At 34.5% G+C, this 58,499-nt stretch overlaps 3 protein-coding genes across 3 annotated transcripts in view; all 3 read right to left on the bottom strand.

Annotated features, from left to right (window-relative positions):
• LOC123561586 (uncharacterized) overlaps positions 1-1,840 on the bottom strand; it is an 8,702-nt gene extending 6,862 nt beyond the window's left edge. The window contains exons 1-2 of the mRNA XM_045354060.2: positions 1,680-1,840; positions 20-355 (exon numbers count right to left, since the gene is read on the bottom strand). Coding sequence (XP_045209995.2) covers positions 20-323 — 304 coding nt within the window. The 5' untranslated portion in view covers positions 324-355; positions 1,680-1,840. The remainder of the gene's footprint in view (positions 1-19; positions 356-1,679) is intronic.
• Positions 1,841-11,709: 9,869 nt separating this feature from the next.
• On the bottom strand, positions 11,710-18,891 carry LOC123561575 (uncharacterized). The gene is made up of 4 exons (XM_053524349.1): positions 18,841-18,891; positions 15,136-15,487; positions 14,098-14,307; positions 11,710-13,359 (listed from the first exon to the last, which is right to left on the bottom strand). Exons 2-4 carry the CDS (start codon positions 15,464-15,466, stop codon positions 12,611-12,613), a joined length of 1,290 nt encoding a protein of 429 aa, XP_053380324.1. The 5' UTR covers positions 15,467-15,487; positions 18,841-18,891; the 3' UTR covers positions 11,710-12,610.
• A 9,089-nt stretch (positions 18,892-27,980) lies between these two features.
• Positions 27,981-55,462, bottom strand: LOC123552768 (uncharacterized). Its single transcript, XM_045342512.2, has 22 exons — positions 55,361-55,462; positions 48,831-48,905; positions 48,034-48,161; positions 42,615-42,777; positions 42,066-42,167; positions 40,804-40,872; positions 40,336-40,429; positions 39,394-39,527; positions 38,304-38,452; positions 37,706-37,861; positions 37,080-37,154; positions 36,266-36,584; positions 35,747-35,839; positions 35,017-35,155; positions 34,391-34,443; positions 33,995-34,089; positions 32,733-32,905; positions 32,036-32,296; positions 31,029-31,095; positions 30,252-30,322; positions 29,041-30,112; positions 27,981-28,776 (listed from the first exon to the last, which is right to left on the bottom strand). The coding sequence occupies exons 2-22, from the start codon at positions 48,888-48,890 to the stop codon at positions 28,686-28,688; spliced, it is 3,564 nt and encodes a 1,187-aa protein (XP_045198447.2). The 5' UTR covers positions 48,891-48,905; positions 55,361-55,462; the 3' UTR covers positions 27,981-28,685.
• Between the last annotated feature and the right edge of the window lie 3,037 nt (positions 55,463-58,499).

Raw genomic sequence — 58,499 nt, forward strand, 5'->3', positions numbered from 1 at the left:
ATAGAGAGCTAGTACTTACCATCTTTACCGGCATGCACACAAGTTCTTGTACCTTCAAATTGTGACACATTTTTCGTAATATTGCTAGTGATGTTGCCAGTAACGTCTATAATGCTTGTCCAAGTAGTAGGTGCAGTTATGTTTGTACTGTTATGTGTGCTGTTTTGAATATCACTTTGTACTTCGGTGCAGCATTTGTAAAATAGTCCGACCACGTCGCATCTAGAGTCCGACACCCAGTGAGGGGTGAAAAAGGCAATCGGATATAAAAATATGCTAGGTAGTGCCACTAAAGGATATATTACAGACTCTATGAAACCCATCTCAACCACTTGTTATTGTAAGGAACAATCCTCTGAAAAATACATACGTACATCACACCATTTAGCGCTAGATATAACTATCTTTATTCTTCGCTTCAGTCACAGACAAATTATCTTTCGTATACAAAAAAGATGGTCAAGCCTTTCACTGCATGGGTTGCTCTTAGATTTGATTAATGAAAGTTCAGACAAATTTGAAAGTGGTGTCAAGGAGAGATGTTAAGAATCATCAAATTGACAAACCGGAGTTGTGTCTTCGAGGGGCGGTTACTACATTTTGGATTTAGGGGGTGGGGCCAGAAATTTTGGTACTTTTCACACTATTTTTGCTTGATATATAAGGGGACGTTTGCTCAGTTCACTCACTTTAATATAGATAATAATAAATGAAGGCATGCGTGCAAATCGAGATGAACATTTAATGCTTTTACCGTTAATTTGCAAAGACACATTCACTTTCTGAATAATGATACTTTTTTTGTAAGCAGAAAGGTTTTATTTGTTGCCTTGATTACTACCTACGCTCAGTAACGCTGGTTATAATGTAATTGTGATTTTTGAGTAGAGCGTGCAAAGCAAAACAATTTGAATGTTTTTAAGCTTTCAATATTATAGGAATAGCGCAACTGTTGTATTAATAATAATGAGTGATGACGTGCAATGAAAACGATAGGAACACCCTTAAGATACAATAATATTCGATTTAATTCATATAACATGCAAGTCTTATACAGAGCACTGAAAAATACTGTAATGAATATTTGCAATGTCTCACGATAGTGGAGAGCAATTTCCCGCTATCAATACCGAGCTTGAAACATTTCTTTTGGATATCGTTTGTTAAGACTTTAATACATCGTTTTCAATCTTTTTTATTGTATTTGAGCTAAACCCTTCGTCGAAATTCATGAAGCGTTTGCAACAAAATTAAATCTATGACATAACATTAAAAAAACGCATACCAGAAAGTACCTGAAAAATACTGTAATGAATATTTGCAATATCTCACAATAGTGGAGAAAAAAATCCCGCTATCAATACCAAGCTTGATACATTTCTTTTGGATATCTTTTATGTTTGTTAAGACTCTAATACATCGTTTTCAATCTTTTTTGTTGTATTTGAGCCAAACTTTTCGTAGAAATTCATGAAGCGTTTGCAACAAAATTAAATTTATGACACAACATTAAAAAAAACGCATACCAGCAAGTTATAATAATTTAAGAGAACCCATTGTATGGCTGGTGAACAAGTATGCCATTTCACGAAAGTTGCATTTCATTCAAATTAGTGGCTTCTCTATTGAAGAAATTGTAAGAACTTAACTCAAAGTGTTAAAATATTTAAAATTATTACCTTTCGCAAAAACTGTACTGCTCGTAATCCAACATGAAAAACAGTTTGTTTCCTTAATTTGAGGATAAGATTGTCACTTCAAGTGTTTAAAAAGTTAAAAAGGTCTCAAGAGATACGACTAGTTGACACAAATTTTTGTTGATAGGAGTAATTCTTATCATTAGTCTCTTGTATATTTCAAATAACCATCATGGAGAAATTTTGAAAAACAAATCAAACATACCTTATACACATATGTAATATTTGAAAATTCTAGATTACGGATTGCACGTGCCGTGGTGCAAAATGAATCATTGTGCACGTGATGTTATTACAGTTGCTAGTATTATTACTGAAGCGCATATTTCTCCTTTACTTTGCGGATATCAAGCCAGGCAAAAAACAAAACAAAACAACAACAACAAAAAACAACAACAACAAAAACAAACCAACAAACAAGAAATAAAACCCGAAAACAATTTACATTTAAAATACAACAATGCTGCTTCAAAACCATGTACAAGCAGTTTCATATCCTAGCCAGAATATCAGAGTGTTTGTTATCTAAATTATGAATAAAAATTACTAAGCCTAAACATGATCCAGTCACATTTGTTTATAGCTTTTTTTAACTTTTCGAGAAATATATTTAGCACTTATTTCACATTTTTTAGATTTTTCTTCTAAGACAGTGTTAATCATACCTATTGTAAGGATTAAATATTGACGACTTGTCAATTTAAACTGCACACAACGTCAGAGTTCTACTTTGAAATTTTACCCTTTCAAAAAACAATACGCACGCACAGCACGCACACACACACTGCATGTAATCCAACATGAACAAGTTTTTTACTTTGGATTTAAGATAAGAGTTATCTTTTCAAGTGTGCATCTCTATTTTTTGGAGTGTTTCATGCAATATTTTCGAACTTTTCCAACTCGACCCCTTTTGAATTTCAAACAACCTTATCATATAGAAATTTCGATAAACCGTCTGCTAAAATGCCTTGTATGCTTGTTATATTAGACATACTTTTGAATATAATGTCATTTGTATCATATCACACATCATATATAAAAACAAGAAAAACCTCTTCAGTATTTACCCTGAAAATTGACATAACCATGAACTGACATAGTTACACCAGTTACCACTTGCATTCAAATGAAGCGGTATTTTTCAAAAGCTGTCTCTTATTTGTATTAACTATCATTATTTGCGAGCGGTGTAAGCGAAAAAATTAATTATTAATTATAACGAATGATGACGTGCGATGGAAGTGAAAAGAGCATGTGTTATGCTATTAAATTTAGCTTAAATATTTGGAGCACGTGCTAGCAAAACGAGTAGAAAATTGTCAATATGTATAGGAATATCACACTCAGTTATATTAGTAATAATTATTGATGATGTGCGAGCGAAGCGAGCTAACCGTGCAGACGTAGGATGTGGGTACCGAATGCGCCTTTCCTTCTTGACCCCGCTAATGGTTTGTACTGCTATCAGGTAACACGCATAGAAATATGATAATATATGTATGATATCATTTTAAAGGTTCAAAAACCAACCCATGCCATGAATATCCTACCACTTTAAATAGATTTCATACAGTTTGCCGGGTTTTAGTGATGAATATAGCCAGTCTATCCCTCTGATCCATGACATTCCGTGCAAAGCATGGTTGCAAATTCATTCCGTGCAAAGCATGGTTGTAAAATATCTAAATACATGTACACTGCTGACTTGCGTACAAATTAAACCAATTATCAGTCAAATCGAGTCTGCAATATTTACTATTTCTTTGGTCCTCATTGCTTCTGAGGGATCTATTTTTCAGATTTTGTTAGGGCCTAATATATTATGTTGTTATTAAGTGATTAAGTATATATCAATATCTATTTCAAGAAAAAAAAAAAAAAAAAAAAAAAAAAAAACATTAGATAATTTTAGGATTTTATTTAATGATCATCCTTACATCATTTAAAGATGTTTCAGCAAATAAACTTTTTATTTACACTACAGTATGTTCTTTGATTTTAATGCCGACCGTAACTTTGTAAATTATTGTCCGGGCTGTAATTCTGTCATCCATGAAGGAATTTTGAAATAGTTTGGCATAAATATATTAACCTTAATTAGACCACGATAATCCGTAAATAGCCAATCGCAAAGCAGACTTGTACCCGTCTATATTTCATATACAACAGTAGCGTTGTATATATATCGGGGTAAACTTGGGCAAAAAACGCGTGAATTTCGTGTCAGTTTACCATCTAACAATACAAGCTAACGCCGGAGTTAAATGACCTTGCAATATTCTCACCAGTTATCAATGAGATAAAAAATATTACAGACTTGGAGGTTAATTCAGTCGACAACGTCTAAATATTAATATCGTAAAAATGACCCCATGTTATTGGATATCAATAAAATTGAATTACAATAAACTACATATTTGTAGTGTAGAACAAACTGGGTAAAACGTAATTTACACATTCACTGAAACGTTTCCAACAGTTGTAACTTTTTATGTTCACTTGTTATAAAATAGACATGTCAGCACGATCCTTACATTTGCAAACAACTGGATCCAGTTGTTCGAAACTTTATCAGGGAATTGAGTTAACGGTCGATTAACTTTTAAATTATCAGTAGATTTCGACAGTTTAGAAAATCAAATGTACTTGTTAGGGATTATAAACACTAAATCATCTTTACAGTAAAATTAAAACATCATACTAGTGTTTCCCACCCACCAAGAGTAGTATCTTGAATAGAAATTTAACAGGCGGTTAGTTTAACAGCTTAATGCAGTGGTCGTGGGTTCGAGCATCATTGGGGTCACGACCATGGCTTCTCATGTGACCCCAGTACTGGTTTTCATAGGAAACGGACTCGAGAATGGTAAAATAAGCTTCAAGCTTTCATCACAATCGAGCTAAAACAAATTAGTATAAACTAAACTAAATTACAGCCTGTTAAAGTTTCGAACAACTTGGCCCAGTTAGAAAGTAGAACAAGAAGGACACGATATAGTAAAAGGTGTTCGTAGTCCTACGAGCATCTACGCACTAACGATATCCTGATAAACAAAATAAATAAATAAAAAATAACTAAATAACTATCTAACTAACTAACTAACTAAATAAATAAATAAATAAACACCGTCACTGGTTTCTGTTTAAATAAGAACAAAAAAAAAACAATGAATATAAACATAATTATTTTGTCACGTTACACCTATTGTAAAAAAAAAGATTTCTAATAGAATCTGATAATTTGTATGTGATTAAGTATTTCACCAGTAAGCAGTAGTTCATACTTAAAATACCAGATTATTTCAAACAACAATATTTTTTTATCCAACATGTTTACCTCCGATTTGCTGTCAGCCTTTTTTGTAGTTTCGGAACCTGGCTATCTTCTTGAATCAACGTATCTGTCATCGTGTTTCGCCAACATGCAAACTCCTCACAAAAACTAATTGTTCAGCATGCAGTTCAATTTTGAGTATTTTTGAGAAATCCATATTTAACTGTTTAACATTTGTGATTGCAAATGACTCAAAGTGTTAATGAACGTTAAATCTAAGTAAATACGGTATTTGAGAAAAACTGAATTGATACAAATATCCTGCATTCTTTCATATGCCCTACTGACAAATAAGCGCTAACGGTACAAAGATGATATCACTCTTATAAAAACACGTTAAATCTAATTTCTATAGAACGCGTGGGAGAGTTTTCAATAATTGCAATTTTTATGTCACGTGGTCTAAGTCGGATAGACAACTCGTGCCATTGTCTACGGGATATATACAACTCGCTTTGCTCGTTGTATATATCCCGTAGACAACGGCACTCGTTGTCTATCCTATACTGAGACGACGTTTCATGTGTAACACTCAGACCCCTTTCTACAATGTCAAGGTCACACTTAGAAGTCAAACAGTCTGTTTTGTGTCCGGATCGTAACTTTGCCATTCATCAAGAGGTTTTAAAAGTACTTAGCATAAATTTTTATCAAAGTGAGAACCCTAGCTCCAAGGTCAAGGTGTTAACAGGGTCATTTTTGTGTCCGATCCTTATTTCTGCTATCCATGGAGAGATTTTGAAATATCTTGGCATAAATGGTAACTATAATCAGACAATGTCCAGATCCCTTGCTCCAAGGTCAGTGTCATATTTAGAAGTCATATCATAATAGATCTTTACATGTCCGATATATAACTCTGTTATCCATGAGGGGGTTTTGAAACAACTTGGCATAAATGTTTACCATAAGGAGGCAATGTGTTACGCGCAAGACCCAGACCCCTAGCTCCAAGATCAAGTTTACACTTAGAAGTCAAGTGAAAGGTTAAGAGGGTCTGTTTCATATCCGATCATGTCATTAATCATGTTACAATCTAAATATTTTAATATTTTGTACCAATTGCAAATTAGCTCAGTGGTAAAGCATACAGTCCACGTTAAACAGATCTTTTATCGTGTGGGTTCGAAACTCACCATCGACATTTTTTTTTTCTAGTAAACATTTAGATTCCTTCATGAACTATGTGACAACACAACAGAGAAGTATCATAAGCCGATATGGCAGATCAGAAAAGTTTACCATTATATCAAAGATGATATTGACTAAATGCATGCATTTAAGCCATGCAAATAATAAACATACTGTTGTTTTATATAAAGGCATACATACAAATACAAACCATCAAAGAAAGAAACAAAAATATGGGAATGAAAATGAAAACATTAAAAATATTCCCCGATAACGAGAAAACGTGTCGTGCATAACAACCAGACCACTAGCTCCACGATCGCTGTCACATTTAGAGGTTAACGGTTTACATGGTGTGTTTCTTGTCAGTTCCATATCTATTCCGTCGGTGAAGACATTTTAAAATTACATGGCATAGACGTTCCCTATATTAAAATGACGTGTCAGACGCAAGTCCAAAATCTCTAGTTTCAAAGTCAAAGTCAAACTTAGATTAAAAAGCTAACATTTATGTTTCTTGTCCAGTCAATAACTCTGCCATCATCAAACATTACTTGTCACAATTTTCCCTATGATGAGTTAGTGTGTCATGTTCAAGACCCAGACCCTAGCTCTAAGGTCAAGGTTACCTTCGGAGAAATTTTTTCTCTTGTCGAAAAATTAGTCATAACTTAACTATTCTGGCATATTTTGCGCATCGAACTGTAGCATTCTTGGACAAACCTCGGGGGCGTTTGTCACTAATAGTGCCGTCTCTTGTTTGAGCTTCAATTCTAACTTTGAGAGTTATATATATTTGTACTTATCCCTTTAAAATGTCAAGGTCAGTAGTGGCTATTGTCAAGTTACCTTAAAGACACACCACTAACTAACTGTAACCTTTTGTATTTCCATAATGCTGTCTGACTAAAGTACATCTCCTATTACGCTATACTTAGGATCTGAAGACGTGCTATTGATAGCCTCGTTCTGACGACCATTCCGTTAGCCAGGCAGAAGGCTTACTTACAACATTTTGTAAGAATAAAAAATCTGTAAGCGACTGGTCCCGAATTCGAGTCCCTGACAGCCTACACATTTTTACTTACTTACAACATTTTGTAAGAAAAAAATCTATATTTAGACTGGGTTTTTGATAGTTACATTTTTATGACGTAAAGTGTCAGCCGGTTAGCTCTGTCGGTAAAGCGTTAGCTCTGTCGTTAGAGCACTTGCTCTGTAAGCGACTGGTCCCGAATTCGAGTCCCTGACAGCCTACACATTTTTCTTAATCTTTGACATTCGAACAAGTCGTCTGATTGGTTAAAAAAAATAGAATTGCGAAAATAAAAATAGCAATTCTGGAAATCAAAAATATACAGAACACGATTAAGAATGGGTCCTTCTCGGATCTTCGTTTAGAAGATCAAGTACTTCAGTTAGATTGTTCCATAATTGTAATTATACATTTTTGTATGGAGAAATGAGAAATAACAAGTGTCTAATTACAGTTTTACAGTAAACCGGACTGAGCTTGTCCATCTGTCATCTTGTAGAATAGTTGTATGATACCAGTATTACCAGAATTATTTGCACAAAGTTCATGTGGGAGGAAAAGTAGACCACTAGGTATTGGTGGGTCTTTAACTCTTCTAACTTGTTAAATACCGATGGATAAAAATAAATGCTAGAGCCTACAATTAACGGTCAATGCAATACGTTAATGTTACACACCGATAGCCACACGAAAACTACATGCAGATATAGACTTGCCACAGTTCTCTACTGCGAAAATCTAAAGTGGTAATTTTGACTGGGAATTCACGGCATGCTTTCTTCTTTTCGATATTGATGTATTTCGATCAGTTTTATAACAAAGTCATGAGTCTAATATCACTGGCACCAGACCACTGTACGTGTACCCTACCCTAGGTATACTATAAGAACATTGGTCACGAACGGGAAAATGTACTAACCCATTTCAATCGGCCATTCCTCATCTAGACTGCGCAGTTTGGTAAATGGGTACTATGCATACCGAATAAGTGATTATCTATCCTCCATCATGCGCCAGTCATATTGTCTCAATATTTTATATCGCGCAGACACTCCCCATGATTTATGCTTCCGTCAACGTTACAGAAAAAACTTGGATAAACTTCCCTATTGAACTTCCGATCTAAACGACACGACCGTGTGCACATGTTAGGCGAAATGTGAACAAGCAAAAACATAATGTAAAGTATTCGCAGTTAAACAATAAAACTCAAAATGATGAAAGAAAGCTATCTGAGAAATGATTTTAAATTTGAAATCATACAATGGCACATAAGTGTCTTGTTTATTTAATTCACATTGCACACTTCATTTTTATTATAATAAATAATACTATTATTGCATGTTGGATATACACATTAATTCTAGCGTAAACGACGATAAACGTACATTTCCATATCAGCCAATCAGAGTAATTCTGTTATCTAGGCTGGGACTTCATTAACTTTCTTCTGAAACGTTGAAAATGTAAACAACGCGGAGTGTCTCTGCGATGCATTGTGACCGGTGCACGATTGAAGATAAATTACCAGTTGTTCAATATGCATAGTTCCCATTTACCGAACTGTGAGTTGTAGGTTAAATAATGCACGATTGCAATGGGTTAGTACATTGCCCCGTTCATGACCATGGTTCTTATAAGATATCCAGGGAGAGGGTGTGAAATATACAGTTGTATTTTCTTTCTGGTCTAATGCGTGATGGCTAATATCATAACTTTTAGAACATCCTTCGTATAGCCCGTTAAAGGTATTTTCTAAATGAATTTGTCTGGGCTACTTTTTTGCTAATGTTGGGTTTTGAATGAAACTTTATAAAAATGATCAGTACCAAGCCTAGTTGCACCTTTATTACTGGTTTAACGGTTGAGTGATTTTTACTGAGTTATGGCCCTTTGATTATTAAACATAAAGTCTGTGTAGAGATTACTGTCTTCGTTTTATCTCCAAAACGTCTATTGTGAAATCATTAATATTCGTGGGGGACTAATTTTCGTGGATTTCGTGGTTGAGTTAATCCACGAAATTTAATCCCAACGAACAAGTAAAATTCCCATTCATTTTATGTCCAAAAGTTGATATCCACGAATTCATATCCCCACGAAATTGCCGTTTTGACCAAAACCACGAAATTTCATGCCCACGAAATTTAATGATTTTACAGTATTCAGGTTTCAAATGAAGCATCACTTGAGTGATTGGTAATTTTGTATAAAGGTTAGTATTGCATATTGTTTGCATTCCCGCTCAGATTATTTGTTGGGGAGGTATGTCCCCTGAAAGATAATTTTTAAATACAATTTGTCCGGATTAATTTTCCTTTACCATTCGTGGGATTTAAATGGAATTTCTTAGGAAATTATCATTACCAAGCCTACTTGCGCATATGTTACGGGTTTTACGGTTTAGTTATTCTTCGCTATGTTATAGCCCTTTGATTTTTATACAAAAAGTAAATGAAGATATTCTTGTCTGTGCATCTTCTTCTTCTTGTCGTTCGCGTTGTCTGCGCATTATTACCAAAACTTCTGTTTAGACTTCAATAAAGCTTCACAAATTGGTATAAAGCCAAGTTATGCGTATCGTTGACAGGTACCACCCGAACTGTTTTTGTAGAGTTATGGCCTCTTAAAAGTCATTTTTGAGGACTATTTCTCCTATACTACTGGTGGGTTTTAAATTAAACTTCATAGAAATGATGAGTAGTTTGTGTTTGTGAAAGTTTATTTATAGCCGCCACCGGTAGTCGACACCTTCGACGACTTTAGTAGTTTTTACTGAGTGGTGCACGATACAAAAGACGTGCAAGTTCCAGAAGCTTCTCCGATTCTTTAGATACACTGGACTCTTATCTCAGTGTTAGTAGTTTTAGTTGGAGAACCATGGGCTTGAACTAACGACACCTGGTTTTGTAGTCAGACATGTTACTACTGGCCCTCTTCGTCCTCTCTAATGATGAGTTGCAAGCCTAGTTATGACCATTTTATTATTATACATGAAGTCTACATAGCACCATTCATGATTTTCTTGATTCTCTGTAGTATGTTAACATTTATTCCCAAGTTCTGTCTCCTAGAAACCATGCCGTATCAAGATTTAATGCATGGGGAGATATACTTTACCCCATATATACTTTGACATTATGAAAGGAGAAAACACCAGCTCCTATGGAATTTCAAAGGCCCATCATTCGTAGCTCTGACGAAGATCTCTAAACTGCACAATTCATCATGTAATTAACTAAATTGACAATTCATCTTTTATTTCATCATGTCACATTTTAAGGGTTATGACGTTCTATGTGTGTGGTTTTTTTTTTTTGCAAGACTTTAGTTTCGCTTGAAGCGTGTGGTATTTCTATCTAATACAGTATATGATGGCACCGTTTACCGGGAGGTTGAACCACTATATGCAGCCCATCTGGGCGTACCAGGTGTTTATAGCACTGGTATTGGCAATAGGGGTCAAACGACCTCGAGGGGAGGGGTGCGGTCATGGCTGTTTGTTACAATAAGGCGGTAAATATTATCATTGTTAATTTATGATATTGTTGTAATGACTATTATTTTTTATTATTATGTACAACACAATTTATAAAAAAATGCGTTTAATCAAATTGTTCAGTTTCAGTTTTGTGATTACATATCAGTCATGTTTTGTTATTTTCCTACATATCTGCGATGTGTCACATGTTTAATTGTAAAGCGCCTTTGAACGTATATTCCATATGAAAAGGGCGCTCAACAAATCTGGTATAATAATAATAATCATTGGCAGACAGTCTGGGCCTTTAGCCAAGCATTGTATATTACAATGTATATGATATATGCTTGAACATTCCTTACGGTTAATGGAGTTTAAATGCAATTCGTATAACCTCGAAAGCTTTTAATATTTGACCGAAATTGTGTTCTGTGCTCTTGTCCGTGTCATGAAGTAATGTTTTAAGCAGGCGAGGTGGAGGCTCGTTTGTATTATCTTCCTTTTATGCTTCCAGGAGATTTTACTGGTTGTAGATTTTCTAGTAATATGTGATGACAATCCTATCTCACATTAAACTGTTTTATTTTCGATTTTATGGACGAGGGGTTAATAGAAGAGAAAACACGTCATCATTTTTATATATGCGCATTTCGTGGCGAAACGTAAACCTTCTAAGGCCATTAAAGTTCCATAAGACTCAAAATTTTGTTACAGCTGTCCAAATAGATGATATGCATAATTACATTGTCAGAAACATGCTTCACTTAATACGGTATATGAACTCATAAAGTTAGAGCCAAAAAGGGAGGTAACCAAAAACAATAAATTCAATTAAACTGTCTTCTGTATTCATCAATATAAATTTTGACAAGCATTAGTGAAAACAATTATCGAAAATAGGATTTACTAACAGAATTATATTTTTATACTCATGGCGGAAAATGTAGCAGCCACATTTAAAGTAAAGGCATTATGATCCTTTAAACGTACAACCAAAAGAATTTTGAGTTATAGATAATACATTCATTAAATTTTAATTGTTTTCACGTTTTATGCTAGAATAGCGTTGACGCATGTTCGTTTCCTCTTTCTGCAGACGTTATAGCACGAACACAATAAAACATTCGCCATCCTTAGTCACTACCATTTGAAAGCGTAAGACCCTATGAATCACACAATATGCCATAAAGACCAGGGGCAGATTTCAACGGAAGTAGGGTAACTACAAGAAGCAATTTCATTATAAAAGTTTATATGAGGATTTCGGATGTGTGTCAGATTAAACAATACAACAGAAATATGTTAATATATTTAAATAGCTACATGCATACATGCTTTCTATGCGAGATATTGTTATGCTTTTACATATGATACGATAGTTGTTCTTGCTTACGCCAATTACCTCTGATACAGCAAGTTTCGCTTTTGAGTTACACATACAGTCATGAATCCAATTATTTCCAATACACATACAGTAAAACCTGTCTTAAACAGCCAGCCAAGGGAGTGGGAAAAAGTGACTGCTTACAGCAGGTGGTTGCTTAATGCAGGTAATTTATAGAATGAATGACCATTTCAGGAGGTGAGACACTGTCTGATTAATAGAGGTGATCGCTAAAGCAGGTTTTATCAGTTTAGGATTTATTATTTTCACAAATCTTTGTCCGAATATTGTCTGAATCACAATATATTTGATAATCAATGGCTTAAAATACAATTAAATAGAGTGCATTTTGATAATTGCTAGCCTTTTTTTACCGAACTTCAAACTTGGCAACTTGGTATAAATCACATACATTCTGACATCCAAAGTAGAATCTTCTACACTATAAACACTCTAAAGGATAATATAAGATATATAAATAGTGTTACATAGTATCATGAGTGGTATATAGCTTAGGAGTTCAGTTAGCATCTCTACTTTTTTCTTACACCTCTGTGTTTTCATCTTTCTTTGTCACACAAACACAATGGCAGCTACCGATCGAAAATACAAACAAATTCTTCACATTAAGCTTTGCCAGTGATTCTGCCATTGTATTTCCCCCTTTCTTTTTTTGTGATTTTCCATCGCCTTGCTCTATTTCCACAAAATCCGACTTGGCATCGGTTCTGGTATCGTTTGTTGATTTCGGTTTAGGTTTTGCAGATTGAACAATGATGGTTGTTGTATCTTGATCAGACATATCATAAGCCACATCTTTACTGTAAGGTACTTTCTGCTCCTCATCATCTGACACTTCGTCTGATGCAAATACTTGGTTACCTACCCCTTTCATTTCAACAGCAACATCATCTACAGACAAGTCTACAGTCTCTGCATTGTTTTCGTTAGTACTCTTCCGTTCAGTTCCTTTTTTTCCCGCAACCTGATCATTTACTGCAGTTTTAGTTTTAGTGTCATTAACTTTAGTTGCAGCATCTTTAACTTTGTTATCTGTGGAACTGTCGGATTCACAACAACATTCTAAACACGCTCCTAAACACGCTCCTAAACACGCCCCACAGCAATAATATAAGCAATATCCCATTCCGTAAAGTACTGATCCCGTTAAAGATAGTCCAAGCACGATAATCACAAAGCTACTAGGACCTAGACATATATAGAAGGAATATCCCAGCTGATCCGTTGAATAATCTTTAAGAACTAGCATACAACCAGAAAAGCTCAGGATACCTGAAACGGTATCAACATTTTTGTCTATTAAAATCTCGCATTTTGGTAACAACTATTGGTGCGTTATTAAATCATCCAATTAAAATATATCGACTCAGTGATATAATAATAATAATAATAGTGATAATAATAATAAGTATTATAACAATAATATCAATAATAATGATAATAATAATAACAACTTTATTTATAGAAGGTAGCACATGAAGATATAGATCAGTACAAGGTGCAAATAACAAAACTTAATTTTAAATGTGGCCTTTTGGGAAACAAAACAACCAAATACAATTTACACTATCACACAACCTAATCACTTAGACAAATACCCCTAAAATAGACATTGCCTTTAAGTATCCATTTATACAATTTCCATTTAGGCAATCAGTTAGAGACAGCTTATTTATATATAATTATATGTTTACTTCCGTCTCTACTATATATGTACAATTCATAGTAAAATACAATAAAACAAATAAAACACAGGATATAGCCCCATTTTTTTTTTATAAAAAGCTACAATTCTTTTATCCACCAGAATATCTCTTAATACATGAATATGTACCTTTGAATGCATTTGTAATTTTAATGATAATTTACTAATTAATTGATATTAATATAAGAAACATTTAAATGGAAAAATAAATGGCGATTCAAAGTGCAAACAGAAGCATCTTGATCATAGAATAAACCTACGAGATAAACACGAACCCAAGAGAAAGAAAAGTACCATATAAAGACCTGAAATCATCTGGATGGACGGGAAACCCGTGTCACTCTTCGCAAGCATTTTCAATTTCTCCCACATATTTTCTAAAATTTCATAAACAGTGTCATCAATACTGTCCCTGCAGCTCCAATTACATACACATTGCCAGAGAACAGCGACAGATATGGCTAAAGCAAATGTTGTCGACGTAGCCACTAATCCTACCACTCGAATGTCTAAAGCTGTGCCAAAATAGAAAAGTAAGGTGTCTAAAATGCTAGAAATGTGTCTTTTACTTATCTTTTAAATAATAAAATCTTTCGAAACTAGAACTGTCACAGAAGTGACGAATTACACCCATACAATACGGCCTTGTCACAGAAATATGGCAAAGTTGGAAAGAGTCCATAACTACGTAAAAAATGGTGGTTTGTAGCCAATGTCGAACTTGACCTGTAATTTATTATGTTACACATGTGCACCAAAGATTATTTCAATATGTCATCCCTTTCATGAGTTATTGTCCGGAAACCATAAAAACAAACGGACCGACAGACCGAACGACCGACAAGCTCACTCCTATATATCCTCCCACCCCAACAAACCGTATAATTAATAACTTTGTTGTTCTCGACAAAGGCAAAATAGCGTATAATTATCATGGCTGTTTCAAGAAACTTGTTTCACATACCCTGCGTCTTCACAGCTTAAGTAGTAGAGGAAGACCAGAGTCGACTCTTTGTGCATTCTTTCATGCACCGGTTGGCCTCTGGTAGAATCACCGACTATTCGCAAACATTCCAAACGGTGTCAGAAAATATAGCGGTGAATTCATCGACCTTAATGAACTTGCTACGGTGTCCCCTCTTGAAAAGTTATTCTTGTTTTATAAAGTAACAGCTTTAGACTCAATGCATGTTGTTGATGCATGTATAATAGTAGAACAGAATGTTTTTCTTGTCTTCTTAAAACTGTGAACGTCATAATTTGTGTTTCATTGTGTGCCGTAGTAATATGTCTCATATAATGCTTAGATAATTTTGCGCTAGATATAACTGTACATAACTTACCATTTTTCCCCTCGAAATTACATTTTCGAAAACCAAGCATAGTATCATCTGTAATGTTAGTGGAATTGTCTGTAGTGGCAATAATACTGACCTCAGTTGTTGTAAGTGTATTGTGCGTGCGATTGTAGGTGCTATTGTAGGTACTGTTGTAGGTGCCGTTCTGTATATCATTTTCAGCTACAATACAGCATTTGTAAAGCAGTCCAACTACGTCACATCTGGAATCCGACACCCAATGAGGGGTAAAAAAAGCCACTGGGTATAGAACTATCCCAGGCGCAGATATCAAAAAGAATACAGTATGCACAAAACAGTCACAAAAATTGCTCATGGCTACTCAAACAAGTTGGTTCTGAAAAGAAACGAAGCAATGTATATTAGTTCCTTAAATAAAGCATTTAATGTAATGTAATATTAAAAAATGATCTAGATGTCACCCGAAAAAGGAATAAACATCATTCGATGATCAGTACTTTTAAAATAGTATATGCACATGCATACGTTCCTTATCAAATGCTATATCAATCAAAAATGTATAAGAAGTTATCACCTAAATCACGATACATATGGACATTAATTATTATTATCATTATTATACCAGATTTGTTGAGCGCCCTTTTTATATGGAATACACGTTCAAAGGCGCTTTACAATTAAAAATGTGACATATCGCAGACATGTAGGAAAATAACAAAACATGACATATGCAATCACAAAACTGAAACTGAACAATTTGATTAAACGCCTTTTTCATAAATGATATATTCAATGGCGTTGTACATAATAATAAAAATAATAGTTAATACAATAATATCATTCTCTTGAAAACATTGAGTCACATTATAAACAAAATCATTATATGCCTTTAAGGCGTATGTCGATTTCTTTCTTCCTTCCTTTTCCTAATAAAATGATCAAAATTTGCTATGTTACTACAAGTAAAACTGCTTCTTGAATCAAAAGATTTTCTTCAAGTTTTCATATCATTTCATACATATATACAAGTTCTGGCAACCACATGCATATGACTGCGTATTAACAAATGCCATTCCATTTGAAAGGACAAATGAACGAAATTTATGTTAGATGTACATATGGCAAAAGAATAATATAGTAGATAAAAGTCAAACATCAACTAAAAGTTATTAGCCAAGAGCAATCTAAAGTAACATTAATTCAACAAGAATTTGTAAAAGAGTTACCAACGTCCCCCGCCTTTAAGAACATTTTTTCACAAAACATACTGCATGCCAATACAGCATCTTGGCATGAACAAACAATCGCCACAAAAATGTCAAGAGTGCCAGGATGCCACAATATATGCCCGCATTGTAGATGTTACAGTAAAACATATTCTGTATAAGTTTGGTAGTCAGTAAGCCAAAACAATGACATATTGACATATCCAATTCTAACAACCAGGTTAAAAAATTAAATTACCAGGAAGAGATACCTTAAAATACACCTAAAGTTTGAAAGTACAATCTATGTTGTACCACAGAAAAGTGGTCTTGATTTTTCCTTACAGTCAATTATAAAAAAGTTACAATGTATATATATTATTTATAGTAACAACAAAGGGAAGTTAATCTTAAAAAATAAAATCCTTACCAGGTAATGATAGGTCAAAATACCGCTATAAATTGAATGTAACATGCATGTTGTACTACAGAAAAGTGGTCTCGATTTTTCCCTATGCCCAGTAATAAAAAAAGTTACAATATAAGCTATTTATAGTAACAAGAAAGTGAAGTAATTCTAAATTAGAGACCCGGTTCTTGGCATGACACTCAATCTCATGATGGTGAACAAATGCGCCAAGTTACATCAAAATCCCTCAATGCAGAAAGAAGAAATGCTTTAGACAAAGTTATTCTTGTATCTGACCTTAACCTTAGAGCTAGGGGTCTGGGTCTTGGGCGTGACATGTCGGCTCAATATGGTGAACATTTATGCCAAGCTACTTCAAAATCCTTTTATGGATGGCAGAGTTATGGACCGGACATAAACAGACCCTGTTAACCTTCGACCTCTAAGTGAGGCATTGACCTTGGAGCTAGGGGTTTGGGTCTTGCGCATAACATGTCGTCTCATTATAGTGAACATTTATGACAAGTTATTTCAAAATCCCTTCATGGATGGCAGAGTTATGTATTGGGCACGAAACAGACCTTGTTAACCTTTGACCTCTAAGTGTGACCTTGACCTTGGAGCTAGGGGTCAGGGTCTTGCGCATGACACGTCGTCTTATTTATGACAAGTTATTTCAAAATCCCTTCATAGATGGCAGAGTTATGGACCGGACACGAAGTGTGATGGACGGAAGGAAGGGCGGATGGACGAAAGGACAGATGGACGGAAGGACGAAAGGACGCAGCCTATTTCTATGTCCCCCATTTTTTCTTCGGAAAAGGCGGGGGACAATAACCGACTATCAAAACGTCTTGACCATAATGGATACAGGTCGAGCTTCCACTATCGAAGCAATATTGAAAAAATATACGTTTTATACGATTATTTAATTGAGCAAATAATGCGTAAATACATTTTGTACATGTAAATTAAATTTCCAACAAGTAATCATAACTTTTAACCTAATTCTAAGAAAATCAATGTAAACGCCGTGATAACAGAATTTTGTAAATTTGCACTTAAAGATAAAGCTTGTTATCCTTTGTACATGTAGCTGCTAAGCCTCTCATGAGATAATCTTTGTAAGACACTGACACTTGAAATACGTATCTCAAACAAACTAGATATGAAGCTTTGTATTTGCTGTATATTATGCTAATGCTATAATAGATTAAAACGAAACATAGTTCTCTAACCCAGACAATAAACTCGGCATAAGCACATTTGCCGAACCAATTAGAATCTATAGCATTTGAAAGAAATGCGTTATAATATTATCAACATGAAATAGGAATGGGGCGGGTGACACTGCGAACGTACTAATCAACACACATTACATATAAAACGGTGTGCATAAAACAAATGAAAAATGGAACGCCGCCTTGCAATGGAAAATGTTTCTTGGCATCCTGACGAGACAGTGTTAATAAAATCCTTTGGGAATATTTTTGTCACCGCTGCGCATGTGGCTAGCTAATCACTAAAATTTTTGGTTTTATATAAGTAGTAGGTGCAGTAAAGTTTGCGTGTTGTTATGAGTGTATATTTTCGAATATTGTTTTGAACTTTGGTGTAGTATTTATAAAAGAGCCCGACCTCTTTGCATCTAGAATCTAACACCCAATTTGGGGCGAAAAAGTGATCGGATATAGAAATAATCTAGGGAACGCAAAACATTCTTTTTCAAAGATATATCTCTGCAAGGAAGTGAAGAAACAATACACACCATACCATATGTAGCACAACATAGCTGATATTTTGACTGTTTTTGCTTCAGTCACTGTCTACGAGCCTCGTAATTGTCTTACATAGACAAAAAAGATGGTCAGAGGCTGCCCATAGATATGACGACTGAAAATTCTGACATGAGAAGTTTTTTTTTCAATGTTAATAATCATTAAATATCACAGCTTAATTGTACCTTTTGCTTTTATGTTAGAAGTCACCTTACAGACATATCCATACAAATCAAAGTAAGGTCGTCATTTCACGACAAATGCATTTAATTTAATAAAATAGTAGTAGCTATTTAAAGAATTCTGCTTCAAGTGTTAAAATATTTAAAAATGTTACCTTTCAAAATGAACTGTCCAACGCACTTTACCCAATATGAAATATGTTGCCACTTTGAATTTATTAAAGATAAAAATTATCAGTTCAAATGTACATCGCTGTCTCAAGAGTACTAGCTCTTTGTCGTTGATAGTATTTGATACAATACTTGCGAACTTCACCAAGTATTTGATACAAAAATATCAAATTATGAAGAAATTCTTAATTATTTCAACCAACCATCTGTTCGGTTTAAATGCCGCAAACACATGTAATGTTATAAAATAATCTTGCTGCAGACAGAAGTATTCGGGTCCAGTATAACTGTTTAGGCAGTAAAAAGCCTGATATTTGTTCACACATAAACCAGTGATTTTGCCTTACCATATTCTTCAAATAATAGAAGAAATGAAATAAAATAAGTGCGTTTCGTTTTAGTACTATTTTATTATATAGCGTTTATTAATAGACTTCAGCAGGAGATTCATCTTACACCCGGGTTGTAAAATGAGTTTTCCAGCTCGGGAAAGTCCTATTTCAACATTTCTGCGGTACGGTTATGCTGCACGTGATATTACAGTTGATAATATTATTACTGAAACACATGCATGTAAAATGTTTTTCTTTTTGGATTTCAAGCCAAAACATTTGGTCTGAGCTAGTTCCATTAGCACAAAACCTTTTGTAATTAATATCCGGGCTTTTTGTCTTATTATACAATATTCAATTCAAATTTATTTAGGCATATGATCATAATTCATAATAAAATACAATTATACAATATTCAATTCAAATTTATTTAGGCATATGATCATAATTCATAATAAAATACATATAAGATACAAATACAAATACCAAGATAGAGAATAATTTTAAATAATTTTAAAAAAGCGCAAAGAAACTTAATAATAATTCAAAGGAGAAAAAAATGTGATTTCACGGCCTAGGATAACCCATTAAAGCAACATAAATGCATCTATTTCTATAGGGTCCCTAGATTAAACTATATTTTAATACCACAAAGAAAATTGTGTATAAGTAAGTGTAAAGCAATATTTTGGAAAAGAGATACAATTTGCAGTCTTATATAACAATTATTTAGCATCATATAATTCTTTTCAACCTGATTTCTGATTTGCATTTGGCCTTTCTTTGTATTCTGACTTGCCTAGGATTGTTCGATTATATTCTGCAAAAAGAGTATAATATCTAGCGCATTATTGGAGTTATGAAATCTGCACGTTTAAATTCAGTAATTTTAAAACAAAAGATATGTAATGAAGTTGCGATGGGTAGATTTGCTGGTCCATTTAGAGTTTCACCCTTTAAAAATCTAAAAATCTCACCAGTTGGCTTAATCCCCAAGTCTGACGGGGGTTGGCGACTTATAACTCACTTATCTTACCCGGAAGGGAAAAGTGTAAATGATGGTATTGATGATAAAATTAGCTCAGTTAATTATACATCATTTGACAGTGTGGCAGATATGATTTTTCGGTTGGGAAGAAACTCGGAAATAGCCAAGCGTGACATTAAATCAGCAATTCGGCTTTTACCTATTTCCCCGGATGATTTCTGTTTACTAGGTTTAAAAGATAATGATGGTAATTATTTATATCGATAAGTTTTTACCGATGGGTTGCAAGATATCATGTGCATTGTTTGAAAAGTTTTCAACATTCTTACAATGGTTAGTTCAGTACTTTGCAAAAAGAAATACTATGGATCACTATTTGGATGATTTCATTTTTGCGGGAGCTCGCAATACAAATCATTGCAGAGAGCTTGTTTCGTCATTTTCATCAGTTTGTGCTGCCATTGGGGTTCCTATTGCGGAAGAAAAATCAGTAGGGCCTTGTACAAAGTTGATATTTTTAGGACTGGAACTAGATTCAATTTGCATGATAGTTAGGATTCCCTTGCATAAAGTTGAAGAATTGCGTGAATCTATATTTAATGTTCTGCAGAAAAGAAGGTTACATTAAAAGATTTCAGTCATTGGTTGGCAAGTTGTCCTTTTTTAGCCAGGCTATTCGCTCAAGTAGAGCGTTTTTAAGAAGATGCTATGACGTTATGACAGGTGTAAAAAAGCCACATTACAGGTTACGTATGTCAGTTTCAGTTAAGCTGGATTTAAGTATGTGGTTAACATTTCTTGAGAAGTTCAATGGTATAACATACATACCAGCAGCCGACTGGTTGGACAGTGGTAGTTTGCAGTTATTTACGGATAGCGCAGGTTCTTCTCATCTCGGTTGTGGTTGTTTTTATAGTAATGAGTGGTCGTTTTTTGCATGGCCTAAAAGCTGGTGGTGTGAGGAAATAATGGCTGATATCACATTTTTAGAAATGGTTCCGGTTATTCTTGCTTTGAGTTTGTGGGGAAAACAATTGCAATATAATAAAGTTTTATTGAGAATAGATAATGAAGCGTTAGTAGGGGTTATTAATAAACAGACATCCAAGTCCAAACGTCTCATGCAGCTGGAGCGTCAATTTGTATTATTGGCTATGGAATACGGAATAGTTTTTAAGGCATTACATATTTCCACACACCTAAATTCAATTGCTGATTCTATTTCCCGTAAGCAGTGGGACCGTTTCCGGAATTTAGCGCCAGATGCGAACCAGGAACCTCAACAGATACCAGATCGTTTTCGGTCAATGATTTACAATCTGAAGCTGCACGATTATTAAACGCTTCAATTTCGGATAATACAAATGATGCTTACAGTACGGGCCTTAACTCTTTTGAGCGCTTTAGGAGGTTATATAGTTTGCAAGACTTTTGGCCGCCAACTATAGAGCAAGTAGTTATGTTTATTTCTTGGTTGTCGTTACAAGGTTTGGCACACTCTACGGCATGTTTGTACGTCAGTGCCATCGGATTTCAATGTAAGATAAAAAATGTTCTTGATATATCTAGGCATTACATTATTGAAAAAACTTTAGAAGGTGTTAAGAGATCTTTCAGCAGAAAGAATCGGGAACCTAGGTTACCAATAACACCTCATTTATTGCAGAATATTTTGGCAGTTATACCTATAGTGTGCTCAAATTTATATGAAAGTCATTTGTTTTCAGCAGCATATTGCCTTGCTTTCGCTGCTTTCTTGAGAGTAGGGGAACTTGCTGCAAAAAATACAGTATCACTTTCAAATGTTCTTTTAATATCTGACGTAAATGTTAATGAAAAGGAAGGTAATGTAACAATTGCTATTCGATATTCTAAAACGGACCAATATGGGAAAGGATCAGTTCTGAAAATAAGAAGGACATACTGTAAGATTTGTGCGGTCAGTAACATCATTGAGTTTTTAAAGCGACGTCCGAAAGTACGTGGCCCCTTTTTCTGCCATTTGAATGGAAAACCGCTTACACGCTATCAGTTCACATCTGTATTGAAAAAATGTGTAGGTAATTTACAGGTAGATTACGGAAAATTTACATCTCATTCATTTAGAATAGGGGCAGCAACTGCTGCAGCTATGGCAGGTTATCCTGTTGACACAATTAAGCGAGCTGGCCGATGGCGCTCAGAGGCTTATCGTGCCTACCTTAAACCAGAGTCAGTTTACACGCTTCCCATTTTAACATAAATATGTCGAGCTGTGTATATATTCAAAAGGAAGTGTGTAAAATTTATAAATTTAGAAAAATGTCAGATTGTTATAAATTTTCCGTAGTGTAATTTGAACAAAGTTGTTCTAGGTACAACAAAGATTTGGTGTGTTGAATCCTCAATAATCAAGCGGGCCTTTCTTGTTGCAAGACACCGGCCTGGTGGGCTGAATCTGGACTTGGAATCTGCTGAGTTTGTGGTGCAAGGATACGGTGTCTATCTTTATTAGATGTGATTGGTAAATTGAAAACCTTGCAGAAAGTTGGAGAGGTGCCAGATATTATTCTGTTGCATTGTGGGGGCAATGACCTTGGTCGTATTGCACTTAAAAACATTCGCAATCAAATAGATGAGATAATTAAGTTTATTGATGACAAGTTCCAAGCTAAAATTGTTTGGTATGAGATACTTCCTCGCTCCTCATGGCGCTATTCTGACAATCATTACGCAATGGAGCAAGCTAGGAAACGAATTAATAGCTATGCTGCTAAAAATGTAATAAGAAACAAGGGTTGTTATATTAAATATCCTGACCTGAGGGAGGTAACTCGAGCTTTATATACAGAAGACGGCGTACATTTATCTTTTCTTGGCAACTGTTTATTTTTAGCACAATTATCTTCTGCATTACAAGCATTCATGTCTGGTAAAACATTTTGTTTTGAATAAGCCGTCGTGCGATTATGATGGTTCTCGTACTCGTCCAGCAATCTGTTGGTGGATATTCGCTGTTCCAAAAGTGTTTTTGTTTATCTCTTTTGGCGGTGGCTAACATCTTGTTCCCAGATATATCTGGGATCAGCGATGTTGCCATTTGGCAGACAGCGAAATCCGAACAGAAGTTACTATACTTAGGTTTTTTATTCTAATTATTCAAATCGCTTTGACTGCGAAAGTGAAATAGTATTTTAGCATGTTTGGTCAGGGACATTTGTATGACTTGGTCACTGATTCCCAGGATCAGTCATCAATGTTTATGGCCGAATGGAAAGTTCAGCAGATTTATTAAAAAGTTTCACTGTTTGGGGGCAGGCAATTTATTGAACTTAGCCTTTTGGGGCATTTACTGAATTTACCCTTTTGGGGCAAAATTTTTGTCACGGACATTTGTATGGCTTGGTCACTGATTCCCAGGATCAGTCATCAATGTTTCTGGCAAATGGGAAGTTATCGGATTTATTAAAAAGTTAAACTGATTTGGGGCAATTTATTGTATTTAGCCTTTTGGGGCAGTTTTTGAATTTAGCCTTTTTGGGCATTATTTAAATTAGCCTTTTGTGGCAGTTTTTGAATTTAGCCTTTTGGGGCATTAACGGATTGCTGAAAGGTCGCCCTAAAAGACAATTTGTTCGGTGACTGGTTGACCTAGTGGGGTCAACATGACGAGTGCGGGAACCATGTCCAGTATATCCAAACCATAGAGAAGGCAAATACAGTCGTGAAATTTTTGTAAATTTTTATGAATAAATGTGATAAAACTTACAACAGACTTGCTTTAATTAGTGGTCGACTGGATGTGAAACAACGAAATATCCCGAGTGAAAGCATACTACATAAAATGAATATGAATGTCAATCTTTATTCGCATGTCAGTTTTAATTAAAACGCTCATTTGAAACGAAGATACTGACAGGCTTGCTTTCAGTCGGGTGTTGTTGTTTGACAATTAGTTGACCTTGAATCTCCCAATAATTGCGGTTATTCCTTTAGTGAATAACCGTTTGTTACTACAGTTCCGATTTGAGCGTCTGCAAAAGCGTTGTAAGTATTTAGCCAGTTTACGCATGTAAAAGTTATGTATTTACATTTTTTCATGGTCTATTCAAGGGAAATAATTTCAACAACTTTATATCACAATAAGACTAATGCAGCGCTATTTGTTTGTATCTCCAGGGCTTCAACCGAAGACTGTAAAAATGGCACTCTTGATTTAGAACAATACATATTATGACCGTTTAAGTTACACCATTGTGTGGTTTATTAGAAATACATCAGAATAACTCAATGACTGCTAAAACACAGGGGCCTGAAGAGGCCTATGGCCCATTTGGTCCCTGGACAAGGTTTTGTCATGAATGCACCGGGGATCCCTTGCCAGGCCCAGGGCCCTGTCGAAAAGGTTGCCCGCCCCCACCCCCAAAGTTAAACTCGCTCCTACGCCTATGTGTAATTTATGTTAACTAATTATAATATTGAGGGATGCTCAGTGAGATGACAATCTGTATGATCAATCTGTAAACGCACTGTCTGCGGAATGGGCATTTTGAAAAAAAAAAGAAGAAAAAAAACTTACAGGTAGGGTTACATGTACATTGATCTCATCATGCATTTAAAGACAGTCAAAGTATAAAGTATTTAAATATACAACATCTGAATTCTCTCTTACAATAACATTTTCAAGGGTTCAAGTCATGCACAGCAGTGCACTATTTTTTAAAAACGCGACTCTATACTCCATCTTTGTAGGAATTATAAAAGTATTGTTCGGCAACAAGTATAGTTTATATTTTATGGAACATACCGTGTATAATATTTTGGTCCGCTGCTGTGAAACATATTGAATGCATGAGAACGTCTTAATTGTGTCACTCTGTCCTCAAAACATAACTGTTACATTCTAACTTTCGTAATATATCGCATGGCAAGAAAATTAAATGCTGGTCCTTTGCAAAGAATATTTTAGGTGACTTCTAGCCTTTGCTGTAACTTCTTAGTCTGCCGGAACAGGTCGGACAGGAGTAATCAAATTTACAATGTATTGATGCACTTGAATGTTATTGTTCGTTTGTTATTTACTTCTAGAAGTTAAGAGGATCTTATCATCTATTTTGTTCTATTTAACTAAATCCAACAGACGAATGAGATAGATATTTGTGGAAAATTTAGATTGGCATTCATATAAAATACATTTTTGTTCGTGTAATCCGAGAATTGGTTGGATATGAACCGCTCCAAAGTCCTGGACTCTACAGTGTATTAAGAATTGACACCGGTTTGTACTTAAAAACTTCCAAAGGTCTCGACTTCTTGTGAATCGGACTGACGCGAGCTGATTTCATATCGTCAGGAAAACCAGCAAGAATACCAAAATCAACCGACATACTAAGAATAAGAATAATGGGAATTTTCAGCTGCACCATCCATATCAAACAAACAAACATTTTTTTCTCGACTATATTTGCATTCTGTTTTTGATTTATTCATTGATCATCTGAAGTCAAACATGGTCATGCTTTTTGTCGGGGTCTATCGGACTTGGAAACTGCTATCTTAAATTGTTGTATCTTAAAACGGCGCATACCGTTTGTCTAGAATATTTCAGTTTCTATCGCTTTTAGTTTTATGTGGATGGAGGGGTAATTTATATTGGAGTCCTTACAAATTTACTCAATTGAATTACAGTCCTCGCTATGATTTTCAATCTACCAGTATTTCATCGTACACAATGAAACACTAAGTTAAGAATGTACAAAGGTATTCAATAAAAGGGTTCCTTCGGAATAAGAGACGGCCATCAGACACCCGGACCATATATGGACGATTGGGCCATTTTCAGAAACGTCTTGACGACATAATGTAATGATTGATGCAACTTGAAATTTTCATCCGATGCTGTACATTATAACAAGAGGTCCATAGTGGTCCTAACTCGCTCACCTGACCTTAACTTTTTGATCTTGATACCTGAATCATAAATGATAACAACTGTGTTTAGTATAAACCAAGAAGCCAAGTGCCACCATTTGAATACATTTGGGAGAGGACCTTATATTGATACTAAAGATCAAGTTTCATGAAAATTCACCAAGCAGATCATGAGAAGGAGTCACATAAACGTTTGATCTATATTTAGCTTTTGCGACCCCTAAAAGAGGCCAAGCGCCTCTAGTTGAACACATTTGAGAGAGGACCTTATATTGATCGACCAAGTTTGATGAAGATCCATCGAGTGGTTAAAGAAAAGAAGATGTTTGAAGTTATAACTATTTTTAAACCTTTCTGTCAATTAAAGAGGCCGAGTGCAACCATTTGAACAAATTTGGGAGAAGACCTTACAATAAAGTCTGATAAAGATCCATTCAGCTCTTCACGAGAAAAACTCGTTTAAACGTGTTTTTATTTCTAGCTCTAGTAGCCCCTAAATGGGACAGGACGCCGCTATTTTAAAAATAATCCATGGGTTCATGAAAAGATGTTGTTTAATAGTATTTCTGTTTTCTACCTCTAGTGGCCCTTAAAAGGGACTTAGTGCCCACATCTGAACAAAAGTTGGCGAGGACCTCATAATGAATCTAATGACCAAGTTTGTTGAAGATCCATCAAGTGGTTAATGAGAACAAGTTGTGTAAATGTATTTTTATTTTTTAATCAAGTGGATATTGAGAACAAGTTGTGTAAATGTATTTTAATTTTTAGTCTAGTGACCCATTAAAGGGGTCCAGCGGACCTAGATCAAGTTTGATGAAGATCTATCAAGTGATTCATGACAGGATGTTGTTTAAAGGTATTTCTATTTTTCGCTAAAGTGACCCCTAAAAAGGGTCAAATGCCCCCTATTTGACCAAATTTGTTAGAGGAATTTATAATAATTCTGCAGATCAAGGTTGGTGCACAGGAAGTATTTTAAATATATTTTGATCTCTAGCAACCCCTAAAAGGAGCCAACCTCTCCCATTTGAATCAAACTGGGAGAGGGCCTAATAATAATTATGCCAAGTTTGATGAAAATCCATCAAGCTATGAGTAGAAGCCATTTAAAAGTATTTCTATTTTTAGCGCCCCCCCCCCTCCAAAAAAAGGGACCGAGTGTCCCCATTTCAACAAATTTCAGAGAGGACATTATAATGATGCTACAGAACAAGTTTTGTGTTTCCCTTTGAACACACTTGAAAAAGGACTTTAAAACGACACAGACCAGTTTATCGAAGATCCATCAAGCGGTTCATGAGAATAAGTTATTTAAAGGTATTTCTATATATTTAGCTCTAGCGGCCCCTAAAAAGGGCCGATTGTCCCCATGTGAACAAATTCGGAAGAGGACCTTATAATGATGCTACTGAACATGTTTGACAAAGATTCATCAGGCGGTTCATGAGAATAAGTCGTTTAAAGGTATTACCATTTTTAGCTATAGCGGAACTTCAAAGGGGCCAAGCGCAACAATTTTGAAAACAAAAACTTGAGAGCGGACCTTGCCAAGATGCTACAGACCAAGTTTGGTGTAATTCTGACCGGTAGTTTCAGAGATGTTAATGTAAATTGTGGATGACGGACGCCGGACCATCAACCTGTGCTAGTTATATGAAACTTATTCATCCTGATGTTATTAAAGTAAAGTGTTTTTTATTACAGGCGAACTTCATGAAGCGACCTGTGATGGCATTCGTTGTTATTTGACTTATCCTCTGCAAAAAGTAAAGGAAGGCATTCTGATAAACTATCTGGGCCCGTATTCGAAACTTTTTTAAGTATGAAACTTAAAGCTAAATTAGCACAGATTGTGATGAACATTTGCATAGATGTGAATTAAGCAGTTACAGACAGCCCAACAACATTTTATCAGTATAACTTTTCTAAAGACAGGTTATGACAATTTGCATAAGAACCGTTTTTATGTCTACGACAAGTTTCAGACTAAAACACATCGACTCACAGACCTTGAATGCGCGAAGAAAACCTTCGGCATATATACCGTCAGCGATTCTTTTATACAAGGTTTCCCAGGTTTTAATGACTCAATGTATTAAATCAGGCATGTTTGGGCGACTTGGAAGAACCACCGTGCAAGCTGGACGGCTTTCCCAAATGTCAAAACAAGCAGGACTTAGACTATAAGAAGTGAGGTGAGGTTGAATTTAATCATTCATCCATTCCGAGTACAGAGCCTATAACGGATTTCCAAAAAAATACTTCTGTGAAATAAACTACATGTAATGAAATGTTATTTTTGTATTATGCATATCTTTAAAATAAGTAACACATTTCGGAAAATAAGTAAAATTGGATTTGAAACTAAATACGCATCTAGCTCAGACATGTCCTCGTGAAATACTAAACAACAGAAAATACATCAACATGTTAACAAATTGTTTTGTACATATACAAACTATGAAAATAACGTTTTAGACGACATTTGTACAGTTCTTTAGTGGCTACATCCTGAGACATCGCGTTTATCAATGTTCAAATTTAACTTTAAACTAGTTCTCTTCAGTGTCATATAAATGACATAGATAAGTAAGAATCAGTTCCCATCCTGACTGTCTTGCCCCACAATACTGCTTGCAAAATTTGGATCGATATCTCCACTTCCCATGGCCGCCAACTGGTTCGCACTGTGAAATATAGAATTAAACGTATGAGTTACAAGTCCGTGTGAAAACTATAAATTTGAAGTAACAGATTTTAACTTTTATCCTTGGCCTTTGATTCGATAATTATTTTAAATTTAGTAACTGCCTGAACCTACCATTGGATACACGAACAGAATGTTGAAACTGACAGAAGTACCCAGATGTTCAAAATGGCAAGCGAGCACTTGTAAGTTATCCAAATCAATAAAATATTAAGGGGGAACAGACATTAACACCAATGTGTACCTGTATTCAAACAATCCACTAGAGCTGCCGGATGAGGTAGAAACAGGTGTATCCCCTATGCCAGTATCAACAGCTCGGCTTTGCGTATTCTGCAATACTGTTTCTGCAGCTATCCGGTTTTCCTCCACCCACGTTTGGACCTGTTGAAATTGGGCTTGTGTCAAACCAAGAATCTGATAATTGGCAAGTTCTGGAACTGGTCGTGAACTCATTGTTGACGTTATGTTTGGCTGTTGTTCCTTACTTTCTCCAATATTCAAACCAAACTGTCCATTATTCTGTGTCACAATAAACACCACTTCTGTGTTTTCTCCTGTTTCACAAAATCCAGATTCTGCCGCTGTCATACTTTCTCCTCCTTGCGACATAACTTGTATTCCTCTCATATGGTTACCACTAAAAGACATATTGCCACCTTCCTTTGATAAAACTGTCCCTCCCATTGGCATAACTTCTGTCAATGTAACATTATCTTCTCTTTTGGGAAAGACTTCCCATTCAGTGGATGTAGATATACTATCAGTTACCAATGTTGCTTCGGGAGAGAACAATTCTCTAGCGAAACTTTGATTTTCACTCATTTCAGATGAAATTTCCATTGCATCAAAGCCTGAAACTGCAACACTCGCTGCTGTCTGAAAATTGTCACTCGGCAGCGTTTTATTTAGTATCCTACTCGTTTGGCTCTCAATACGCGACGAGGTTGAGCTTACTGGAAAGCCTTCTGTGATAAACGTTGGTAGCAGGGATTTTTCATCTGAGCTTGGTACCATCGAGTCAACATTTTGACTAGTTTGCTGGTGAAAAGAAAAGGCGGGACTTGGAACAGATTGTGCTGGACTTGACATTGGATATGGGCTTTGAGTTGGATATACAGGACTGATTGGTGGAGGTCCAGGACTCTGTGTGGCATGGAAAGGACTCTGACTGTGACTTTGTGGACTTTGAGCTTGGTAAGGACTTCCTTGTGGCGAAGAAATATTGGACTGGCAGCTGCTGCTCCGCCTTGGTGATCTTTTAATTTTGTCTGCATTATCTCTGCTACGTCTTGGCCTTTTAGTACATACAGCACCTGAATGATATTAAAATAAACAATATAAGACATAAACCTAATTGTAGGGGTTTTAAGTATTGAATTATTTAAAGGCAAATTAAAAATAGTTTAATCTTACTACTCTTCGAATTTAGTATTTTAACACCGAGATACATACCAAATTGTACACTCATGTCCGATCCTAGTGAACTGACTGATGCGCCTTCTGGTTTAGAAAGACTCACTTTTCTAAAATGAACGAAGAAATGTACAAATTAATCTAAACTTTGTTTTTATCAGTAGTATATTCAAGAAATGTTATATGGAATTTCTAGCAACCAACAAAATCGGAAAAAAAAGTAATGTTTAATTCAGATTATTAATTTTAGAAGTCATACGGGGATTCATATATAAAAAGAGTTTTGCAAGAAAATATTAATGGCAAAGGTCTTATATATGAAGGGTGTAAGAGAAATAGTCTTCTTATTCAGTGAAGTTCAAAATATGTAAATGTATAGACCATCAAAAACAGAATTATCTAGAATGGTAGAGCATTATTGACACATGTCAGTAAAATTAATTGGTGGAAGTAGTATATAAAACGTTTGATTAAAACCCAATTAAAGGATTTAATCATTCTTCGGAGCTTTATTCAATGCGCGCGTTAAAGGCAGGGTTTAGACATGACTAAACACCAGAAAAAAAAACCAATCAATCCTTATAATTCTAAGTAAACATGTTTCCACACAGATTCTTTATGTTTTAATTATTTTTTCCCAACGCATCGAAATTTCGAGATAGAAAATATATGTTCAATTCAGAAATAAGAAGGCTGTCACCGTTTTTTTCGGCATTGACGCAACGCTGAAACACGCGCATGAATTAAACTATGATAACGGGTTCATCAATGTATTAAAAGTTTAAATATGACGCGGAACAAAAACGTAATACTAACGTCATGGCCTGTTCCAATATGGCAATGTAAGCTTCTCTGGTATGTCTGTATCCGGAAACCGTTGAAGCTATCACACAAAAGATAAATTATTAAGAGAACAAAATCAATTATTAACAGTTAAACAGTAATAATGAAAACATGTCTGCCAGATCCCTACAGCAACAGCCATGATGACCAAAGACAGTACACGTTTGAATCATGTATGGAGTAAGAGTTATTTCTTTTGCGACCCGCAGTGAGCACCTAGACCACAATGTTATCCTTATGTGCGCGGTCTTAAATGCTATATATAAGTAATTTATATAAGTTCGATTTTTAATTCTTTTTCATAGTTAGAAATTTTAGGTAATATCTCTAATTTATGCTTGTCTAAATGACCTCTAAATAACTAAAGCATCGTGTGAACAAAAGCAACAGTCATAGAATGTCTAGAGCCGAATGAACACGTTTCAAAGAATTTATCTTAAAATCTAAGAAGAGTTTTTTGCAGTAGGTATATTCGGGTGTCAAAGAATCATATTAATAGCTGCAAAGCAAATATTTAGATAATGGCCAAATAACGTGCCAATATCTAAGTTTACTTACTTTTCATTTACGCCATGATCGAAAAAAAACTAGTTAGTCCTGTTGCTTATATTTGTCGCATGAAACATGATTTCCATAGGCAATATTAAGTAGGCAATATAAGGTATTTGACTGGAACTATATCAAGGCTCAAAGACGAACTAACCTTAAATAAGACCATGTCCTAAAACAGTACATTTGTATAATCCAAATATACTTTGATATACTTTGACCACTTTCGGCCTCCTGCTACTGAGCTAAAAACCACTTTGACATTTCCGTGTTATGTCTGACCATTGGTCAGCAGCGGAAGAAACGCAACAGCTATAGAACACAACTCACTGTATGAACTTTTAGAGTAACCGATCAAATGACAAGATATGAGTAGGTAGGCATGATGCCTCATCGAAAGAAGCAACCAACTTTAACGATACCAAACTTACCTTCTTCACAATATTTATCGAATAGTTCCTCCCTAGGTTTCCCACTAGGGTACAAGTAACGGTACATTTGTACTTGACTCTGGCCGTCTCTTCCTTTAATCCACGTCTCCTTTAAAATATTGGCAAGGTTGTTCTTTGAACCATCATCAGTTTCTTGTTTCTTCAACTCGCCTCCAAGTTTCTTAAAATCAGCAACATCTACGTGCTCAATAACTCTTTTTTTGATTGGTTCTAGCTGACTTGAACTGTTCCTTTTATTACCTTATGTAGAATTAAAACAAGCAAGTTAGGTATGCCATGGGGTATGTAAAAATTTAGTTTGTAAATAGCATTATATTTTCATTAGGTAATACCAATAAGCCAAATATATAAAGTAACAGATCAATTTCGCTTGTTTCCGTTCTTGGAGTAGATTCTATTACAAACAATTCAAGCTAAATGTAAAATTTGTATTTCGTTAAAATTTAAAATTTCTTGCATCCATTGATGATATAGCATGCCGTAAAGTACCGATGAGTTCTGCCTGCCAATACAACTACGGAAATTGATTTGTTTGTGCATTCACTGAACACTCAGTAAAGTAATACGATTTTGTTCCCTCTGAATGCTTTAACTGAATATAAATAGTTAATTATGTGGGAATAAAAAACAGATAAAACTTGTTTTTGCTTTTCAAAACTGAAGAATAAGCCAAGACCTTTGACTTCTTTCATAACAATTACACATGATGTCAGACGACCGTACACACTTTTCCTTCCATCACTGTTTGTGAAATGTTTATCCGAGAACCTCAGTATAAATGTCCCTGCTTGGTCACATCTTTCTAACATTTGCTCTGCAGTTTCTTTCTTCACAAAACCCATGATCAATCTAAAACAGCAAAAAAAACATCATTATCACCATCATCGTCATCATCCTCATCACTGCAATATAGGAACTACTTTGCATATTTCTTTTTTCCAGTAAGATAAACTGTTTTTCAAGACTTATTATTGATTTATTATATAAAAGCGGATTTTTTTTTCATTTGATAAGCCATTTCTTGCTGTTGAAAGTAGATTTTACCTCTAAAAAAAGTGTGCAGGGTGAGACACCTTTGAAATACTGAGTTTTGTGCGGTAAAAGTTCATCATTTCGCCTTTATTATTGTGGAAGAAATGTAGGTAGGTTTTACTTCTGCCCTATGATTATTTTTAAATGTAGAGTGCAAAATTTAAAACATTCTCACAGGACTCGGCCATGTTTTAAAGTCAAAATTAAATTTCTATCCAATTAAATCCTTTTACACTTGAGGTTCCCTAGAAAAAATGTCATTTTGTGTTTCATAATTGTTTACCAATACTTCGAGGTTTCTTAAATCAAGATTATTGGTTTAATGAATTCTTGCGGACGTTTCACAGTGGTTATCACTTTGAAATCTGTCTATTTAAGCTTGAGGAAATATCTTAAATTATAGAAAACTAAAAATAGACGGCATCGAAAAACTTTTTAAAAATTGCAACACAGTGCGAATCAAGACTTATCATGTTAATACATTATTAGTACTGGTCCACTACCTTAAGCATTAAATGTTAGGCTCTCAGCAATAGATTTATGATATCATCTATTGAAATTTATTCATTGGTAATTAAAAGGTGGCACCAATATTTATTGTCAACCATATGCATATGACAGTTCTAGGAGAACAAAGTAAAACCAGCCTAAGTTAAAGAAGTTGTTATTCACTGTCGTGGAAAGCAACATTTAAGTAATGCCATTGTGATAAACAAGTTCAATGATTATGTAAAACTGGTCTTATAATGTGGTCATAGCCAATATCTTTCACGTAAATACGCCTAACGTAGTCGTAAGCTTGACTGACACAACCTGACTGGTTATTTTTACACATTATCAGTATTTTCAATAAATATACAAAATTCACCATTATTAAAATCGCTTCAAAAACAAAAATCAGCATACCCGTCAATCCAGAATGGCTGAAGATACTGCTCTATCAGGTTATAAACACCAAGAAACCACTTCCAAAATGAAAACTCTGTGTCTTGCATATAGTTCTGCAGCATACAGACATAAAATAAAACATCCGCACATACAGTTTGAAAATACATAGAGTAAAAATGCAATGACAATATTATACAAGACTATTTCTAGAACATTTAACAAAGATTTCGAAAAAACACTAAACGCTTACAAGTCATTCTTGATGTTGACTGAAATACTGTTGAAAAATGACGTTAAACCAAAAACAAACAAACGAAAAACAAAATTCTTGATGTAAATGGTTTAGGGTCTGCTGAAATAAAAGTAAATAAGAAAAAAAGAGTTTAAATGATAATGGAAAACATGCACACGTACCCAGCAGAACTGTGTTAAAGTCACAGATTCATCATCTGGTGTGTTCTCATCACCTATATCATTAGGATATAATTAGTGATTTTGTACTTATACATGTATATAAACAACTGAAAAGCAGAATCATATCCAAAAAAGTGTTTAAGAATATGAAGGATATGGACTTTCTGAAAGCATACCAAACTTTCGTGTTAAATCAAAGATATTTAATGCCCAACTTGTCATATCTACGTTCATTATCAGGCATTTGATCAAATGTCGTGAGAGATGAGAGGTCTGCATGTTTAACGCAATTCTTCTCTTAGAATGTTTAAAAATTCGTTTAAACACCTTTGCTACGCTATAAGATTTAAATCGATTTTTGTCTACCCCTTTTGGGTGTGTATCATGACGCATTTTCTAGATTTGACACGCTCCGAATATGTGAAATTTTCCAATGTGCAATCATGATTAGTTTTCGTATCTCGATAACTCTCTAAACACAATAGCTTCATGTATTTTGCACTCATAGCTATTTAATAAATACCTTTTAATAATTAAACCGATTTATCTCTACCAATATTAGAACAACTGAAATAAAACATTTTATTTAAACATCACTTCGTGTGTTACAACGTAAAACAATCTACCAAACAATCTGTCTTTGAGGTGTTTGATGTTTTCCGGAGACAGTCGGTGTTGTGTTGATAATCTGGCCATTTTCATTTGTAACATTTCACCAACCTCTGACCACGGGAGTTCCTCTGGTATATCACTGCCTGGAGAATACTGAAAGTGATGTTTCTTCTTTATTTTATGTTAATAAAGATAAAAGGTAAGGGTAGATTCCCTGGAAGCATAGAACACAGCAAACGTAGCCATTGCCACACACTGTCATGCTGATCCGCCATAAATAGAATCTGTTGTGGAAAGATATAGTCAACGGGTTGCTTCATATATCCAGCAACAAGTATATATCTATTAAATTAACTACTTAAAAAAGGGATGGGACAAAAATGGAAGGAGGGGTGGGTGGTTGGGCGTTTTGAGGAAGGGGAAAGAAACACAAAGCATTAATGATCACGACACAATAGTAATTACCGCAGTCTAAAACAAAAAGATCGTTTATGAGCAAAATCGGTTGCAAATTGCACGTTTGTTAAGGATACGTTGAAAACATTCCCTGTATATTTATGTATTTCAGGTAATGTATTTCAGCTAGGTTGAGACAATACGCTTTCTATAAGATACTAGCTATCTTTATTCAGAAATCTCACCCAATTAAATCTGAAACCATTTGTCGCTACATGGAGTGGCATTTGAACCTAAGAGTAAGAAAAGCACCTGTAAATGGTATAACTCTAAAACAAATATACGTACCACATCAGTGGAGTAGCATTGCCACATGATAGAGGCCAGACTGTGAGCTTCCTGGTTGGATGCTGTAGTTACTACAAGAGGGAGTGACATCGTCTGAAATTACGGAGTCAAAATACTCAATTGTGTTTATAATATGAGATTTTATCAAATGATTTGTTACTTTTACTTTACAATAAAATCCCCAAGAAGATTTCTTGGAAGCATAGAAAGTAACTGAGCAAAATTATAACAGACTCGGTCTGACTGTGTCCGTTAATGACTGGTTATGTAATGTGCAGAACCATAATCGACTCTTAGCACTGGTTTAAGTGACATTCCATTATGAAATTTAATTGTCACCATGATCCAAAAGGACTATAAAATATAATAACACCAAGACGTTAATGTCATATCAACAGATTTAAAATATAATAACTTCCATTATTACGTTCCAATACCAAAACAATTTAAATAGTTCTATGTTTTATGAATACAGCAACAGTTTATCAAACAACAATGTCATAAAACAATGAAAAATACCCAGCAGGTTGCAGACTCCATTTGGGTAACAAAAATAACTCTGTATTTCTCTTCATGAACTTGTTTATTTATTTCTTTATTTGATCTTTTAAATGATTGTGCAAACTGCAAATTCTGGAAACAGCACTCCATTTTATCTTTTCCATTCTCTGCTGAAAATTTGATACTATTAGATTTCAGTTTCTTTTCGAATTTCTCCAGTCGTCTGACGTTAAGGTCTCGGTCACGTCCATGCAAACACTGTTTAAGATCATCTTCAGAAATGAAATGTGCTGTAGTTACTTCAGAATGTTTGCTAAAGCGATCTGCTGCTAATACCCTGAAACAGAAAAACAATAGGAAAATCGATACTTTCTTTAAAGGGTCATTACAATTTGGCTGCCACATTTTTTCTTATAAAAATGTAATGTACCAATTTCTTGTTAAATCTAATTTTCCATAATTGTTGTCTTAAATATTCGTCAAAGGTTTGTCTATTGATTAACATAGTAGGAAGTATTACTAAATCCATTGTTTTATTACCTCCCTTTATGACTCTTAATGTGTAGAAGTTCATTATGCAATATTGAAATCTGACAGTACTTTTCTAACCGCGCAGTTATGCATACTTTCTATTTAGATAGCTGTTCTGTCCATTTTAACATAAATTAAAAGTAGTATGGAAGAATCGTCACAGGTTATCAACAATAGACATGGATTTAAAGGTAACACATGAAATGATTTTTTTCTATACATGGACTCTATTATTAAGGAATCGCAGTACACGTATTAAAAAATCGTCATGCACTGAAAAAAGAACAAGTAAAAACATTACCTTACAGAGAACTTGGGAAAGCGTTTGTTGCCCGTTTTAATAAAGAAATTCCCTTGTTCAGTTACAACAAAAGTACTGAAATAGAAAGAATGGATATTTTTTGTCAATAAACAACTTTTGCACATGATAGGCAGACAATTTTAACTACAGATGGCAGGAACAAAATTGCAGGTAACATTATTATGGAAGGCATGATCATATATAAAGCACATACAAATTGCATACACTTAAATGCCTTAATGGTACGGACAGCCATCGGACAGATAATTAAATGCCATTTGAAGGTAAAGCAACAAATTGAATTTGTTATTAAATATGGGTTATATAATATAAGACGAAAGTCACGGTATCACACTAGATTTAAAATCAAGACATAGCATTAAAGATAAAATTATATATGATACTGCTGTTATAACATATGACTTGTTATCTTGGAATATGTGACTTATGGTTTCATTTAAAAGGTTTACACGCGGTTTTGTCTAGTGCCTTGCAAAGTAGAAAAAGGATAAGCAGAAAGCAGACCACGTAGATGCTACATGCATGTATATACTAATACATTAATTTAAAAATAATTGAACTGTGTTCAAGGGTATGATTGAAATAATTTTGATATAAACATGAACCTTTGAATAAAATCTGTCAAAATGGTTTGGAAATTCTGTATGTATATTTGACAGTCTCCTCCTGGTATCTCATTTTGAACGCTGGTCAAAATATTCTGCCAGGTAACAATACTACCATGTAAAACCTCGTGTATTATTTGCCCAGTAAGAGCGCACCTGTAAGTATTAATATTATGCTATAGTTTATACTAATTTATTTACAAGTCTTCTTAAAGAACACAATCATATACTTCAACCACTCCATAAAGAATGATATCAATTGCAAATAAGTTTAGAACGTATCGTATAGTATAATTATATATGAAAAACAAAGACAAATCCTCACAGAAGAAAACATATTTAGCCAACAAAGTTACCTTTTTTCAGCAGACCATACATTTTCTCTAGCTAAAGCTATCAAATTGAACCAATAATTAATTTAAAGGTCAGCTATATCGATCGTATACGACCATGTGATATATTGAAAGTAGTGCTTTTCTAACCATCCCATTATGCATACCTTCTATCCGGACAATTATCTGTTTAACATAAAATAAATAAAAACATTGGACTTTAAATACAACATCGTGTACGTATCATACAAGCGATGAAGACTTACCATGGTGCAATTTTATCTAGATCTGGCGAAGCCACCAATTCTGCATAATTAAACTTAAACTCCCGCTGCCATTCCTTAACATTTGACTTCAAGTTGTCAACAAGCTCTTTCAAGACATCGTAAAGGTCTTCAAACGTCTGTGACACTTTCTGAAAACAGTTTTTATTAGAAATATTTATGTTTTAGATATATATGAAATATTCAGCAAAAGGTGGACTTGTTCATACATCTAAATGTTATAAATAAAATAATAAATTTTGATATACATATGTACTTGTAAATACAAACTGTTTGCAAAAAAATCTATGATACAGGCTTTGCTGCTTTTAAGATGAATCTTGTGATCCTGTCGCTGTATCTGTGGACGGTGACACTTCTCCATTATGATTAACGCATATTTCAACCATAGCCTTATATTTTTACTTATTGGGTCTGTTAATGATCTTACACGGAAGATGTTGAGGCAAAATGATTTATAGTGGCGGGGGTTGGGGTGGTTTCAAAGCGTTAGCCATGTTTCCATATATTTATCATAATGATCCCATAAAATAGCTGGAGGGTTACTAACAAACAAAGTAATTACTTTGTTTTATCGACAACTTATTTTTAGCTAACCTGACATGAAATATACTGCCCCTCTACAGAAATATAGAGAGTAACCCCGTGACCACGTTTTAACAATTAAATATGTTAGAATCCTGTGGGAGGTATAACAATCCGTGTTCCATGAACTCTACACAGAGTAAGCTTGTTCTAACTTCTTCACATGAAGAAAAGGTGAGAGGTTAATAAGTTTGACGCCTGTCGCTTTGTTCTGGTCTAATATCATACTTTAAGCTGGTCTTGACATTTGACTAAAATGAACGTCCCGAGATTCAGTGTTGATACATTTTCTACTCATTTGGGGTTATGGAGTTCATTTTGTATCTGTAGAAATGAATTCCTGAGGTGTGGAGAGGGGTCATTAGGTGTGGCACATATAATAAACTTCAAACGAATAGAGTCGTTGGTACTGTTATGAATATATACTTCGAAGAATCTTATTTGATCTTAACTGAACATAATGGAAATGATAATACCCAGTACGTACCTGTTGTAGTGATAGTAACTCAACTATGAATTTGTTTATATCGCGGCCTATCTGATCTATCTGCGACTTGAAATACTGCTGGTCTGGAACACTTCCATTCTGTCGCTGTAATGCTGGACGTACCACCTGGTAGTCTAATAATTTTAGAAGAAAAAAATCAGTTAAACTACATTACAAATATGAGTAATATTTAAAAATATCTAATGCGCATCTTTCACGAAAATATTTCATTGTTAGATACTGACTTTAAATATAGAATATTCTCATCTAATGAATTTAGACTTGACTAGGTATGTAAATTGCTTTTTTTTCCTGAGCTATATTCACAATCAAATGCCATGTAAGTCAATGATTAGTTAAGGAAAACTTGCAGTTTTTAACTTTAACGTTAGCTCACATTTATTCTTTGCTTAGCTTTACATCTGGTACGTGTGTATTATTCCAAACCCATCAATCAGTACTGTTCATACAAGCAAACCTGTTATGTTTACATAATATACGAAGACCTAACTGCTCGTATTTTCAAATATGAACTTGGGTCTAATGTATGTTCATCTCCAGACCTATATAAGTAAGCAGTTAAAGCTTCTTTGCTACAAACATCAAGATTATGAAAGATAAATAACGCTGTATAATGGCCATCAGAGTTTAAATGTTACATTTTAAAATCTGTTTATACATATAAGCCACTTCGGTCGCATCTTGCTGCCTTGTGAGTAAGTTAATATTCAAGTGATTTTGCCTCTGTGACCAGTGCAGACCAAGATCAGCCTGTACAAGGTCTGTTCTGTTCGTTATTAAGTCAGTAAATTTTCAGTGTGCACCCCTTTCAATAATAACCGGTACTGCCCAAACTGAATGATAGACCGGTCTATTTTAGACCTTTAGAAGGGTTAAGGTTAAATGGTTCAATATCAAACAAAACCAATGTTTTATACGTACCTCTTAAATGTTGTTCTTTTTCTTCTTTATTTTCGTACAGATCTCTGAGAGCAGACACGTTGCTTTGAAAAGTCTTTAAGTTGTCATTTATGACCTGAAAACTTCTTTGTATATAAACTGTTTTAATAACGTTTACAAGTTTTACTGTTAAAGCTCTGTTGCTGATAACTTTAATATCAAAGCGCTTACTTTGAAATCAGAAACAAACGCCACTTATTATTTTAAAGAATAGCAGGATCTACTGTAAGTTAAATGGTAACTTCCTGTTCAAAAGTCATAGTTGTAGGAATCTGCAGTCATTGAGAAGAGCAAACATCTAAGTCGAAACTTTATATAATGTTCAATCCAAGAAAGATAAGTCTTTCATCGAAGAATTAAAAGGGAATGTACAAAAGGAAAATATACATGTCTGCGGTACTTAGACAAATTTCATTTCCTTTGAACACTTTATAAACTATAAACATATACCGCCTGTAACTGTCCAGCGCTGTTTATGTCTTTTTCGATTTTTTGTATAGCTTTCTGTATCTGGACAGTCTGAAATAGCCGTTAAATATCTCACATCACACCAATATTCATAAACCAAGTATTTAAGCGATTAATTTTTGTGTCAACTTAGGTTTAAAGACGTCTTTTCAATAAGGCCGTTAGTATAAGATGATTGTTATGATAATAATGATAATAATGATAATAATGATAACAATTATAATAATCATATAGTTGTCATTGTAAGACCATGTGTATATGGCATGCCTTTTATACACATGTATGTATACATTCAAAGTTATTGCTCTCATTTCTTGGTGACATACGTTGCCATCCTAGCCAGTGAAAAATTATCGATGTACAGAGACTTTGTGCTTTCCTTTTGATATGATAGCAAGTAATTATCATATCGAGTCTGTCTATTGCCTGTTACCTTAGATCCATTTAAGAATGTACCAGTACTGAAAACTGATTAATGATTTGCTTGTTTAAATCAATAGTCTTCACAACCAAAATAGTAATAAATGAGTCGCACTATGAGAAAACCAACATAGTGCGTTTGCGAACAGCATGGATCCAGACCAGCCTTCGCATCCACACAGTCTGATTAGGATCCATGCTGTTTGCTTTTAAAGCCTATTGCAATTAGAAAAACCGTTAGCGAACAGCATGGATCCTGACAAGACTACGTGGATGCGCAGGCTGGTCTGGATACATCCTGGTCGCAAATGCACTATGTTGGTTTTCTCATGGTGTGGCTCAAATAAAGTGGAAACTCGGAAGGGATCGAGCGTTTTACTTCAAGGTAACTGAAATTCGACTGAAAATTATATTTTGTACACGTGTTTTCGTGTCGCGATTTAAAAATGTCTTCGAAGCCGGAATTTTGAGACAAGTGAGTTCGAGCTATTGAGTTTAAACTGCACTTTATTTTTTATTAACAGAATATAAGGTGTAAGACAGTATTTACATTTTTAGGATTATTTCGGAGACACTTTAAGTGCATGCATGGACTGATTAATATTGACTTGAAAAGTAATGGCCTGTTTTAACAGGTATTGACCAACGTGGTTGGAGATAAAAACTTTTCACTGCACATCTAATTTTTTTTTTTGAATGAATGTTGCAGCAAGTGTCAAATATATCGGGTCTCGCTAATACTGTGAGACCATCTGTATGTTCTATAAAGTTAAATGTACTATGACTTTTCCTCCAAATATGCATAAAAGTCTTTACTGTTTTACCTGCATGCGTGCTGTCGAGTAGTTACTGAGGAGATCCACTTCAGCACACACACACTGTACAGCAAGGTCTACCCAGTCCTCTCTATGATGACCAAACGTTTCCTGAATGAGACAAGCACAGACAAAATCGTGTAAATCTGTAAATATGTCTATCCGTTGAGGTACGGAGCAGTACGTCTTAGTACGGGAAAATGGTGAGAAACAGGAAACAAACAAAACAATACAGGATATAGTGATAATGTTACCTCCATAATTGGGAAGCAAGAATGCACAGAATCATTTTCATTGCTGTTTACTGATATCGAATAAATGTACATTTTTTTCTCGATGTTATGCATTACATGGAGCTAAATCATCCCTTAATATTCATAAATATTATATATAGGCCTAGGTGTGGCAGCCCGATTAATCAAAATATTTAAAGCCCTCTACCCATTACTGTTAAAATCTGTTTTCAGACTACCTTCTCTTAATCATATCTATAAATTTAAACTATTGCCAGATGAAAATGTTTATAAAAAACAGGTCCGTATGGCACTTGATGAATACCTTTATTTTCTCTCCAGCTGCCGCCATTTGGATTTTGTTTATAACCTCTGTTTCTTCACTGATCACTTTTTCGAAGTCATCCAAAAACTTCCAGTACAATGCAAACTTCCTTGTCTGAGATATCCCGGTAGCTATGTCCTCAACTCTGTCATCTAAGTGATCTCTTTTATCATGAAACATTAAATGAAAGTAATAACAAATTAAAAACTGTTGCCGCACACTTATGTTTTCAGTACTTATAAAAGTCCCGTTTGCCTATAATAATATCACAATGAAAGCGAAATCCTAGTACGTGTAATGCAAAAGTTTGGTAAAGAAATGCGTGAAACAAACAGAAAAACAAGAGAGCCATGATGGTCCTAGGTCGCTCACATGAATTGCACTGTTTCCGATAAGTATATTTTGTTAGTTTCTAATAAATAAATAAGGGCTGGTAATGGTGTGCGTTTGGGGGTGGCAGTAGGGGGAGGTAGGATAAGACATAAGGGGAATAATGACATAGGAAACTAAGAAAAAATATCAAACAGTTTTCACGACATACATTTAGGAACAAGAGGACCATGATGGTCCTGAATCGCTCACCTGTCCCCACATGACCCAGTTTTGAACTGAGTATGACGTCGTTTTTTTCTATTATTTGACATAGTGACCTAGTATATGAGCTCATGTTACCCAGTTTTGAACTTGACCTAGATATCGAGATAAAAATTCTGACCAAGTTTCATGAAGATCCATTGAAAAATATGGCCTCTAGAGAGGTCACAAGGTTTTTTTATTATCTGACCTAATGACCTAGTTTTTGAAGGCACTTGACCCAGTTTCGAACTTGACCTAGATACCATCAAGGTGAACATTCTCACCAATTTTCATGAAGATCTCATGAAAAGTACGGCCTCTAGAGAGGCCACAAGGTTTTTCTATTAATTGACCTAAGGACCTAGTTTTTAAAGGCACGTAACCCAGTTTCGAACTTGACCTAGATATCATCAAGGTGAACATTCTGACCAATTTTCATGAAGATCTCATGAAACGTATGGTCTCTAGAGAGGTCACAAGGTTTTTCTATTTTTAGACCTAATGACCTAGTTTTTGACCACACGTCATCCACTTTCGAACTTGACCAAGATATCATCAAGGTGAACATTCTGACTAATTTTCATGAACATCCATTGAAAAATAAGGCCTCTAGAGAGGTCACAAGGTTTTTCTATTTTTAGACCTAATGACCTAGTTTTTGATCGCATGTGACCCACTTTCGATCTTGGCCTAGATATCATCAAAGTGAACATTCAGACCAACTTTCATGAAGATCCATGGAAAAATATGGCCTCTAGAGAGGTCACAAGGTTTTTCTATTTTTAGACCTAATGACATAGTTTTGGACCGCACGTGACCCAGTTTCGAAATTGATCTAGATATCATCAAGGTGAACATTCTGACTAATTTTCATGAAGATCCATTGAAAAATATGGCCTCTAGAGAGGTCACAAGGTTTTTCTATTTTTAGACCTACTGACCTAGTTTTTGAAAGCACGTGACCCAGTTTCGAACTTGACCTAGATATCATCAAGATGAACATTCTGACTAAATTTCATGAATATCCATTTAAAAATATGGCCTCTAGGGAGGTCACAATGTTTTTCTATTTTTAGATCTATTGGCCTAGTTTTTGACCGCACGTGACCCACTTTCGAACATGGCCTAGATATCATCAAGGTGAACATTCTGACCAATTTTCATGAAGATCCATTGAAAAATATGGCCTCTAGGGAGGTCACAAGGTTTTCCTATTTTTAGATCTACTGACCTAGATTTTGACCGCACGTAACCCACTTTCGAACATGGCCTAGATATCATCAAGATGAACATTCTGACCAATTTTCATGAAGATCCATTGAAAAATATGGCCTCTAGGGAGGTCACAAGGTTTTTCTATTTTTAGACCTAATGACCTAGTTTTGGACCGCACGTGACCCAGTCTCGAACTTGACCTAGATATCATCAAGATTAACATTCTGGCCAATTTTCATGAAGATCCATTGAAAAATATGGCCTCTAGAGAGGTCACAAGGTTTTTCTATTTTTAGACCTACTGACCTAGTTTTGGACAGCACGTGACCCAGTTTCGAACTTAACCTAGCTATCATCAAGATGAACATTCACACCAACTTTCATATAGATCCCATGAAAAATATGGCCTCTAGAGCGGTCACAAGGTTTTTATATTATTTAACCTACTGACCTAGTTTTTGATGGCACGTGACCCAGTTTCGAACTTGACCTAGATATTATCAAGGTGAACATTCTGACTAACTTTCATGAAGATCCATTGAAAAATATGGCCTCTAGAGAGGTCACAAGGTTTTTCTATTTTCAGACCTACTGACCTAGTTTTTGACCGCAGTTGACCCAGTTTCGAACCTGACCTAGATATCATCAAGTTGAACATTCTGACCAACTTTCATAAAGATCCCATGGAAAGTGTGACCTCTAGAGTGGTCACAAGCAAAAGTTTACGCACGGACGGACGCACGCACGGACGACGGACGCTGCGCGATCACAAAAGCTCACACTGTCACTTTGTGACATGTGAGCTAAAAAAGTGACCACACATCCTGGTGGGCATTTTCTGACGAAACAGAATATTTTGTACAATTTTCGTAAATGATCGACAACGAGATATTTGTGTAAATTATTTTTTAAATTGGGCCTGTTCTTTCTGACAAGAAGATTTCTAAATTTTGTAAATTTCTAATATATACATATTTGGAAAAATGACAACTCGCCCTGGCGGCCATTTCTTGACGAAACGAAATTACTTGAATCTTGGTAGAGGGTCACACAAACACTATTTGTGTGATTCACTTTAAAATCGGGAGAGCAGTTTCATACAGTTATTTATTTTAAGTTTTCCACTATATACATTAAGGAAAAAGGGAGCACGTCTTCTAGAGGCCATGTATTTTGACGAATCGAAATAATTTGAACAATCTTGGTAGTGGTTAAACATGGATCATTTGTGTGATTTTAAAATGGGACTGGCAGTTTCATACAAGAATATCTTTTAAATTTAATTTACTATAGTGAAGAGTGACTACGTCCCCTTGTGTCAAAGATTTTTTGACAAAATAATCTTAGTAGAGGGTAACATAAAGACGATTTTATAAAATTATTTCAATGTCGTTTGAAGATTTTCCATTTTTTAGCTCTGGCGTTCCCTGTATGCAACTAGCTGGGACGGTTAAAAAGACTACCTACCTACAGAATATCCAGGCCAAGTTTCATCAACTTCCATCACACGGTTTCAGGGGAGATGTTGTTTGAAGAAAAGTATGAACAATGGAAGGACGGATGAACGCCGGACGGTGAGTGATCACAATTAATAGCTAACCCCGAACACTTCGTGCTCAGGTGAGCAAAGCACGTTGTTTGACTGTAAACATTCGCAAGCATTATTCAGAAATTTCGCAAAGATGTGAAATAACATGAAGACAATGACGGCCACGTGGTCTTCATAGTTTGCCCTTGAATATATGCCACGATCAAGTTTCCATTCTAGATTTCATAAAAACAAACATTCTGACAAGTTTAACACGGATTGGCAGAAAACATGGCCTCTAGAATGTTATAAAGATTTCTTCTATATTTTGACCTTATGCGACGTACACTTTGAGTGCAATGGCCCAGTTTCCTACACTTTATAAACAAACATTCTCCAGGTTTCATATAGATCAGTTACAAAATATGACCTCCAGCGTATGAAAAAGATTTTTTTTTCTGTGATTTCACCTAGTAACCTGGTGTAAACAATTTTTTTTTATCATTTAACATCTAGTCATCTACACTTTTACCCCAGACAAAACGGAATAAGTGGAAACTCCACAGGAGCCTGTTCAAAGACGATGGTGGAAATGCATGCTACCATCCACGCCTTCTAGCCCCGAACTGACCAGAACTCAACATTCAAACACATTTTAAAATGGTCCTAGATTATACACATCTGACTAAATTCAAGAAAGGTCAGGTAGAAAATTTACACTTGAAAGTGTTTACAGCATTTTTGTTTTTTTTTTTTTTTTTTTTTACTTTAGATGACGAAGTTTCGAACTCTTCCGAGATGTTTTGAAGACAAACAATCTGACCTAGTTTCATTACAACTAAGCCAAAATTCTGACCTCTAGATTGTTAAAGACCCACCACGACCTAGTGACCTACTTTTTTCACCCACAAAAACTTCATGAAAATCATTCTTATAATACAGGTAATATATACAGCTATACTACAAGTTTTCAGGTGGACAATTTAGGCCCTTCCTGAATAAATGTGTTTTCACAACTTCATCTGTAAACTTATACAGGCAATCTCTTTTTAGCATAGTTTTAAGGATATAGATGAATAAATATCTTACACTGTAGAAATAAAATGTGATTGGAATTTAACTAAATACACTGATTTCTGTACATATTGCTACATTAGTACAATAAAACGTTTCCAGAAATTAAACGTATTGTCTTGGCTTAATATATGTCACTGTCAGTTTGAAACTAAATACTTGTAAAGCTCATATTTTTCATGCAAATCATGTATAATTACCATCATGGAAATACAAAAGAATACAGTTACTTTGTGGTGCGTCTTTAACTATTTGTGAAAACCCGGACGCCGGGTCATCCACCTACTACTAGGAGTTCACACTGAGATATTGTCCGTAAGTATTGACCTGGCACTCATTAATCTTCGCCAATATTTTCGGGCGTTTTCGTTAATTTACGCAATATTAGTATCCTGAAAGTATCTACATTACTAAAGTAACATGTAAAGTTAATCAATGACACGGTGGCGTAGAGGTAAGGTGTCTGACTAGCACGCACGTTACCATGGGTTCGAAATCACTTACGGAATAGATCTTTTTTCAGTTTAATGCATTGTAAGGTTATCGTTTACATTATTTTTATGTGTCATATTTCATGAATTTTGATTGTTTTCTCTTGTAATATTTTCTTTTCCTGGAACGTTGGTGACAGGTAACTTGTCTTTTTATCTAAGATACTATTAAAACAATTTTATTCCATTATTTTATAACTGGAAAATATGATTACTCTAAATAAATGAACCATAGATATCACGATACGTTTGATCAAATGAGTAGTAAGTCTGCATATAAAATTTGGGGAAAAAATATATGTTCGGACGTAGAACTCGAACCTACAATCCTGATATTGGCAGGTAAACGCTTTGTCCGCACAGCTACCTGCACATGCGACAGTATATCAGTTAGAACGATATATGTATACTATTTAGTTATACCGCTATTTATATTCGGACACCGAAAATTAATTTACGGAAATACACGGAATATTCATGAGTGCCAGGTCAATACTTACGGACAATACTTGAAATTGCACTAATATAAATATACCTTGACCTGTACACTTCAACGAACCAGTCGTCCATTTTACTCCTGACATATTGAAGATTTATATCTAGTTCCTCGCACAGTTTCATCCACTTCTGGCACAAGATATTTATTTCTGGATCGGTTGAATTCTACAAAAAGTAAACGGTAGTTTTAGCATTTTCACATCATAAAATTGTGAGCATGTTACCGGAAACAAATAAATTTTTTAGGCCTAAAAAGTCATATTTTCTCTTAAAGAATATGGTGTATTCCAGTACTTTATTTATCATTTTAAGAACTTTCGCTTTAATACTGTCAATCTGTACCGATAAGGGGTTGTAACGCTGTGTTACAGCATACTGGCATGTCATTTCATGTATGTACAATACAATATGACTTGATCTGGGATGCTGTATTGGGCTCTAGTGAATTTTGCCAAGCCGGATCACACGAGAGTGTGATCTGATCTGGCAAAATACACGAGAGCCCAATACAAAATACAAAATCTAGCTACTGTTATAAAGACCATTTCATGATATACCCACTTTTAGTTTGTCGTTTTGTTATCGGAAATCACAGTTCATCCGCGCTATTTATAGAACTGTGTCAGGTCATGCATATAAAATGAAAGTAGTCCGGCAACATGCAATAGAGAAAAAGATACATTACGGATTTTTAGTTGACTAACTTTAAACATGATTTGCTTTATTAAGATTGATAGACTATTCAAACAATAGTGTAATATGTATCATGTGGCTGGCGGAAGATACCATTACAATATTCAAATTACAGGAAATTATATTACATTTTTAACTTACATGCGTTTGTACATATTGGTGGATGCTCTCGCAATTGTTTTCCTGCTCATTTGCACTCATGTTCTATTTCAGAGGCTGAAAGAGGAAAATATACTGATATTGAAAATAATGAAAAATGGTATAGTACCGGTAATAATGCAATACGAATGATGTGAATATTTGACTCGGCCTTTAAAGGTGGTCAATCACATTTAATGACATTTTTTACTTTTTGTACATTCTGGTAGAGAATTATTTAAGGAACAAAAAGACCGATTACATAGAGTTACATTCCTATTAGACCTTTCTAACGTAAACGTAATTACGAAACGGAATACTGAATTCGTAAAATTTTAGGCTAATTTGTGGTCTAGGGGAGACAATTTCATCCAATATTAATGCAATAGTATCTCCCTTAGACCATTATTTGCAAATAACATTTACGAATTCAGTATTCCGTTTCCGATTTACGTTTACGTTAGAAAGGTCTAATTGAAATGTATATTTTATTATTTTTATAAAATTTTGTAATTACTCCCCTTTAATATGAAAGTATATAAAAAGCTGGGTATTTCTTTTTATTTCGATACAATGTCTAGTTTTACATTTGCATTTGATAGACATATCAACTATTGAACAATCTGAACCAAAATGCAAGTTTTAAAGCTGTGTGTAGCTTCTGAATTCATTTATTTCCAATCTATCTTGGTTGCGCAACCAAGATAGGCAAAGGGAGGTAATAATAATTTTTCAAACTTGCGTTTCTAATGAATTCCATCTAAATACATAATTTTTAATGCAAATATTTTACAAATATATTACAATATGTCTAATATTTATACATTTCCTTAGGCAAAGTATGTTTATCAAATTTATACTTATGATAAAATAACTCTATCTTGGTTGGGCAACCAGGATAGGAAAATGAAATTTTAAAAATACCTCCAGTGTAAATGTAATTTGTATTAAGTGTTAAGTGAACATAAATGAGTGTAAATGATCAGATGCTAAAGTTTCGAACAAATCCGTTACATGGCCAAAATCTGATTATCCACCTTTAAGCCGCATCGAGGTGAAGTTGGTACGTATCGCACTAAGAACAGACCATGCTATTTTGTATTGCTTGGTCAAGTTTTACGTATTTCGATTTAATTTTCTACGTAAAAATATATTATTGTCAACCTTATCAGTCCCTCTCGTGTATAAAGACGATATCACTATAAAACTAAGTTATCCCGTGTTTAATTCAAACTGTTTCTTTTATTGTTTTTCAAGAATCAGATGTCCGATTTTTTAATTTTTTTTAACGTTAAATCTTAAACATGTTAAAATTGCAGCAAAATTAGGAAGTGGTGTGTAAGTAAACGGTACACTTTTGTAACGGAGCTCTAGAACATATTTTTTCTGATACACATCCAAAGCATGTTAAAACGGAGTACGTATTATTTAAATAACAAACATAAAAATGCATTGTAAAACCGGTAACACTGATAATGTATAGAACTTTACAAAATGCACTCATTTGAAATCTATCAATGGTTTTAAACATTTTATTCCGCCTCGATTGACAATATTTTCCTTATGTTTGTAATGTGATATTTATAAAATAACGCGGGAGCAGTTTATACAATGAATCATATCTAACAATACATAAGGTATATGGTAACCTCTACGGAGAAAAATAAGATTCAAATACATGAGGAACGTTTTAGCTCATGTATAACATTATATTTTGCAGGACATTTCATTGAAGATACCTTAACTATAGCCACTATAAGGTTACAACGTGCTTGCAAATATGACTGAATTTGGCGTTTATTTCTAAATTCATAAAACTTTTGATAGCGTCACCAGAAATTCTTGTTTATAATTTATGACAGAAAATGTGTCCGGGAGAAGCAAATATGACGCTCCGAACATGTGGATATTTGGATTCTTTCGAGCAATCAATAGATATTGTAAAACCTAAATCTAGTTAAGCTGAGTGGGCAAAGTCTGTAAATAACTCTATTGTACAAAACAGTGCAAAAAGCCTTTTAATTGTAAGTCTACAAAAGAGCCGCGCCATGAGAAAACCAACATAGTGGGTGTGCGACCAGCATGGGTCCAGACCAGCCTGCGCATCCGCGCAGTCTGGTCAGGATCCATGCTGTTCGCTAACAGTTTCTCCAATTCCAATAGGCTTTAAAAGCGAACAGCATGGAGCCTGACCAGACTGCGCGGATGCGCAGGCTGGTCTGGATCCATGCTGGTCGCACACCCACTATGTTGGTTTTCTCATGGCGCGGCTCAAAAAGCCTTCAAATTTTAGGACGTACTAGTATACAACTTTATTAAACATAATGCTTATACAAATCTTTTGCAAAATAAACAGTTCAAATAGACATTTTGTAAACAAGAAATGAAGTCTGAAAGCTGTAAATTATCGTGTACGCATATGAAAACGACATGTGAAGAAGGTAAAATCAATCAACCAACCTTGTGTTTTGCAAAAAATGTCTATTCTCACTAATGCATGTTGATCTTATTCATCATAATGTTCAATAGGAAGGGTATCTTACTTTTAAAGATGTCCTGTGTCCAACTTTCACAAAAATATTTCATCTTTAGATATTAACTTCAAATACAGAATATATTTAATTTTGCTAAGATATATAAAGTAATTGTATACAATCATAATGAAATGTCATGTAGTAACAGTCGATTGTTAAAAAAGATCTATAGTGTTTTCTAGAGGTATTGAACATAAAGTTTTGTTTGCCTGTTGGTGTATTTAGTATCATCAGTATGTATGATTTAAAACCTAACGCACAGTACTGTAATATGTAATAAACATAAACATGTTAATTATATGTTTACATAAACTATATGTTAAAATTGTTCATATTTTCTGAAATCTGGGTCTAGTGGACCTGTAAAAGTTTTCAAGGTACTACTGTTTACACTGACATTGATTACTTTTTTTGTAGACAGTACACATATTTTCAAACAAAATTTTCACTCTTTAGATAATACAAATATCAGATAAATACCAAGATCGTTAAATGTTACTTATTTAGTGTGAACAGGATAGCTTTTTTTTCAATTATTATTTATAAAACCACATCTAAAAAAAAACTTTCCAGGATTATTTTACCATAAATCAGAATAATAATGTAAACTACTTTTTTTTAAAGTTTTTTTTTTTATTTCTATCAAATACTTTCAATACATTACATTATATTACACACTGATTTATTAAGTAAAAACAGCTTTGATTTTCGTAAGATGACATGTAAAAAATCACAAAACAAGCAATGTTCAGTTAAAAATTTGTCAGAATGTCTGCCTGCAAACTATTAAAATAAAGAAATGAAAATTTATACGATAATTTAAGTCTAAATGCAAACACTGTCGACCTACCATACACTAAAGCAGCGGTTTACTTGCGGCCTGTGTTTTGGCGCATGTAAGGGCAAAGTTTAATCAATACATATTTGAACAATTAATCTATATTTATTTTTAACAATTCTTTGTCAGACTACTACCTCAGACATATTCTCATACATGTTTCAGCGAAAATAAAAGACACTACTTAATGAAATTCTATGCATAAAACACATTATCCCCAGCCTTTGCTATAAAAAGAAGTGGGAATAACCAATTTTTATTTTTTGGAAATGGGTTTTTAGGAATGCATCAAAAATAAGTTTTTTTAATATGAAATTGTGGGGACCTGTTTTCTGTTCATAAAAATGTATTTCTTCTACAAATAATCCATTGAAATAAGTAGATACAGCAGTTACAAAATTGAAATATCAAGCCGGTATTTTTCGAAAATTTTTAATCTGAAACGACCTTTGACCCGAGTCATGTGTTGGATGTACATATTTGGAAATTTGGTTCCTAGCTGAGTTACATGTACAAGAATAGTTCACATTACAACAAATATGTTTACTTTGATTATGGTTAGTTCTGAATGATGCACATCTACTTGCTTTTTTATTAATATGCTTCTTTAATTCAGACATTATGATAACTGAGTTAATAATTCCACTAACCTGAGTCCTAGGTTCATCATATTTTTAATTCCAAATAATAACATTATCATCCAATTGTAATAATTCTATGATGAATATCTATTTTCATGATATAAGTCACTGTTTTTTAAATGTTTTAACTTTTTATCATCTTATCATATAACACAGAATTTTAAATCCTTTTGTCATTTTCAATTTTGTGTAAAAATTAGATCAATTTATGGGAATATCTTGTTCCCTTTATGGCCCATGTATGGCTGATCTGGAAGGTAGGGGTATAAGCCCCGCACTTATTTTACTACACATGCTGGTATAATCTCCCTTAATATCCACACATCGGCATTTCTTCTTGTCCTGTTTAATGCCGTTTGCTTTTCTGAATATACTGAGGGACGTATCAAGCCTCTGCACTGGACAGCATATTCCAGTAGTTTTGGTATCTTTTTTCCCGTAACCCACTATTTCTTTCATGTTGATTTGCACCATCATCAAGCCAAGACTGTCGTTGTAAAGAAACACACGGTTTTAGGAAAAAATGTTGACATGCTTTTCCACTGTCAAAATTCACAAGGCTAACAGGTCTGTCATCAATATTATCATCAATGTTATGATCATCATTGTTCCCATCACCTGTCGCTATCTCAATTACCTGACATGGCATTTCCTGATTTTCATCAACCAGCAAGTCTTCAATATTATTAGAATCGTCAAAGTAAATTTCCTTATCATCCTGTGACCACTCTCATTTGACTAATGATTTCTCAAACTCCCACTCATTATATTAAAAATAATAATATATAAAACAATGTATCAAAATGGCCCCTGAAGCTTCCAAAGTAATTTCTCAATTTTCAGTCATTTTTTTGTGAAATCTCACACAAAATGTTTGCCGTGGAAGCTTCACCATGTCTGTTCAGACGATTCCATTATTTCTGTGTACAATTTCTATTTGTTTTTATATTACATATTTTGTACTTAAATAATACTATATGCTCAGAACTGTATAATTAAATTATAGTAATCCTATGTTTTATAATGGGACTCTTTAATTTTTGAAATAATAAAGTCAACATAACAAAGATAATTCTGCAACTTTCTTGTATCTATGGAACTTGTCAATATTAAAATAATTATTTTATGATCTACTGACCATTACAGTTAGCTGTTTAAAAAAAAAGTCAGGAATTTATTTCATGACCCAGCAAAAAGCATTCTCCATCAATTGCATGTATTCACATGTAGGACTGCACTTTGTAACTGTATGAAGTCTAATAAAAGCAATTTGCACTAGTGAAAATTCCCCCATAAAAGAAATTAATATTTATTAACACAATTGAAATATGCAAATGTAAATTTTACCATAACAATATAAGAAATAAAGTCAATCACCCTTAGCCTTTTAAAGTAAATAACAAATGTATCTAAGAATATGACAGGTAAATAAGGAATTTGGAAACTTTAAAATAAACATTGTGACATAGAATATTTTTTGTAGGGTTGGTAAAGGCTGCTAGGCTTGTTGATTAATATGATAAATGCGATTAATATAAACTTTACATTTAAACTAAAAATGTGAATATACATTATTTTTGAAATACATGAAAAGCTTGGTGTTTTCTGTGCTGGTGACTAAAAGTTATAATTGGAGGCAGGCATTGCCAGATACCCGTCCGGCTGCTACAGACCGATAAGCCACACCATAAAATTGTGCAGCAGGTAGCGGCGATTTCTCTCTAAACACAGGGGTATATTTGAAATGGCGCTTCCTTTAACAATTAAAACCTAGGTACAATAAAATTTCGAGAATATATCCAAGTTATTTCGTATGAATACACGCAACTTCTAACTGAATCATAAAAAAAAAAAAGTGTATTAGTGATTTTGGGTAGAAATGGTAACCAAACATGCTAAACATGTTGCGCATGATTGCATTGAACATGCTAATCACCGTAAATTACTCTCAGCTGGCATTAATTCTCCCACATTGAATGTACACACGCACTGAATGTACGCTATTAAACCTATTAATGTTGGCGGACACAACAATAGCTGAAGACGAGTGTTTAGTTACAGTTATTTATGAAACTTATTGTTTGAAACATGCCTGTGTTTAAAGTTTGAATTTTAATAGTACTTTCAACTGTGCAGTTTTTTTCTTGAATTTGAAAGTAAAGAAATGTCACTTGTAAAACTTTGTTACCTGAAATGCAATACAGCACCTATATCTGCTGAAAAATTGAATTTCATACACTTATGAAAAACAGATAAAAGGCTACAAAAAATATTTCACTAAAATGCAAATTTTTAAAAGATTTCGTGATTTGTTTTACTGTTTGGACGAGTTTTAAAATATATATATTTTTTACAATTAAGTTAAAGATTGTCGCGCCGAAATACAGTTTTAAATAGGTGCGCGAAAACTGATAATCCTCTATTTTTGATAGCTGTTTTAACGCTATTAAACAAAATTAATTGTAAATGCAGCACATGATTTTATCATTATTCCTAGAAAACTGAAATCAAAGTTCTTACCTATGCAGTTACAATTTTATCTCCGTTAAAGTTTAAAAATTGCACACAAGTGCGGTATCTGATTATATAGCATGTGGTTTTGTTTATTTTCTGAAAATGAAAGTAGGTCAACTTTTGATTTGATATCCAATCAAAATGCGTCCCTAAATTTATCAACCAATCAAAAAACGGGACTCAGTCTGGTAAACCAATATTTGTGACAGATAGAATCTTTTGAAAAATCCTATCGGGTATTCCGGAATAGCGCATCGAGTTATTTAAAGCAGGATTCCACGAAATTGCAAAAATGAAACCAGGATCTACAAATTAATCAATCGGCGGATTTATTGTTTATAAATTGGATAGAAAAACTGTCCCCTATCGGACTGTTATTAGAATATTTCGTTATCGTGTTAATTATGTACCGGTGTGTTATTTCATCTGAATGTGCAAAAAATATGTAAGGGAGCAGCAATAGACAAAAGCTTAATTCGTTTATCTATATATGTTAAGAGGTGTGTATTTAAACTTATAAATTTGTAATAGTTCTAAGACTGTTAATGACTAATACGAGGATAATAAAAGATACAGAAGTACCTCTCCTTTTTATGAGCGTGCCAGGTGTAAAATACATATACACATACAAGGGACTCTTCTCCTAATGCTGGAGGAAAGTTGGGTGGGGGGGGGGGGGGGGGGGGGGGGGGAGAAGACTCAAACTCACGACCCGTGTTTTCGCAGTCAGACGGAGTTACCACTAAAGCCTTGCCATTACTACCTCCGCTATGAGGTAATCCATAATCTGTTTACATACACTGCTAAATTTCTAAAATGGACTGGTCTATCAGTCAATTTTGGGGTATGTATGATTCGAAGGGCAGTTTACTGAAAATTTCCAGACTGAATAGCGAACAGTGCAGACCATGATCAGCCTGCAAAGATCTTTAGCAGCAGACTGAGTCACGTGATGGAAACATCAATATTGCGTAGGTAGACATCAGGAAATATCTACTTTCATTTTACCAAACAGCCGTGGCTCAACTTTTGAAAAATCATTCACAGACCCTTTACAATCAAGAATCAATAAAGCTTATATCTTGCCTGAAAACGCGGGAAAATAGCGCTATATATTGATATGGACTACATTCGTGCGGACCGCGGAGACATATCCAGGAAAATTTCTACCTTCATCCCAACTTATAGATCACTTATTGACCTAAACAGTTTCTTATTACTGCAAAACGTATTTCATTAAAAAAAAGATAAAATAAAATGATCTATAACCTATACATAGTCACTATTTTATAATTCCTATATATTGATATGGACTACATTCGAGTGGACCGCGGAGACATATCCAGTTTTCGGACAGGACCAGTTTCCGGACACATGTAATATCCGCTTTATTTCGTTGTTATTCATGTAATTGTTTCATCTAGATCATTTAGATGTTTGTTCTTCATGTCTACAACAAACTACTATTTTATAAGGCTGTATAATGTTGTTTTTTTTTTATGATAACTCACCTGCGTTTACAAAACAACTTTCTGTCTTGACGGGGCATGAAGATAGCATTGCGCATGCGCAGTAGTTCACACATGCCGAGGTATCAAGTGGGGAAGAAATAATCAAACTACATAATGATTGTCTGCTGATAACATGTTCTACTTTTAATTTCACGCTAAAAGGTACATAAGATGCAGGGCTGTCGATTTTTGCACTAATTTTATTCTGTATCTATTGGAATTATCAAGAATTTATATATAACGAAATTTGAGTTTTTTATAGTCAACCTCGGTTTGCTTTCGTAGCTGCTATTGAACGTCGGGTTATGTTTCATGTGCAAATTTGAAGAGATGAATGATAAAGAAATGTGTAGAAATAGTTTAATTACTTATTTTGATATCAAATTAACAACAAAACACCGTCAAAATATTTGTCCGGATACTGGTTTACCTGACGGGAAAAATAACTTATTTTAGTGACCCCATTTGAGGCCCCATGGAACCCATATTTTACGTCACAACACGATGCTGATTACAACATCGGATGTGGAAGGAGCTGAAATTTGTGCAGTGTAGGCTTCATTTATGTCAAATATTTTTTTAGGTAATAATGGAGCCGAAATATGAAAATGTGTCCGGAAAATGGTTCCCAACCAGTATATAGTCACTATTTTATAATTCCTTTAAATGATACCTTTTAATACATATTTTGGGCTATCTTAAAATGATACCAGTCAGTTAATGTGACTTAAGATATCATCAAAATTAATATAGTTTGTGATATCCTGCATGATTTATAGATAAAGAGAAAATACATTTAATGATATCTCAAAATACGTTTGATGTTATGATATCCTAGTTCAATTTATGGATATCAAAAAATATTTTGTTATACACTGAAGAATTATTGTATGATTTTGACTTTTTAATGATTTTATGATATTTTTATTCTTTGTCTTTATGTTTGGATCATGGTAGCAACAATTCATTTATTGATATAAATGTTATAATAATAAAAAGGCATTTAAGGGATACCATAGAATCGTTCTGCACAGCATTGTGTTGTGTTAGTGGTACCCTTTAGGTTTTCAGCTTTGGTGGTTCTGATACTCCAGTTTGTATAGTTGTGGTTGTTATATAATCAACCTTTAGGTATGGTACCTGCTTTTTGATTTGTTCTTTTACATTTTCTGTGATATGCAGGCTCCATAACCTTGGATCTCCGCTATAAATTCTAGTTTGTTTAGTTCTGCCCTTGTTGTCTCGATAAGAGTTATTATTTTAGATGGAACCATGCGCCGCTTTTTATGGAATTGCATTCTAGCTGATAGGCGGGCTTAGCGTGTATCAGACATAAACACCGGCATGTTAAAGGAGCCAGCCTGTTTATTCGCAAAGAGCTATGCTATTAGCCAGACAGGCATAAGAACCAGACCGTCCTTTCGTAGGCTAAGCTAAATGTTAGCCGGACAGGCCTATGTCTAATGGATTTTTCTGTTCCTGTTCATGGGTCTGTCCCTTTAGTTGGATCATACTCTGTCTGTACTAGTAGAAAAATGAACTTGGCGCCCTGAGTCGCTCACCTTGTACTAGGCGAAGTGCCCTTGAACATGTTTATCTTGAATATGGCGCTATACAGATCTAGTATGATATAT

Source organism: Mercenaria mercenaria, chromosome 15, assembly GCF_021730395.1.
Source record: "Mercenaria mercenaria strain notata chromosome 15, MADL_Memer_1, whole genome shotgun sequence".
In the NCBI taxonomy this organism is placed as follows: Eukaryota; Metazoa; Mollusca; class Bivalvia; order Venerida; family Veneridae; genus Mercenaria; species Mercenaria mercenaria.

Bases quoted from the DNA above. Each gene is read 5' to 3' on its own strand.
- LOC123561575 (XM_053524349.1), bottom strand. From the start codon at position 15,466: ATGAGCAATTTTTGTGACTGTTTTGTGCATACTGTATTCTTTTTGATA. The intron at 14,308-15,135 runs GTAAGTTATGTA...ATTTTGGCACAG, and splicing joins TAATTTCGAGGGGAAAAATG to CTTTAGACATTCGAGTGGTA. The intron at 13,360-14,097 runs GTCTTTATATGG...ATACCGTTTCAG, and splicing joins GTCCATCCAGATGATTTCAG to GTATCCTGAGCTTTTCTGGT.
- LOC123552768 (XM_045342512.2), bottom strand. From the start codon at position 48,890: ATGAGTGCAAATGAGCAGGAAAACAATTGCGAGAGCATCCACCAATAT. The intron at 40,430-40,803 runs GTATATGTTTAT...AGAAGTTTTCAG, and splicing joins GCGCTGGACAGTTACAGGCG to GTCATAAATGACAACTTAAA. The intron at 32,906-33,994 runs GTATGCTGATTT...TTGCTGTTTTAG, and splicing joins CAGCCATTCTGGATTGACGG to ATTGATCATGGGTTTTGTGA.